Source organism: Leptonychotes weddellii, chromosome 3 (assembly GCF_054177405.1).
Source record: "Leptonychotes weddellii isolate Sample4059 chromosome 3, ASM5417740v2, whole genome shotgun sequence".
NCBI lineage: Eukaryota > Metazoa > Chordata > Mammalia > Carnivora > Phocidae > Leptonychotes > Leptonychotes weddellii.
The window spans coordinates 131,879,206-131,951,294 of NC_138371.1; positions in this window are offsets into that span (position 1 = coordinate 131,879,206).

A 72,089-nucleotide genomic window follows, 5' to 3' on the forward strand; every position below is an offset into this window, starting at 1 on the left:
GGGAAATTTGACATTCAAAAGAGGAGAAGGTATTGTGACCATAGAGGTAGAGAGTGGTGTGTCCACAACAAAAGAATAACAGTGTCTAGAGGCAAGGAATTATTCTCCCCTAGAGCCTCTGAAGAGACCACAGCCCTACTGACAGGGCACTGCAAAACTTATTTCAGTCTTTTGTTCTCCAGAACCGTAAGAATAAGTCTCTGTTGTTTAAGCCACCATATATGTAGCAATTTGTTAAAGTCATTTTAGAAAACTACTGTCGGGCGCCTGGGTGGCTCAGTTGGTTAAGCGACTGCCTTCGGCTCAGGTCATGATCCTGGAGTCCAGGGATCGAGTCCCTCATCAGGCTCCCTGCTCAGCAGGGAGTCTGCTTCTCCCTCTGACCCTCCCCCTCTCATGTGTGCTCTCTCTCTCTCTCATTCTCTCTCTCAAATAAATAAATAAAATCTTAAAAAAAAAAGAAAACTACTATCAATGGGATGTGATTTAATCGTTTATCAGAAACACTGCTCACAATCTCAAATGGCAACTATGGCATTTAGGTAATATTAAAGCATCTAAGAGCAGATACTTTGAAATATATCAGATATTTTAAATCCCCAAACACAGTCTATCTTGGGAACTTAAGACAGGCTACTGAATGTCTCTAAACATGAGTTTTCTCTCCTGTACAATGGAAATAATGATCCTTAGCTCATATAATTATCATGAAAAGTAAATAAGAAAGCCATATGTAAAATACTTTATGGATAATAAATGTACTCCAGATGATAATATAATTATTGTACTATTTTATATCTGTTTTCACTTCTAGACACTTAATTTCACATAGGCAAAACTTTACTATATTAATCTATTCCACATACCACACAGCTGATGTTCAGTAGATTTATTTTTGAGTTGATAGATGGATGAATAGGTAGGATGAATAATGGAAATAATCTTTTTCAGAATTTGGTTACAAACTAGTATCAGGTGGAAGATAAATATTTAGTTTCATTTTTCCCATTTTGTTTTACCTCAAAATGTAATTTTCTAATGGTAATTTCAAACACAAAAAGAAAGCTTTAAATGACTACTTAGAATTACCCATAGAAAAAAAGTGCAATTGGGTCCTTGGGATTTACTTGGTTTTGCGAATATTAAATTCTAAGGTGAGGGGTGTAATAATACCCAATAGAAAACCTGATACCAGATTGAATAAAACAATTCCGATCATGTAAGAAATGTGGAATTAGTTATAAAAACATATACCAAAATTATGTTGCCTTTAGCACCACTTCAAATGATATTTTGCTGTGTTTATAATGATTAGATTTGTTTCTGGAAAATTACCAGATGCTCATAACATTAAGGTCAATTCAGTGTTTATTCTGTGATGAAGAGGCCATGCATCAATTCCAATTTTCTATATTCCTTCTTTAGGCTCTCACTTGCACTTGATAAATTTTCCATCTACTGTTAGATTTCTAATTAGTAAATGTTTGCCAACAATGTACATAGCAAGTCTTCACACAGTTAAAATTTCCTCCTGGTGGCTCTCTTAAGTACATTCCCAACATATAATGCTGCATGCAGGCTTCATGCACGCATATTCTCTGTGTTATCATGTACTTGCTTGTTCAGGTTATTTTAGGTTTACAGATAATGTAATGAAGCACTGCCTTGTCTTTTTCTATCACCTGTCCACATAGTGCTGTGCAGTGAGTGTTATTTTATCATCTGGGTGAAAATGTTGTTAAGATCAAATGTAACCATTTCGAGCTGTTATAAGCCACAGCCAATATCTATAACAAGCAGATGGGGAGTAGATGAAGGAGATGACAACACAACTATATTTCAAACAATTTAGATATTTGATAACTACCTTTATTGTTACCATATTTCTTTGCTTCATTCCCATACCCGGTTTTTCACATTCATTATGACACGTGTCTGCTGCATTGAAGGGATTAACGTGGATAGAAATGAATATCTGAAAATGGAGTCCATTTTTTAAATGTAGTCACATGCTTTACACTTAAATATCACACATTAGAATTATTTCTAAATCAGATTAGCCTTCCTGAAAAAGGATGATTATATGTAGTCTTATATGTAAGTCTATACAAAAGATTATAGTCCATATAGAAATTTTATTGTAAATTATGGATTATAAAAAATTTACAATGTATGGTGTCCTTAATAAAACTCATTGTAGCTTTATTAAAAGTTATCGGATTCTTGTGAAATGAAATGTCAGCGAGGCATTAATATTTGGTGATTATCAGAAAAAAATAGTTTTGAAACTTGATTGCCAGTTATGAACTGGTTTAATTCATAAAGCCTACAGTGCATTCCATCATTTAGAGTGTTTCATATTTCTGTTAGGGAAATTAGATATTCCTTCTCCCAGCCAGTCAAAATAAGCAGTTTCATAATACCAAGGTAAATTCCTTCATGTGGCTTCAGCCTCATTTTTAAATCTGATGAGTCATTTGTTTGAACTGAAATAAAGTCATTTCAAAAGAATAGTGTCACAAGATCAATATCTTTGAAACTATGCTGAGGCTGTGACTGAGCATTTTTGTAGAATCAGAGCCTATTATCTGGTGATGGGATACCAAATCTGCTGACATTTATTTTCAGTTTTAAGCATCACCATAATATTTTTTGCTTATGTTGCTCATTAAATATTACATTAATACTTTTGATATGTGAAACATTATTAATATTCTTAATTGGATTATTTATAGACATATACACCCTCAATATTATTTCCCTGCTCAATTTCACACAGTCACATGCACCAAAGTCTCTAGGAGTTGTATAACAAGAGAATCAAATAAAATGTTAATTGAGCACCAATTACATGAAAAATTCATAATCTAGGTAGAGAGTATGGGACACTTGAGGATATGATATCACTGCCTGGACATCAAGAGGATGAATCTGAGGTGACTCTTAACAGTACCATCCTCAAATCTACTTTGTGACTCAGTTTTTATCACTCTGACTCTCCTAAAAATGAGAGCTGGAGTGCCACTGGTATGTTTGGAAATCTCTATCTCCATGCTGAATATGTAGCAGGCAGTCCTAAACCTAACTCTGTCCTTGGAGCAAAATTGCATTATTATGGGGTTGGTGGTACTCAGCCATTGAAGAAAATCTTAGATCTCTCTGTTCTCTGCTTCAGTATTTTCACTTATCTCTTTCATCTCTTTATTCTCTGCTTCAGTATTTTCACTTGTCTCTTTCACCATGTCCTTCCAGATCAGGGTCTCACATATGTCCTCTTCCCCTGTGCATCATCTAGAATTTCCATCTGTTATAACAAACATCCCATTCTCATTCTCTTCATAGAAAAGTTTCTCTCCTTCCTTGCATAATTAAAACCTGGGTCTCTCCCATTGATGTTTTTCTGCAGACTTGTCAATGAGAAACTGTTTTCTCCCATATTCTGCTTCATAAAGAGCTCAGAGGTGGAATTAGCTTGCTATTATTTGCAGACCACTATTTCTCAATTCACACAGAATAAACTCTGCTCGGGATTTTACCCAGGCTCATTCCATCACTTTCATTATGCGCTGTCCTTGACATCTTTTAACTTGCAGCACCAATTCTCTACATTCATTGAGAACTTAGGTAAAAAGGATTTCAGCTTTATTCCCTACCACTAAGTATGTGATTACCCAGGACCATTTTATTTTATTTATTTTTTTTTAAAGATTTTTTATTTATTTATTTGAGACAGAGAGAATGAGAGAGAGAGAGCACATGAGAGGGGGGAGGGTCAGAGGGAGAAGCAGGCTCCTTGCTGAGCAGGGAGCCCGATGCGGGACTCGATCCAGGGACTCCAGGATCATGACCTGAGCCGAAGGCAGTCGCTTAACCAACTGAGCCACCCAGGCGCCCCCCCAGGACCATTTTAAAATCTATCTAGAATACTAATTAAAATATAAAGGGAGAAATTCCTAGACTTCGTTATATATAGTTGTTTTCCACTTATACTTCATAGCAGTGATCGCATTCTGTACCTTTTTAACACAACTATACCGCTTTGAAAATACTAAAATCCATTAGCCAAACATTTAATATAATGTCTTGTCTTTTAATGGTTTTCTTTCTTCACGTATGGAAATTATTCTTTGAACTTCTCAAGGCCTTCATTCCCTTACCTTTTCTTGGTCAGTATTTAAAGCCTTTTCTACTTATAGAAGGTCTAAGTTTTGTGTTCCTAATATTCAAACACATTAAGTTTCACCTGGGAGAATGGAAGAAACAAAGTCAAGAAAGACAAAAGACTTATATGTTCATGGGATCTTGAGCAGATTGAAAGAGAATATTTTCTTGAGAAGTAAATTGATAAATAATGTGAACATTTATGTGGGACTGGGTAAAGTAAAACAAAGTAATTCAGGGATGGGTTTAATAAAAGGAAATGGTTAAAAAGTTTTTGAAGAGCAAAAGCACAAAAATGGTATGGTAGATACTGGAGGAATAGATAAAAGAGCAGTAATAGTATATGACCTGAGGTTGCTTATACCTTTCAGCTGGAGCTCACCAGCCCACACTGACCACTTCACTAGGGACATTGACCCTTTTAGTGCTGGAATCACTGAAGAAGTATTGTTGCTCCTGCTTCTATTACATCATCATCATCATCATTATCATTGTTGTTATTATTTGGCGATAACACGTTTTTATTTTTTTAACTTTTATTTTTTGTATGTATTTATTTTTTATTCAAGTATAACATAGTGTTATATTAGTTTCAGGTGTACAATATAATGATTTAGCACTTCCATGAATTTCTCAGTACTCCATTCCTAACATCTCTATCAACTTCCTGCCACCACTTCTGCTATTAGAATTAGAATTAAGACACTTCTCTTTCCTTCCTGATCTTTTATCTTCTAACAGAGCCTTAAATCAGAAGAATCGAATACGAATCTATAGCACAATGTTATCTGAGACATGGAGTTCATAGATTTTTTTCAGCTCCAGCACTACAAAATTGAGCACAGAGGGACACGGATGGGGCTCAGTAGACATTAGATAAATTACCAGCACAAGACTTAATTGTGAAAATCTAGTAGAAGCCAGACTAAAAGTTGAAATTCATTTAAACTTATGTGCACATTTTAAAAAGTTCTTCAGAGTTTATCTAAATTCTTCCCTCTCTTTTCAAATTTCCTCACATAATCATTCTTGCAGTGAGGAGCACTTCCTCTTGTGGAGGCACCATTTTTCACCTGGGAAATCAGTGGACCCGTGATTGGCAATTGCCACTTTTACATGGCACGGCATCTTGAGTTCTTGATACTTCGGCATTCATAGAGCGTTCAGACTAAAGTCATGGCAAATAGGCCCTAAATAGAACAGCCTCTGCCTTACATAAACAAATTTGGGTAAAGCAAACCAGTTTTACTGAAAATTTCTTCTAGAAAATCATTCTATTGCATGTGAATGAACAATTTTATAACAGCACTGGATATCACATTGGCAGATTAGAGCCTGGTGGACTTTCCTTAATCCCACACATAAGAAAGTATTTTTCTTCTCATCCAATTGTTCCAGTACCAATCCCTTTTGATATCACTGACATAAGAAAGATAGTCATAAAACTATCTTAAAAGCGGGGCACCTGGGTGGCTCAGTCAGTTAAGTTTCTGCTTTTGGCTCGGGTCAAGATCCCAGGGTCCTGGGATCGAGTCCCACATCCAGCTCCCTGCTCAGCAAGGAGTCTGCTTCTCCCTCTCCATCCACCTCTCCCCCTGCTCATGCTCTCTCTCTCACTCAAATAAATAAATAAAATCTTAAAAAAAAATATCTTTAAAGCTTCAAGTAGTCTAATAATTCACCAGATCCATTTAGTTTTATAGAATTAGTGGAACTAAAGTAGATATACTATCTCTTCCCACCCCTCCATCACTATTCCCATTATATTTATGTTTTAGTCATTCTTAATATTTACTATATATTTTATTTTCACTGAATAGGAAAATCAAAATACTGTCAGTTTCACCAAATTATACAATATAAACCACATACATATATAATTTTATGTTTTTAAACAGATTTTTTAAAAAAATTATTATTTTATTATTATTATTATTATTTTTTTTTTTTGAGAGGGGCCTGGGGGACAGACGGAGAGGGAGAGAGATAATTTTAAGAAGTCTCCATGCCCAGCATGGAGCCTGACACAGAGCTCAATCTCACAACCCTGAGATCATGACCTGAGCCAAAATTAAAAGTCAGACATTTAATCGACTGAGCCTCCCAGGCACCCCTATAATTCAAAACTTTTAATTTCCTGAACTTTAGAGGCAAAAACATTAAATGTCTTTTATATATGTAGTTGACATTTCTTCTAGCTAGCATATGATCTGACTGTTTTTCCAGTAGAAATAATAGATTTACATGGATCAATCTAATCTCTAGCCCTTTATTACCAAGAAAGGACTTTTTCTCTGAAAAGATTGGCTCCATTTCAGGGTAAAGCAGGAGCAAAAAGCACTCAGTTCCATCACAATAACTAATTGGAACCCTAAGTGAAGTCAGATTATCTAGCTGAAAAGTGATCAACACTCTAAGTTAACTTGGTTTTCTAAAACTTTATTATAAACACTAACATTTAAGAAGTTTTCTGTTTCGACCACCACTTTAAGGCAATTGTTTGCCCCTTTATTCAGTTCCCTTTTTCTATAGGGAAGTATGAAAACATAACCCATGACTCATATACAGATGCCTAAAAAACTTTGGATATGATTGTTTTCTATAAATTTGACATTCTAGAGGAATACTTCCTGAGATCTTTAATATTCAACAATGTGGTTATCACTATTGCAAGCTCATTTCCTCAGTTCTGAAATATGAAAAAGGGCCATAATATCTTCTCCATGTGATTATTTGGGGTTATTAAATTAATACTCCATCAATTGAAAACAAAGTGAAGCAAATGATAGTATCTCTCACTTGGTAATTATCTTATTTTAGCCTAGGAGACTAGAAATATGAATTATGTATCATAGATCTTCAAGAATATTTTAATAACTCAAAAAATGTTAAATTAATAAATTTGAATGGTATAAATGTTACAAAAATGACATAGTGACTAATCATATCATATTAACACTTATCAGAAGTGTGGCAGAGTTTAACATGCAGGTAAATTCCAGGTATAGTCAGTGAGTGAGATACATAGACTGCAGCTGTCAGTAATATATAATCAGGAACTGGAGAATTTATGGGGTATATCCATGTGAAGAAAAGATTACAGGATTATCTGCATGTGTAGCATTAAGGAGTAGAGTCTACAGTGTACATCTTTTATATTGCAAAAGACAGGTTGAGTATGGTTGTAGACATGCAAGTTCTGTAATGTTCAATGGAAATTCTATTGTCTTTCTTCCCACCATGTGGAAAAAGAATAGTTTTGCTTTCATTTACATATTTATTTCAGTATTCTTGATCTATAAATGTATGCATTCTTTCAATTATCTTTTAAAATGATTATAAAATCTGCCTGGTTCTTCCATAATTTAAGAAAATCTTTAACACATGTTTACTTTTATATCTGTATGATAGGCATATTTTTTATTTTTTCTTAGAATTATCTTTACAGTAATCACTCTTATAGTCAGTATCCTTCTACTGGGATTCCTTTTCTGCCTGAAATGGAAAATAGAGATATCTAAGTGCCTTACAGTACCCAAGATGAAATCTGCTTTTCTTTCTTTCTTTTGGTGTCATAAACAAAGAGCTAGTCAGAAAACTGCTTTATCTCTTCACACGCCGCCTCCTCATCTGCTGGCGGAAATCAGCAACACAATTTTTCACTAACTAACTATGTATTATAAATAAGAGCGTGTGGTCTGCATTCATTAGAAATACAAGAAGAAATGAATAGTGATGATGGTTCTTTATTTGGGAGTCCCAGATACTTTCTGGGGAGTATTAGAATTTGGAATTGGATGTCAAGATCACTAATCCCTTAATCAGAAAACCTAGAAAGGCTTTCCATTTCTTGTTGCTTGATGAGGCTTTTTAGAAGAATGAGAAAGTCTCCAGCTATGTTATCACCAGTAAATACAGTAGTCCCCCCCACTTTTCCATGAGGGATAAGTTCCAAAACCCCCAGTGGATGCCTAAAACCATGGATAGTACCAAACCTTATATATATACACTATGTTTTTTTCCTGTACATATATACTTATGATAAAGTTTAATTTGTGAGTAGGCACAGTTAGAGATTAGTAACAATAATTAATAATAAAATAGAATAATTATAATATGCTATAATAAAAGTTACATAAGTATAGTCTCTCAACATATTTTACTGTACTCAACCTTCTTGTGATGACATGAGTTGATGAAATGCCTGCATGATGAGATAAAGTGAGGGGAATGGCATAGGCATTGTGACATAGCATTGGGCCATTATTGACTTTCTGATATGTCAGGAGGAGAATCATCTGCTTCTGGACCATGGTTTACTGCGGGTAATTAAAATTGTGGAAAGTGAAACCATGGATAAAGGAGATGCTGCTATACTTCAAATTTAATATTGAGCAACTTTATCAAAATATCTGACTGCTTGTAGATATTAGGTGTATGTAAATAAATTAGAGACTTCTAAATACTAAGTACTTGAACTATGATAAATATTCTAAATAGGGGGGTTGTAACTGTAAGCAAAAAGAAAAAATCCCCCAAATATAAATAAATATATTGTAATATAAAATCAAGTAGTGCTAAATGTTATAAAGCAAAAAAATAGGGTTGTGTGAGTAGGATAGATATTAAAATCAGATGATTAAGGAAGTCAATGAAAACATGAAATTTATATATGAATTGAAATGAAAAGGCTTGAATTACTTAATAAGAAGATTCAATGCAACTGCTGACTAAGTGTTTCCTGTCTTTATTAGCTCACAAGGGGAGAAAACATATGAAAATGACACAAAGGACCAATTTTTAGTCATGCATGATGGCACTGAACTAATCCAACTGCCAACCTCCCATTGATTTCAAAGGATCTGTATGCTCAGATCAGCTCTGCAGAGATGCAGAGCAAAGTGAGAAACTGACTCAGAGATACTTGACATCCAATATGTTTGATTTAGTTTTTCTAACACAGATGAACATAGCGTTCTCTCAGGTTAAAAAAAAAAAAATGGGGAATTTTCTGTATGGCTCTATTGAACTTGGTTATTTTTACAAGTATTCCCTCTGATGATATTTCTTATGAATAATTAAATACTTCTTATTTTTCTTCTAATAAAGTGTTACTGAAAACTTGCATGGAAAATAGAAGAACTCAGCATCACATATTTTGAAAAAATATTTCCATCTGCTAAGAAAAGACATCATTGATTTATGAGCCTAAGGGATATAATTGGGGGCATTTTATATTATTGTGCAGTGCAAAAAAAAATCCATGTGGATAGATATAATTCAGAAATTGTGTGTGTGTGTGTGTGTGTGTGTTTTAGTAAATCTAACAGTGATGATACTTGACTGAAGAAATGCTATCCACTAGATGACACTAGATCTTTGCTTCTAGAAGATCTGGCTAAAATCATTAATGAAGGTGGCTTCCCTAAACAACAGATTGTCATGTTTTTGTGTCTTCTAAGAGAGGGATAGAATCTTCTTAGATGGTAGGTTTCAAAAGATGCCAAAAGGTGCTTTATTTTGCCCTCAGCCATAATTACAATATATACAGGCATACCTCATTTTATTGTACTTTGTTTTATTGTGTTTCACAGATATTGCAGGTTTCTCTATAAACTAAAGTTTTGTGGCAACCTTGCACCTCGCAATGAGCAATTCTTTCAGCGCCATTTTCCAACATTTGCTCACTTTGTGTCACATTTTGGTAATTCTTGCAATATATCAAACTTCTTCATTACTATTATATTTCTTATGGTGATCTGTGATGAGTTCTCTTTGATTTTACTATTGTAATTATTTGGAGGCCCTACAAACCACACCCATATAAGATGGCAAACTTAATTGATGAATGTCGTTCATTCTGATTGTTCTACCAACTGGCTGTTCCCCAGTATCCTTCCCTCTCCTCAGGCCTTCCTATTCCCTGAGGAACAACAATATTGAAATTAAGCCAATTAATAACCCTACAATGACATCTAAGTGTTCAAGTGAGAGGAAGAGTCACACACCTCACACTTTAAATCAAAGGCTAGAAATGATTAAGTTTAGTGAGCCAGGCATGTCATAAGCCAAGATAGTCCAAAAGCTAAGCATCTTAAACGGAACAGTTAGCCAAGTTGTGCATATCAAAGGAATGTTCTTGAAGGAAACTAAAAGTGTTACTCCAGTGAATGCATAAATGATATTAAAGCAGAACAGCCTTTTTGCTGATATGGAGAAAGTTTTAGAGGTTTGCATAGGAGATCAAACGAGTCATATCCTTCCCTTAAGCCACAACCTAATCCAGAGCAAGGCCCTAACTCTCTTCAATTCTATGAAGGCTGAGAGAAGTGAGGAAGCTGCAGAAGAAAAGTTGGAAGCTAACAGAGGTTGGTTCATAAGGTTTAAGGAAAGAAGCAATATTTATACCATAAAAGTACAAGGTGAAGAAGCAAGTGCTGATGTAGAAGCTGCAGCAAGTTATCTAGAAGATCTGGCTAAGATCATTAATGAAGGTGGCTTCCCTAAACAACAGATTTTCATTGGAGACAAAATAATATTTTTTAAAAATTTATTTATTTATTTTAGAGAGAGGGAACATGCATACACACACAAGGGGTGGGGAGGCAGAGGTAGAGGGAGAGAAGCAGGCTCCCCTGCTGAGCACAGAGCACAGTGCAGGACTTGATCCCACAGCCCTGAGATCAAGACTGAGCCAAAATCAAGAGTTGGGCACTTAATGGACTGATCCATCCAGGTGCCCCCAAAATAAACCTTCTATTGGAAGAAGATGCCATCTAGGACTTTCATCGCTAGAGAGGAGAAGTCAATGCCTGGCTTCAAAGGACAGGCTGACTCTCTTGTTAGGGGCTAATACAGCTGGTGACTTCAAGTTGAAGTCCATGCACATTGACCATTCTGAAAATGTAAAGGTCCTTAAGAATTATGTTAAATCTACTCTGCCTCTGCCCTATAAATGAAACGAGAAATCCTAGGTGACAGCATATCTGTTTACAACATGGTTTTACTGACTATTTTAAGTCCAATGTTGAGACCTATTGCTCAGAAAGAGATTCCTTTCAAAATATTACTGCTCCCTGGCAATGCACCTGGTCACTTAAGAGTTCTGATGAAGATGTCCAACAAGACTAATGTTTTTGGGCCTGCTAACACAACATCCATTCTATAGCTCATGGGTCAAGGAGTAATTTTGGCTTTCAAGCCTTATTATGTAAGATACATTTCATAAGGCTATAGTTGCCATAGATAGTGACTCCTCTGATGGATCTGAGCAAAGTAAATTGAAAACCTTCTGGAAAGGATTCACCACTATAGATGCCAATAAGAACATTTATGATTCATGGGAAGAGGTCAAAATTTCATCATTCACAGGAGTTTGGAAGAAGTTGATTCCAACCCTCACAGGTGACCTTGAGGGGCTTTGAGGAGTTCAAAACTTCAGGGGAGGTAGTAACTGCAGTTGTGGTGGAAATAGCAAGATAACTAGAATTAGATGTGGAACCAAAGATGTGACTGCATTCGCTGTAATCTCTTAATAAAATTTAAACAGATGAGAAGCTGCTTCTCATGGATGAGAAAAGAAAGTGGTTTCTTGAGATAGAATCTATACCTGGTGAAGATACTGTGAAGATGATTGAAATGTCAACAAAGGATATAGAATATTACTTAAACTTAGTTGATAAAGTAGTGGCAGGATTTGAGAAGATGGACTCCAATTTGGAAAGAAGTTCTATCATGGATAAATGTTATCAAACATCACATGTTACAGAGACATCATTTGTGAAAGGCAGAGTCAATCAGTGTGGCAAAATTTATTGTTGTCTTATATTAAGAAATTGCCACAGCCACCCCAGTCTTCATCAACCACTACCCTGACCTGTCAGCAGCCATCAACATTGATGAAATACCCTCCACCAGCAAAAAATATTATAACTCACTGAAAGCTTAGATGATGTTTGGAATTTTTTAGCTATAAAGTATTTTTTAAGTAAGGTATGCACATTGTTTTTTTTTTTAGACATGTGCTACTGCACACTTAATAGATTATAGTATAATATAAGCATAACTTTTATATGTGGTAGGAAGCCCAAAAAATTTGTCTCACTTTGTCTTGACAAAATTATTTGTCTTGCTGTGTGGTCTGGAACCAACCCACAATATTTCTTTCCAAGGTATGCCTGTACTATATTTGTTTCCATAAATCCTTCTAGTTTTAAGCTTAATTTATGTCTTCATATGCTGTTGTCTAATTTGTTTGTAAATAGGCCTTGAGACAACTTCTTCCAAATAAAGATTTTTATTGTCTGGGACCTGGGATATCAGAAACATTTTATCAGACACCTTTTATTCAATACATGAATAGAGGAATTAAACTTAATTTCTAAGAATTCATAATTAATTCCTAGATATATAATCAGTGATTAAAACAATAAAAAATACCAAAAATTAGAATTTGTAAATATTTTGCAATTACAAATAATCTAAGATTTAACTAACAGATGACTTCAGTGCCATAGATATATACCCATATATGTCTGTATGATATAAGTGTATTATCAAACATTCTTTCAATCATATTTTTCATCTTATCTATTATAATCTTTTCTTTCGGTGTTCAATACACTTTCCCAAAATAATAGTTTGTATTTTTAAAAGATTGACAGGTTGTTTACCAGAAAAATTTTATTCTTCACAAAAATGAAGGGGATGTTTTCTGTCTTGATCTATCTTTAAACAGAGAATGCCTACTGATTTTGTGATGAGCTTCAAGGAGCACAGAACAAGATGAAACAAGCCTAGTGTTACTGAGATCTGCCGGGCTGCAGGCGTGATTTGGTATATCACTGTGGTGTCTTAAAAGAGAACATTAATATATAGTGTTTGGGAAATTAATACTATGCATTACCCTGTGCTAAACTCACAGTAATATTTTTCATCAGTGACTTTCTTGTTTCTGAAACAAAACTCATGATGACTTGCCCCTTTTTTTAATGGTAAAACTCACTTTTGTGAACTCATATAAGGAATTAACAGAAATCAAGACAACAGTTATATCTATTGATTAATTCATTGCATTATTTGGATAAATCCCTTACTAACTTGGAAGTGTGTTTGCATTCATTTAAAAATCTATTTATTCAAGGTACCTGGATTGTTCACTCAGTTAAGCACCCAACTCTTGATCTCAGTGCAGGTCTTGATCTCAGGGTATGAGTTCAAACCCCTCATTGGGTTCCATGCTGGGCGTGGAGCCTACTTTAAAAATAAATAAATAAATATTTATTTATTCAATCAACTTTTCTGTAAAATGAACTAGGCTCCTTTATATTGGACTTAACATGGAAGATATAAGGATAATTTAGACATGGTTTATTCTCTATGGAAGTTTAAAACTTGACAAGGAGGAAAAAAAGAAAAAAACCTGGTGAATATATAAAGTAAGATTGATCAATAGAGCTTTGTGCAACAATAGAGTTATTCAGTATCTGTGCCGTCCATTACAGTAGCCACTAGCCGTGTATGGCTACTGACCACTTGAAATATGGCTAGTATAACTGATAAGGTGATACTTAAAATATATTTAATTTTAACTAATTTAAAATAAATAGCCACATACATCTAGATGCTATCATATTGGACAGCGCAGATATATGGTAAGACATTTTATATATTTTATGTTGGGGAATAAATATACATTATATATTTTAAAAATCCTGATTTTTTAATATCTTCCTTCTTTGGACTTAGTACTTTTTTAAAAGATGGGACTATATCTAAGAATAAGACAGAACATAGAGAAATTTTTATCTAGAAGAGTGAAACAAAATATGTACAATATCTAGTGATGATTTCTATGAACAAAAAGGCAAAAGCAAGGTAAGGTAATAAAAACTGTCTGCAAGTACTCTTCATAGAAGTGGGGACATTAGTGCTTTTATGATAAAGTGACATGTGAGTGCAGATTTCAGCAAAATGAGAGGAAAGAGCCAGGTTGATATTCAGAGAAAAATATTTCAAAGGAGCTGTAATAATGAGAGGTACAAAGACCCTGTGGCAGACACACTCTAAGGAGGGTCCTGGGATCCTCAGCTCTTGATATCTATGCTTGTGTCATCTTGAGTGTGGACAGAAACAGTGACTTGCTTTTAACTGATGGAATAATGCAATGGTGATTAGATGTCACTTCTCCAATTACATTGCAAAAGGTTGCAATATCTCTCTTGCAATATCTCAAATGCAAATGCTGCAATAAATATGGGGATGCATATATCTTTTTTAAGACTGTGTCTCTAGCTGGCGGAAAGAACAAGTAGCCATTTTAAAGGGCTCATGTGGCCAGAAACTGAGGACAACCTCCTGCCAACAACTAGCTATGAAATGAGGGTGCGGACAGCCTCTCGCTGTGACAGCTAGCAAGAAACAGGCCCTTGGGTCAATAGGCCTCAAAAAGTAATTCCTGCCAAAATATGAGTTTTGACTTAGATCCTTCCAAATCAAACCTTAGATGAGACTGCCACCCCATCTGACGTTTTGCTTACAGTGTTGTGGAGCTTGCAAAAGACCACCCTAGTTAGGTTATGCCTGGACTTCTGACCTACAGAGACTGAGATGTTAAATGAGTGTTTTAAGCTGCTGTATCTATGGTGATGTTGTTATGTTAACATAGACCTTAAGGAAGAAGCACATTTGCATGTTCTAACATGCAAATTGTAGTGAATGGGATCAAAGAGGAAGGAAAATGTCATTTAGAGTATGAGCATTAATTTACTATTTTTAAAAATTTGATTAAGAATAAAATTATAGGTCGGGCGCCTGGGTGGCTCAGTCGGTTGAGCGACTGCCTTCGGCTCAGGTCATGGTCCCAGGGTCCTGGGATCGAGCCCCGCATCGGGCTCCCTGCTTGGTGGGAAGCCTGCTTCTCCCTCTCCCACTCCCCCTGCTTGTGTTCCCTCTCTCACTGTGTCTCTCTGTCAAATAAATAATAAAAATAAAATCTTTAAAAAAAAAAAAAAAAAGAATAAAATTATAGGGACGCCTGGGTGTTGCAGTCGGTTAAGCATCTGCCTTCAGCTCAGGTCATGATTCCAGGGTTCTGGGATCAAGTCCCTCATCGTTCTCCTTGTTCAGTGGGGAGCCTGCTTCTCCCTCTCCCTCTGCCACCCCCCCTGCCTGTGCTCACTCTTTCTCTCTGTCAAATAAATAAATAAAATCTTTGAAAAAAAAAGAATAAAATTATAGCAAGGGTTTCTGGGTGGCAGGTTGGTTAAGCATCAGACTCTTGGTTTTGGCTCAGGTCGTGATCTCTGGGTCATGGGATCAAGCCCCACGTTGGGCTCTGTTCTCATTGCAGAGTCTGCTTGAAATTCTCTCTTTCTCTCCCTCTGTCCCCCACGCTCTCTTTCTCTCTCTCAGATAAATCTAAAAAAATAAAATTATAGCCATTTGGAGTGTTTCATTTTGAAGCTTATACTGTGCATTGAGAAATGTCTGTGTAGATACTAGGTGGAGAAAAACTGTAGGAGGCAAGACAAAGTAATAAGTAGGCCTATTAGTTGGCTATTGGGATAATCTGGATGAGAAATGAAGATGGCTGGCCTAGGGTGATAGCAGTGAAAGTGCTAGGAAGTATAAGAATTCTAGATATGTTTGAAAATGTGGCACGAAAGATTTGCTATTACTAGCAATTTGAAATGAGGATTATGAATAAAAAAAAGATTATAATGACTCTAAGATTTTTGGCTTTCCAGGTTTATATATGCATTTTCATTGAATACATTTATTTGTGATTTTTATAATACAATTTTCCAAAAGTTGTATTTGGATTATTTTAATTCAATTGCACAAATATCTAACTGCCTTACTGTATGTCAGAGTAAGGAACATGGCTCATTATATATACAGATACGTATAAAGTGGGCAAGCCTACTAAAATCTATCATCAACCTCGGGTATTTACATTTTTGTGTGTGTGTGTGCTTTTTTGTTGTTTTAATGGGGTTTACAAATATGAACTCAGTGGATTTAAACCAAAGTAAAGGAATAAATAATAGGTAAATGACTATGACTATGTATTAATGGCTTATCACTGAGGAAGAAAACAACTTCAACAAAACATTAGGTTTTTATTTACTCATGAAGTTATTACATTTTTTCAAATAAATGATAAAATATATTCTATTGTCTGTTAAAAATACCTAAATAGCTATTTTAGCTTTATATTTTATCATAAAGCAAGTATAAAATTTAAAGAGGTCATAACTGGCCTCATTTTTCACTTCTTTTCTTTTTTGAGTGTAGTTGATACATGAAATCACATTAGTTTCTGGCATAAGCATAGTGATTCAACAACTCCATACATTATGCTGTGCTCACTGCTATCTGTCACCATGCAATGCTATCATGATTCCATTGGCTCTGTTCCCTATGCTGTACCTTTTATTCCCATGACTCATTAAATAACTGGAAGCCTATATCTTCCACTCCTCTTCACCAGTTGTACCCATGCTCCATCCCCCTTCCCCTGCTAACCATCAGGTTTTTCTCTGTATTTATACGCCTGATTCTGCTTTTTGTTTGTTTATTCATTTGTTGTGTTTTTTAGATTCCACATATAAGTGAAGTCATACAGTATTTGTTTTTCTGTGTCTGAACTTATTTTACTTAGCATAATGCCCTCTGGATCCATCCATGTTGTCTAAAATGACAAGATCACATCCTTTTTATGGATGAGTAATATTCCGTTGTATATATACATACCACATTCTCTTTATCCATTCCTCTATCAGGTGGGAACTTCAGCTGCTTCCATATCTTGCCAAATGCAAATGCTGCAATAAATATGGGGATGCATATATCTTTTCAAATTTTGTTTTCTTTGGATAAATACCAAGTAATAGGATTATTCAATTATATGGTATTTCTATTTTTAATTTTTTGAGGAACCTCCATACTGTTTTCCACAAGATATAGTAAAAAGCTGTAGAAATTAAAACAGCCTGGTATTGACACAAAAATAGACAGTTAGATCAATGGGACAGAATAGAAAGCCCAGGAATAAACCCATGATTATGTGGTCAATTAGTCTATGACAAAGAATATAGAATGGGGAAAGGACAGTCTCATGATTAACTTTTTGTAAAAACAACAAAATACTGATCATTTAAAAACACTCATATTTACAAATATATAAACACAAAAATATTTTTAAAGTGTATGAAATCCCAGATATATAGGGATTTATATTTTTGGCTCTATTTATATAATCTTGTGTTATTTTTGTTCATCTTTCTATTTTCCTCCAACCACAGAATATGTACAAAATTTTCAGCAATAGAAAACTAGATAATTAGAACAATTACATAATTAAAACATTAGATAAAATCATCTTTACAAAATAAATGAAATCATATCCTTCTAAACAGGCGTATTTGAAACCACTCTTCTTTGGCTCATTTCAGCCCTATGATCTCAAAAAAAGAGATAAAGTATAACACTAACCTAATGGTAACTTATGAATAGCATACATAGGACAAGTTTTTCATCATCCAAAGTCACTTGTTTTATGAATTCCTCCCTAGATCACTTTGGCTTAGTACATCTTCAAAAATCCTCAGCACATTACAGTAGAACAACAACAACAACAACAACAACAACAAAAATATATATATATATAACATATATATATGAGAAATGAAGATGGCTGGCCTATAAACTTGTTATATATATAACATATATATAACATTTATATATATATATATATATAACAAGTTTTCCATGAATTTATTTCTTGAATGAATATGTAACATTTTCATCTTTGATTCATTTAGCACAATAACAGCTTTAACTCACACATGATTATTGTAGAATAGTTATTATTTAATAAAGGTTAAGTACACTGGAAATGAAGCATAAAATTGTTCGTACTACAGACCTCTGAAGATCAGTAGGTCTTAAATATGCTCATATCTTCAGAGAATCATAGTAGCATTTCCACCTACAGTATCTCAGTGACAAGTGTATTCGTTGGCCTGGAAATGTTGTGATGGTTAGATCCCTAAATCACTTGACTGTGGATATAAACACATTACTGATTAGTGTATTATGTTGTATGAGGTTGCAATGAAGGGATGAATTAGGGAAAATTAGAAATGTGCATGTGCCCTTTCTAGATAAAAAAAAAATGTAATAGACTAAATTACTTGTAAAGCATATTTCATGGTATTTTGAAAGGCGTTACAAAGTTTCACAGAAGTAATTCAAATAACATCTTTCTAAAAATAATTTTTAAAAAGGGTAATGAGCTGTGTCCCATTCTACATTTCAGGATCTTTTAAATATAATGTTCCAGTGAAAATTACATTTCATTTCTCTAGCAATATATGGAATATTTTCAAACCATTATTTGTACATAGTATTTTTCTTTATATCTATTTCCTTTTTATTTTTAAATGTGATTGTATATGATGTTAATAGAAATCAAGAATTATAGTTACCAAATCTGGAACACTAGCACCATTTCTTTTGCTCCTTCAAACATGAACCTGCAGGGAAGGAATATAGTCACAGCCACTTGCAAAGTAGTTACACGTAAGTACATTTCATATGTAATTATGCCCCTAGGTTATAAGGGAAAGTGTGAATAGGAATGAAAAAGTTGATAGAAACTGTGGCAATGAAGAAGTGATGATGTCTTTAATCTACCTTTCCCCAAATATAGTCTATGAAAATCCTGATGGGCATCTACTAAATTATTATCTCAGGGCATTAAGTTTGGACATCTGCATTTTAAAGAAAACTACACCCTTGTTATACACAGTAACATTTAAAATGCCCTGAGTTGTATTATCTAAGAACACAGCATACTTGTAAATTGAATTTTATAGTTTCATATTACCTTCTTAGACTTCTTTGTTGCACTTTGTTTTATGATTAACCTATCAAATGTTTATTTAGAAATTAAAATCTTTCAGTGAACTTATTTTCTTAAAGAGCCTACTCTAGAATGCAGATAAAAGCCATGTGCCATTGTCCCCATTATCTGCAGCCTCCCCTAACTCTGTGCAACTCTCCATTGCCTCACAGAACTGTTTGAAAACTATCCCTCTATGCTCATTAGTGAACTAAAATTCCTTCAGTATATATACAGTTAAAAATATGTGATAAGGGATAGGTGTAAGACAAACCCTGTGATACTGCTTATACGGCAATAAAGTATTAAAATGCCTAGATACGCTGCCTTTACAACACCGTATCTGAAGTCACAAAATACACATCTCAGGGCAATTCATTGCTTTTGCTAGCAATTTTCCCTCTATGTTCTAGGACAATGTATCATGTCTGAAATTTCAACAAACTCACCTATTATATAATAATAATTGCTATTGTTAAGTTTCTTACAACTGTTTCATCTGAAAAGTATATTAGTTTTGCCTCTCTAGAATAGCACAATCTGGTGATGTTATTCATTTATTCACACTCAATTACAAGTCACTTGATTTACCTGCAGAAAAATTGTCTTCCAGGGTGAAATTAAAGTATAAAAATCATCTAAGTATGTAATTCTAAGAATTAATTGCAGCTCTTTCTGTGATATTACCATTGTTCAGCAGCTGAACTATCATTATTGAATCTTTTCCATTTGCAGAACGTATTTCTCAAAGCTTTTGGCTACTCGCTCAGGAGAGCTGAGATACGGGTAGCACTTTGATATATTTGCTTGGCAACTTTTTCAGACAAGCGCATTTCCTCACAGAATCTAAGTGAAATTCCAGTCTTCTATGAGGAAAAATTTGTCCTTGTGATCAGATTCATTGCTTCAGGAGAAAGTAAGGACGTAGATATTTTTTCCTAACTCTACCTTAAAAGTTTGTCAATTGGGTACACGGGCACTATGGGCCTGGTGACTCTCCTGTCCTATAGAAATATTTTGAAAGCCCAAGTTATAATCATCATAGTTAAAACCTTCAACATTACTGAATAAAAGATTAATAATGTTTCTCAGTCTTTCATATTTTTGTAAGCAAAATTAGGATCTGAGTTGATAAGTATATTTTTATGTATTGGATTTTTTATATAGTCATCTAAAGATATCAAAAATTGATTTTATTTTCTAATATGTAAGTGACTACATGTTTTCAGATTTGTAATTTTCATAAAGAAAAGACATAAAGCTTAAATAGACAGAAGTACATTCTCAGAGCCAGTAATTTCTATAGGATACAGCATTCTTAAAAGGCAGAAGTATTATTTAATAACCACAAAGATACCTTATCTGATAACAAAAATGGAAAAGGAGTTACATACTCGGTAAGAAGCTAGAAGACAGGATGTCCATTTGCCACTCTCAGTACTATAATGGACTGAAATTATACTTATAGGAGCCACCTAAAGAAAAAAGCATTAAGATTGCCGGCTACCATTCTAATTCTGAAAAATGCAGAAGCTGTGATTAACAGCTGCCTACAATCTGCCCAAATAAGGATGCTTAAGAAAACATGGCTCACAGGACAATAGATCTGACCTATTGTAATGCCTGTGATGGTCAAGTGTGTGAATCAACTATACTAAAAAAAAAAAACAAAAAAAAACTAGAACTTTAAAAACACCACTGTCTCTTCAGTTGATGACAGATTTCAGTGTTTTTAATAAGTATCTTTTTTGCTCAGTCTAATCAGGACCGTCCTTCTCCAGCTGATGTACTAGGAATACAGCTATAACTTTCTTTCCCCCAAATGAGATTATAAGGCCCCCTGTAATGGGTAAAAGAGAACTAATCTTGCTATTTCTGTTGTTTGATTGTTTCAGCCCATTTTTAAGGTCCTGAAAGGAGCTAAAAACCAAGTTTTATTTGATAGTTTAATTTGTAATTACAGGTACAGGAAGGAGATAACTTAGAATTTGATCACCACCACAAAGAGCAACAGGGTGTCTCTACAATGGAGTTACAGAAAGAAGAGAGCCACATTTTAGTACAAAAGTAGAGCAACCCCTTTGAGCAACTGCACGAGACAGAATGAATCTAGGAATTAGAATGGCATAGTGCTAAATATTAAAACTTGCAGTTATATTCACAAAGGATTATTTTATCATTGTGAGTTGAAAACAAGAGTTGTTCTAACTTGATCAGCTAGTTATAAAAAAAATCTCTTAGGTGATAGTATAATATATTGAAGTTGATTCTCTTAACACAGAAAATGGTGAAAAAAGGATGTGATAATACAGAAACCACGTATCTGTAATGGAGGAACTAGATTAGAGTTAAATTTTCCAGATGTCTGAATATTTTGTATTTTAAAGCTAAGTTATTTTTTAAAAACATTTCAAGGGGAAAAAAAACTTTTCAGAAAATGAGGCTAAAATGGATGATTTTCCTTTTCTATACATAATATTTAATAATCATGAAATTTGTTTCATATCACATATAATAGTGTATTTTATGTAGTTATATGCTGAAGGCAGAATATTTTAGTATGCTATATGTTTTTTTCCAAAAGAGGAATAAACAACACATTTATGTTCCTTAATGAGTATTTTTGTTTTGTGTTAAGACAGCTCTGATGGATTGCTTGTATTTGTTCAATTTCCATCTGGGCAATGAAGTTCACCATCTTCATTTCTCCCTCAATTTGAATTAATTTCATTCCAGTTAAAAGTAAATTAATGTTAAAACAAAAAAAAATCCAGCATAATATTTTATTTCAGAGCATTCTGCATGACTTAACAATACATAAAACATGTTTTAAAGAATAAACTTTTTCTGCCTAACTAGCTATTTTGAATCACTACAAGAAGTCAACTCCACTGACAGCCAGGAAAGATAAACATTGAAATTTAAGAGATTTCCTTGTTATCTGCTTGTCTGTTATTGCCTGTATTAAGGTATTTAATTACAGAAAAATCAGGTCATTTTACCAAAAGCCAGGACACTAAACTCAAGTATCGTATGTTCAGTCATGATTATATCTAAGATTCCCTTCTGTGATGACTACATTCAGGCATTAATCTTCCATAAATATGTTTTCTTTTCTTTTTTTTTGTTTGTTTTACTTTTTTTACTTTTTAAAAAGCTTAAATTCACTAGAAATTGCAAATAAAAAATGGAGGTTTCCATGTACCCTTCCCCCAGTGATTATATTTTATGTAACTAGAATCTCATATTATAACCAGGAAATTGACATTGGTAAACATGTGTGTATAGTTCTATGCAGTTTTTTCCAGGTATAGTTTCAACTAAGCACTACTACAAGCAAGATGCATAACTATTCCATCACCGCAAAGATCTCTCACTACCATTTATATACTTCCCCTCCAATATCCTAACCCCTGTTAACCACTAATTTATTCCCCGTCTCTGTAATTGTGTCATTTTGAGAATGTCATATAAATGGAATAATATAGTATATGACATTTCTGGATTGGCTTTTTGCAGTGAACATAATACCCTTGAGATGTATCCAAGTTGCTCCAAATAATAATAGCTTACATTTATTTTTTTGCTGAGTATCCCATTGAATGGCTATATCACCACAGATTGGATAAACATTTACCTATCGAAGGACATTGGTTGTTTCCTGTGTTTGGCTATTGAATATGAATAAGGCTGCTAGTGTACAGGATTTTGTGTGGTTATATAGGTTTCATTTCTCTAAGATAAACGCCAAGGAGTGTGACTGTTGAATTTTATGAAAATGTACGTTTTCCAGACTGCCAAACTGCTTTTTCCAGAGTGCTGTACCAATGTACAAACCCACTAGCAATGTACGAGAGATCCAGTTTCTCTGCATTCTTGCCAGCATTTGAAATTGGCACTTGTTTTGGCATTCTGATAGGTGTGTGGGGTTAACTCATGGTGGCCTTCGTATGCATTTCTCTAATGGCTACTGATATTCAACATTTTTTCTTGTATGTTTCCACATATCTTTTTAGGTGAATTCGTACAATGTTTCTCCTCTTACCAGTTTATTAACAGGATTTTTTTCATTGTTGACTTTTGAGAATTCTTTACATTTTTAGATATTAGTCCTTGAATCCATGGAATAGATCCCAGTGGTCATGGCATGAAATTCTTTTCATATATTTCTAAAATCTATTTGCTAATAGTTTAAGAGTTTTTATGTCTATATTCTCGAGGACTATTGGCCTTTAGGTATTTAGTTGTTATTGTTGTTGTGTTTTTGTCTGGTTTTGGTAAGAAGGTAATAATACTAACTTCATAAAATATTTCTAAAATCTATTTGCTAATAGTTTAAGATTTTTTATGTCTATATTCTCAAAGGCTATTGGCCTTTAGGTATTTAGTTGTTGTTTTTGTTGTGTTTTTGTCTGGTTTTGGTAAGAAGGTAATAATACTAACCTCATAAAATCATTGTCAGAGATTAAAGTTTTTGAATAGAATAGTTTACAAAATGATCCAAAATTTCCAAATATCATTCTCTTCCTTTTTTATTTCTGTGACTTTATATACATTAAATGTTTTTTAAAGACTTTATATTTTTAGAGCAATTTGAAGTTCAGAGCATGAAACTAAGGGCAAGTACAGATATTCTTATATAGCTGTAGCCCCTACACATCTATGGACACAACCATTATGAACATTCCCCACCAGAATGATCTATATGTTACAACTGGTGGACCTACATTGACACATCATAATCAACCAGAGTCTGTGATGTACATTATAGTGTATATAGTCTATAAGTTTGGACAAATGTTTAATGACATGTATCCAAGATTATAGTACTGTACAGAGTATTTTCACTGCTCTAAAATTTCCTCTGTGCTTTGCCTATTCATCCCTCCTCCACCAACTCCTGGAAACCACTAATCTTTTTACCCTTTCCATACTTTTTCCTATTCCAGAATGTCACATGTTGGGAATCATACAGTATGTAGTCTTTTTAGATTGCCTTCTTTCACTTACTAAAATGCATTTAAGATTCCTCCATCCTTGTGTTTTCATGGCTTGATAGCTTACCTCTTTTTTAGCAATGAAGAATATTCCATTGTCTGGATATACCATAGTTTATTTGTCCATTTACTTTCTGGAGGATATCTTGGTTGCTTCCAAGTTTTAATAATTATGAATAAAGCTACCACAAACATCTGTGTACAGGATTTTGTGCGGATATAAGTTTTCAGTTCCTTTGTAAATACCGAGGAGTGTGATTACTAGATCAGATGATAAGAGTATGTTTAGTTTTGTAAGAAACCGTCAGTCTTTCAAAGTGACTGTATCATTTTGCATTCCCAGCAACAATGAATGAGAGTTCCTGTTGCTACTCCTTATTCTCACCAGCATTTGGTACTATCAGTGTTCTGGATTTTGGCCATTCTAATTAGTATGCAGTGGTATCTGACTGTTGTTTTAATTTACTTTTCCCTGATGACATATGATGTGGAAAATCTTTTCATATACTTACATGCCATCTGTATGTCTTCTTTGGTGAGCTATCTGTTGAGGTCTTTGGCCCATTTTTGATTGGGTTATTTGTTTTCTTACTATTGAGTTTTAAGAGTTATCTGTGTATATTGGATAGCCCTTTATCAGATGTATCTTTTGCAAATATTTCATTCCAGGCTGTGGCTTGTCTTCTCATTCTCCTGACATTGTCTTTAATAGAACAGAAGTTTTCAATTTTAATGAAGTTCAGCTTATCAATTATTCCTTTCTGGGCTATTTGTTTCGTGTTATGTCTAAAAAGCATCAGGAATACCTGAGGTCAAATAGGTTTTCTTCTAAGTTATCTTCTAAAAGTTTTATAGTTTTGTGTTTTAAGGGTAAGTATATGATCCATTTTGAGTTACATGAAGATTATAACCTCTGTTCCTAGATTCATTTTTTATGTGAATATCTATTTATATTAAATGTTTTTCCTATTCAACTTCAATGTAACCATCCAAATAGGTCAAAAAATACTTAGTATACCAAGAATATATAACATCTATAACTGATACATAATACACATTTAAAAATTATTTGTATTAATATATTTAATTATGTAGCATAAATTTATATATAAGCAAAATATCTGCCTTATATGTTACCCAGAATATATAACCATGGGAAAGAATAATTACACACATTTATTAATACATACGTTGCTGGCATTAAATACTTCAAGTTAAAACATACCTATTTTGCTGTTATAAATTACTGTCAGTGAAGAAAACTCTAGTGCTATAAGATGAAGTGGATGTTTTGTGCTTATAGCCAGAAAACTAAAAAAAAAAAAAAGGCATATTTAACATTTGCACACAATGATATCTAAAATTAAATCACTCTACTTAGATAAGAATTTTGATTCTGAAATTAGTTCCACTCTCTTATGACATCAAATTTTTCCAATCATGAATTATTTCTATTATTATAAAGTTAGGCTCCAAAGTTCCTATCTTATTTTTTTTAAGATTTATGTATACATTTGAGAGAGAGAGAAAGAGGCAGAGGAACAGAGGGAGAGAGAAAATCCTCAGGCAGACTCCCCACTGAGCACAGAGCCTAATGCAGAGGTAGATCCCAGGATCCCAAGATCATGACCTTAGCTGAAATCAAGACTCAGCCTCTTAACCTACTGAGCCTCCCAGGCACCCTGAAAGTTCCTATCTTAAAGTAAAACAAAATCCCTGAAAAAATCTCCCTTGATCCCACATTTCCTCTCTGTAATACCTTCTTACTCTATTCTTCAGAGAAAACTTAAAAGAGACAGTTGTCCATAGTTTTTGTCTTGATTCTTCCACCTTTAATTTTTTTTAATCAAGTACCCTATTTGCATTTAGCTTCCACTATTTTACTGACTTGTATTTATCATATTATGAAAGGCATCTCTATTGCCCAGGCAAATATCTATTTCTATTTTCTTATCTATTTTATCTTGCATTTGCCAAATGGGTTTAATACATTTGCCCGTATGTACCTTTGTGAAACATTTTTTTCTTAGCTTTTTTGATACTATACTTTCCTTGTCTTTCTCTTTATTTCATTCACTATTCATTGTTTAATATTATTTGATAGCTTTTTTGATAATATTCTAGTAGTTGGAGGTCCAAATATTTGTCCTTGGTCTCTTTTTCTTCTCCATAAGAATGAAGAAAAGTAAAAATCTTAGGGTTTGTTTGAGGAGTATAAAAAGTTAACTCTAAAACTTATATGTAAGTGCCAACATTTGGCTAATGAATGTAACAATAATAATAAAAAAAGTTATATGTAAATGCAAAAAGGCAAAAATACCCAAATGATCTGGAAGAAGTGGCACACATTGCATGTAGATGGCATTGAATCAGTAGTGACCCATTGTGCCAAGTGGCGATTTTAGTGGGTTTATGGCTTTGTGTTTGTTTTGTATTATTTTTGTAACCAGAAGGTAAAATTTGATCCTGGAAAGCAAGAAAGCAGTTGACTATATTATATGGGAAGCAAATGTTTAGACAGCAGCGTAGTTAAATATTCATGTAAAAACTGACCCCTGATAGGAGAGAGAATGCCGTGATATTTCTCAGATCATGTTTGCAATCAGTGATCACTTATGCCTAACCCATATAAAAACAGACATTTGGGGTGCAGTCAGTTAGGCATCTGCCTTTGGCTCTGTTCATGATCCCAGGGTCCTAGAATCTAGCCCCACATCAGCCTCCCTGCTAGGCAGAGAGCCTGCTTCTGCTTCTGCTTCTCCCTCTGCCTGCAGCTCCCCCTGCTTGTGCTCTCACTCTCTGTGTCAAATAAATAAATAAAATCTTTAAAAAAAAAATAAGGACCTAGTATCAGTCAAATAATGATGAAAAAGGAAGTAATTACACTGTCTGTAATTAGCTACATTAACCCAGAAGAGAGTGGATTTCCAGTATAAGAGTATTCTACCAGAGGACAAGATGTGAGAGGATAAAACAACTGATGTTTCATTATAAATTTTCAATCCCTACCCTGTATTATTTAAAATGATTGCTTTTATTTTTTTGTTTGTTTGCTTTTGTTTAATTGTTTAATACAGTGGTTTAAGGTTGAAAATGTGTCTCACACCAGTGTGAAATAGGGAGAGATTGGTAAAAGGTTATAAACTTTCAACTATAAGATGAATAAGATCTAAAGATCAAATGTAAAACAAAGTGATTATAGTTGATAGCATTGTATTGTATAATTGAAATTTGCTAAGAGTAGAAATTAAATTTTCTCACCAAAAAAAAATAGACAAGTAAATATGTGAGGTGATGGATGTGTTATTTAGATGGCAGTCCTTTTCAAATGTATATGTGTATCAAATCAGTACCATGTACACTTTAAATATTTTATAACCTTGTCACTTATACCTCAATAAAGCTGAAAAAAACAAAAGAACAAACAACAAGATAATTGACAAACACCTAAATTTAAATTATAGCTAGCACCATATTTAATGGTTAAAAATTTGATTCATTTACTCTAAGATTAGGAACAAGACAAAGATTTTCTCTCTTACCGCTCCTGATCAATATTGTACTGGAAGTCTTAGCTAGTGCAGAAAGACAAGAAAATGAGATAGAAAGCATATAAACAGTAAGAAGAAATTAATTATGATTCTCTATGTAAGAAGTCCCTAGAATATAGCTAGGTCCCGGAATATAACCTTAATATACAGTGTCAATTGTTCTCCTATAGAGAGAGATGAACAACTGGAATTTGAAACTTTAAAAAAAAAATATATGTGTCACTTAAAATAGCACCCCAAAATGAAATACATAGGTATACATCCAAGAAAATATATGTATCTATATGTGGAAAACTATACAATTTTGAGGAGAGAAATCAAAGAAAATCTAAATAAATGGAGAGATACTCCATGTAAATGCAAAAAAAGACTCAATACTATTCAGGTATCAGATATTCCCAATTTGATCTACAGGGTCAATGTATACCCATTAAAATCATAGCAAGTTTCTGGGTTTGTTGATTAACAATTATGACACGGCTACACATGTCCACTGTAACTGAGCAATTAAGTAAAAGGATGGTGGATGGTAGGGGATGGGTTTCTCATTGTTGGAGTGGAAATTGACAGATCAGATTAGAAAGGAAAGGAGGCTAGAAAGATCTGTAGATTACATGAATTACAATGGATTACATTTGGAGATGTTGGTAAGAACTCATGCTTAAGTTATTACAGATCCAGAGGACTACATACAGAAGTATTTATACATATATGTACATTCACAGGTTAGTGTACACACCTTTTTTTTTTTTTTTTTTGCTCTGTCAGCTAAAAGGGCCTAAAGAGACCCTATCGCCCAGTAGCAAAAGTACAGAAAGCACCCTGATACTGGTTTTGAATACCACTCTTCAGTAAAAGGAACCAGAGACCTTTGGAGAAATGATTCTAGGATTGCAGCAGACAAGATACAAGATGACCTTGAAACATCTTGTACAGCCAGAAAGTAGTTAGTATTTAAAAAAATAAATCACTGATACAGATATGTGAAAGAGGCATAAGAACCAACTGAAAGTGCTCCCAATTGTCAAAGCTGGAACAACTTGAACAACCAAATTAATAGCTTGGATTATAACCCCAGGTATTAAAAATAAAAGTATCTATGAATTTCTATTGATATAAATAAATGATTGAATAATAAATGGTAAGAAGGGACAAATCTCCCATGCAGAAGAATTCTAAACATATTTTGTATTGAACCGTAAAGGAGGGAGAGCATACCTTCTCACTTACTACTATTATTCAGCCATAAAAGAAATTAAATCCTGCCACTGGTGACTTCCTTCCAGTGACTACAGTATGGAAAGGGAAGGAAAAGAGAAAGTTTACAGTGAAGAAATCTGACAAACATATTTCAGGCAGATGATCAAGGTCAATATCAATACTCATACGTCATATTGATATAGTATACACTCTTGGTATGACATAATGAAAGTGGTTACCTCTGTGATCTTTCTCCCTAAACCCATAACCCCAGTGTAATCATGAGAAAACATAGAAAAATGCCATTAGAGGAATATCATACAGCATGTCTGGTTCTTCATGTACAGGTTTGGCTTGCTTCCCAAATTCTCCCATGGCACTCTTTCTGGACTCTCTGACCCTTTACATAAATTAGCATCCCCCCAATCTCTGACATCTTCAGTCTCTCTTAATTATTCTTAGCTCTTCACTATAACACATCATCAACTGACATATAATACATATGTTTTTTTATATACCATAGTCTGTCAATCCCCACAAAAATATGAGCTCTAACAGGAAAGGAACTTTAGTTGCTACATTCTCAAGACTTTAAATAGCACTTGACATGCAGTAGGAACTCATTAAATATTTGTTGGGTGAATGAATTACTTTCTTCATCTACGTTATGAACTTAAGAATTCTAAATTATTGGTTGTCAGTGAAGTTTAAATTATATCCTTGTTACATGATGGATGATCGGTGGATATTAGTTTCTTTCTTTCAGTCTCTGAATTGCTTTACATTCATATTTTATGGATAATGTTTATCAAATATGTATCTATAACAGTATTTACTACTATTGCAAATTCATTAGCCCAGGAATTCAGGCAATGTTAAATTATGAGGTAGTTCTCTCTCCTCCTACATATTCTGAAATATATATTCAGCAATTGCCTATCTCTTTGGATTGGCTTCTCTCTGTCTCATCTATGCAATGGCCATGGAGAAATTTTACTCTTTTTTTAATTCAGTTTTAGCAGAATAAAACAAATAAGTCTCATAATTATTAAATATTTATTTATTTCTCCTTGTATTGTTTTGGTAGTGGTGGTGGTTTATTTTTAATCAAATATTTTCTATGGCCATTGAATAATTTTTTTAACTTATTACATGTACTGTAGTATGACCTCAAATTACAGCAGTTTTCAACTCTCAGATGAAGCAACTTATACATAAACTGAGACAACACGTCTGAATAGAGAAATCTGTTGTTTTAAACATCTATATAGCGCCTACTCTTCCTTTTGTTGTGTATGGTGGGTCCAGTCCGTCCCTTCCATTTCTGTGTCCTTGGTTAATTTAACATTTGAAATGAAAAACTGTGTTCTTCATTTTAAAATCTCCACCACTGAGGGGCATCTGGGTGGCTCAGTCAGTTAAGCGACCGACTCTTGATTTTGGCTCAGGTCATAATCTCAGGGTTGTGAGATGGAACCCTGTGTCAGGCTCCATGCTCAGCAGGGAGTCTGCTTGAGAGTCTCTCTCTCCCTCTGCCTCTACCCTCCCCCCTAAAAAAAATAAGTCTTTAAAAAAAATCATCACCATTGAAATTATAAAACCATAAAAACTTACCTTTGGTGTTAAAAAAGGCAATCTATTAAATTTTGATAAGAAAACAATATAAATTCCATTTATATTTACTTTCATATATTCCTTAATAATTTCTATCTTGAAGGTAGCCTACGAACATGTAATTTTAATTTTTTTTATTTTTTTTAAACAAATTTTTTTTTTAATTTTTAAAGATTTCATTTATTCATTTGAGACACAGAGATACAGAGAGAGAGAGAGCATGAGCAGGGGGGAGGCAGAGGGAGAGGGAGAAGCGGGCTCCCCGCTAAGCCAGGAGCCCGACGTGGGGCTTGATCCCAGGACCCCGGAATCATGACCTGAGCCGAAGGCAGACGCCCAACCATCTGAGCCACCCAGGCGCCCCGAACATGTAATTTTTAAAAAATAATATGTATGTTTCTGGTATCTGTCATAATAATTTAAAATATTATTTTATTATATATTTATATGTTACTGCTAAAAGTCCAAAATGATGTCTGAGTAATATTCCATTATGTATGTATACCACAGCTTCATTCATCAGTTAAAAGTACAAGAGGAACACTTTTGAAGATTGCTACTCAACATGATCTATCTGAAATAGTGCCTGGCTTAGAGTACATATTTAATAAATGTTTGTTGAATTGAATTGGAATCCGATTACCTTACTTTGTCTTTTTCTGACTTACTGTACTGTAAAACACTGTGGTCATACCTCTAACAAAGTTATAGCTTCTTGTATTTATGAATCATTCTTTAATTGAATAGATAAATGTTGTATGAACCCTCATTATGTTAGGAATATGGTATGCTAAATTGAATAAAACATGGTTCTTGCCTTTAAACAATTTATATTCTGTTGGAAAGAAAAGAAAATGATTTTGCTTGAGATTCTCTCCCTCTGCCCCTCCCCCTGCTCTCTCTCTCTCACAAATGATAAATCTTAAAAAAAGGGGGGGGCAGGGGTACCTGGGTGGCTCCATCAGTTGAGTGTTGACTCCTGGTTTTGGCTTAGGTTATGATCTCAGGGTAGTGAGACTGAGCCCTGCATTGAGCTCAAGATTTGCTTGAGATTCTTTCCATCTTTCTCTCTCTCTCTCATAAATAAATCTTAAAAAAAAAGAAAGTGATTCTGCATAGCCCCCCCCCCAAAAAAAAACAAAAAAACTACAAAATGGAAAGGCAACCTATGGAATGGGAGAAAATATTTGCAAACCATATACCCAAAATATGTGAAGAACTCCTACAGCTCAATGACAAAATAACAAACTACCTGATTAAAACGGGGAGAAGAACTGACTAAACATTTTTCCAAAGAAGACATACAAATGGCCAACAAGCACATGAAAAGATGTTCAACATCACTAACCATCAGAAAAATGTACATCAAAATCACAGTGAGATATCACCTCATCCTGTTAGAATGGCTATCATTAAGAAGGCAAGGAATAACAAATATTGGTGAGGATGCGAAGAAAAGGGAACTTTTGTGCACTGCTAGGGGGAAAGTAAATTGGTCCAACCATTATGGGAAACAGTCTGGAGTTTTCTCAAAATTTAAAAAATCAAACTGTCATATGATCCAGCATTCCCACTTCTGGGTATATATCCAAAAGAAATTAAAAAAGGATCTTGAAGTGATATCTCTATCCCATGTTTATTCACAAGACCCAGGATATGGAAATAACCTAAATGACCATTAACAGATAAATGGATAATGAAAGTGTAGTATATTTGCCCAATAGCTTATTATTCAGCCATAAAAGAAATTAAATCCTGCCACTGGTGACAACATGGATAGACTTAAGGGCATTATGCTAAGTGAAATAAGTCAGACAGAGAAAGACAAATATAGCATGATATAACTTTATGTGAAATCAAAAACCAAACTCTTAGAAACGGAGAGTTGTATGGTGGTTATACAGGGGGTGGAAATAGTGAGAATGTGGTCAAAGGGTACATACAAGCTTCCAGTTAGAAGATGAAAAGTTCTGGGAATGTAATGTACCACATTACAATATGTTACATTATAATATACCACAATACAAGAAGCAATACTGTATTATATACCTGCAAGTTGCTAAGAATATCGATCTTAAGCGTTCTTAAACGAGAAAAAAAAATGGTAATTAGGTAACATGATGCAAGTGTTAGGTAATGGTATGGTGGTAATTATATTACAATACATAAGTATATTAGATCAACAAACTGCACATCTTAAACTTACACAATATTGTATATCTCAATAAAGCTTGGGCAGGGGGGAAGCAAAAAAAAAAAAAAAGAATGACTTGAAAAACTTGCAAAAGGACTATAGTCATAAGAAAACATGGGTAAGAGATTAAAACCCTTTATTAAACCAAAGTGTCCCCCTGCCCCAACCCCTTGAATGGAGTGGCATTTTAATTTAAATTTTAAAAGAATCAGTAATAGATAATAGATAAACATACTGTAAAGAAGGGACCATTCCATTCAGGAGAACCAGCATATGCAAAAAAGTGGAGATCTTTTGACAGGTTTAGACTAAGTCCATTTTAAAAATCTTGGCTGGAGTATATAGTAAAAATGACAATAGTCATAATAATGACAGTTATTTGTGGTGCTCCTAAATGCTTTGATTCCTAACTTTGTCCCACTCTAGTCAAATTGCTAATTCTATTTGTTTGCTTGGTTTTTTAGGGGAACTGATATCTACATTTATTATGGAATATTTTTGGTAATTTTTTCTACTCTTAGGAATAAAGGCCATATTTGTCACCTTATCCCTGGATAGAGAGATTAATTGTGTTTAATAGTGAAGGAAATTTTAAAATTCATGTTGTAACTTTTTTAGTGTTTAGTTTTATAAGCAGATATAGGGAATTGAATATATATAAATTACAATTCCTTTACTTGTGTGAAGGAAGGGAGTGAGGGAGGGGAGGAGGGAGGGAGAGAAGGGAAGCAGGCTAGTTTGAGTGGTCAGAATTTTTTAAAATACAGTCAATTAATCAATTTAATCTGATGAGCAATTTTATTTGAATTGGCCAATTCTTGTTGGCAGACCCACGGCAAATTGGTAACATAGGTCCATTGTACTTTCACTCAATTATTGCAATTTTCACTTCTGAATTACATTTCTAGAGAGTATTCTGTTAAATAAAGCATGGCATGATTGTGTTTATCCATTCTGTTAACATTTCTTGAGCACTGGCAATGTACCAGACACATTTTTTAATAAGTTGCAGTGAACAAATCAGACTACATTTTGAAGTATTTTAAATTTCAACATTTTTAAGACTCAAAGAGAAGCATCTCTCTAATGGGGAATCTGTGGATTCTGAGACAAGGAGGAAGGAACTTTGGGGACTGGTCTTTTTCCCTTTTCTCTTCCAATAATTTTGTGTAGGTTATTGGCAGCTCCCATTCTCTATTAGAAATAATTAATTGACCATCTAAAAAAGTACCAAGCTAGCTAACTACAGATGATATCATGTCTCAGTTCTTATTTTCAAAAATTTTACACCTGTTTATTACCATAGTACCTATCTCTCTGAAGAAAAAAATAATTATATAGGTATAGACTCTGTCTATTAAAGAAAAATAAAATTAGTATAATTCATAAAAATGGTTGAAGTGGAAAATAATGCAATAAAACTAGTTCTAATGGCAACAATTTACTTACCTCAATAAATAAAATGCATCTCTGTTAATCATAGTGAGTGAAATGACCATAGCTCACTAAAATTTTAATTCTTATTTGAAAATTTGTGAAAAATGAAATGACTCTCCACTGTGCACTATGGCTATTTGTAAGATGTCTGTATTTCACACACAAATCCCTTTGATTTCTTTTTGTCTATTATGCCTTCTGTAATATTTTTCTAGGCAGTTAGAAATCTTGAATATCAGGTTAAATATTTAAAAGTTATAAAAATAACTGAGTTGAAAATACATTTAATGGGGCACCTGGCTGGCTCAGTCATTAAACGTCTGCCTTGGGCTCAGGTCATGATCCCAGGGTCCTGGGATTGAGCCCCACTTCTGGCTCTCTGCTCTGTGGGAAGTCTGCTTCTCCCTCTCCCATTCCCTCTGCTTGTGTTCCCTCTCTCTCTGTGTCTCTCTCTGTCAAATAAATAAATAAATAAAATCTTTAAAAAAATACATTTAAAACATTGTTTCTAAGATTAATATTGCTGAATCCTCAAATATATTATCAAGTTACTGTTTAATGACTTTAGAAACAGTACTGGATTCTCCCTCACTTAGAATTTCAGGTTACAAGAGTTGTGAAAACAAACTCTTTTTTTCTAGATCTCAAAACAGTCAGAAGTTAAAAAAAAAAAAAAAAAAGGCATGGGATATTAAATCCCCTGCTCCTTAGAATTTGATTGTATGATTTGCCCTTTAAAAGACCATTATGGGGCGCCTGGGTGGCTCAGTTGGTTAAGCAACTGCCTTCGGCTCAGGTCATGATCCTGGAGTCCCGGGATCGAGTCCCGCGTCGGGCTCCCTGCTCGGCAGGGAGTCTGCTTCTCCCTCTGACCCTCCTCCCTCTCATGCTCTCTGTCTCTCATTCTCTCTGTCTCAAATAAATAAATAAAATTAAAAAAAAATATATGGTTTGACCTTAAAAGACCATTATGACTATGATGCAATGAAAATATTAGGGAAATACTTGATTTTTTTTTTTTTTTTTGCATTTGCGAACTTTTGTTCATTAGTTCAGTTTAATATATGGCTTTCTGATTGCTGTAGCTGGCTACTAAATTTAAAATGTTATTATTTAATTAGGCACTGGAAACCTTCTGGTAGACAAACACACCCTAATTCTCCTTAACACATGGTGGAAGTGTGTCACTTCTTATAAGTTTTGTGTGATATGTGTTGTTAATTGTATATGAAAGTATTTTCTCTTTTCTGTCAGCGCTGTTAGCTTAATCCTCCCTATGGTTTTAGGTACCATCTCTCTAATTTAAAACTTTTTCATTCTGTAACCAGGTCAAATTTCTCCTAAGATTCCATGCCTCATTCCCAACTGGCTATTTGCACTTAAATGTTGCACTTATACTTCAAATTCATTGAGTCTAAAACTGATGGTTTCAAAGGCAGATTGAGTAGGAGGTTAAGAGTGTAGTCTCTGCAGACAGGAAGCTGTTTTTCAGTTCTACCATTTACTAAAATCAGGATAATGAGCACATTCTCCTCATAAGAGTATTTGAAGAGTAAATGACTTAATTTGCATAAAGTATTTAGAATGGTGTTCCTACAGAATAAGTACTGAATTATTTCAGGCAAAACGGTAATACACTATTGTGTTTAGAATTGAGGATCTTGTCTGGCAGTCTGGATTAATATCTGTTTATGACTATAACTTTGTGACAATGGGTAAATTATTGGAACTTATTCTGACCCAGTTTCTTCATTGTTAAAATCAAAATAATAATAGTTCATACCCTATATTTTGTTAAGATCAAGCAGTATATATAAAGCACTTAGAATTTCTCATATATAATATGTCTTTAGAATCTCTGATTATTATCCCAATACCTAGTATGCCTTTTCTTGATTTCCCTATTTTCTCTCAATGACCCAGATATTTACTTACCTTTATTTACCCACATTTGACATAAAATCTTTATCTTTATTCTATTTCCCACTCATTAAACCACATCAGTTGTCATTCCTCCTTCTCTTGTTTTTCTTAATTGCTTCATTTTATTCTCACTCTATCCAAGGCAATTTAGGTTATTTTTACCTTTCTAATAAAAATAGTTTCTTGATGTCTTCAATACCATGCCTCTGTAATCACATCTGCCTGTAACTCTCAGATTATCCTCTGAAGAGCATAGCACTTAGTTTGGTTCTTACCTGTTCATGACCTAAGAATGGTTCCCTAGTGCCCAAGTGACCCTCATCTAAAGTCATAATGTTGTAGCCAGAAATGGAAGGTTCTCTTTATGTAGCCCCATCGCCTACTCCTTCTTAAGAGGGGAGGCTTTCCTAAATAGTACCTCCCACTCTCTTTCGAGTGTTTTGTTTTTCTTTTTTTAAAAAAAGATTTTATTAATTTTTTTGAGAAAGAAAGTGCACTGGGGGGGGAGTGGAGCAGGGGAAGAGGAGGGGCAGAGGGACAGCGGGGAGCAGACTCCCCACTGAGCAGGGAGCCTGGCTGGGCTGCACTAGATCCCAGGACGCTGGGATCACAACCTGAGCCAAAGGCATAGGATTAATCTACTGAGCCACCTAGTGCCCCTAGAGGGTTTTGTTTTTCTTAAACAATGAATCGTCAAACACTACATCTAAATAAATAGATAGATAGATAGATAGATAGATAGATAGATAGATAGATAGATAGATAGATAGACAGATAATAGGAAATAAAAAAAGAGATTGCCTCATTGTTACATACTGTTTAAGTCTCAATATCAGCTTCTTCCAGAAAACTTTTCATCATGCTCCCATGTAAAAGTTGTATTTCCCTCTCCTATATTTTGTTAAACTTTCTTTGTATTCATTCTACATGCAAAACTTACTGGCATGTGCTCTATTTTCCTTAAGTATTGCATGTCCCAGTATGTTTCTCACATTGTGGATGCCCAATAAATCATGATTAAGGGAATGAATGGATGAAATGAATAAATTCATTCAGATTTATTGCTTAAGAATTTCTAGCTTTTGGTTTATACTGAATTATCATTATTTTCAGCTCGTATTTTCTTTAGGTTAGCTGTACCTACAGGGAATGACATTAAAAATACATTCAAATTAAACTTTAAGAGTCAGTAGTAGATATATAGCTTTGCTAGCTTCCCTGATAAAGCCTACTGTTTTTATGCCAGGTTTTATCAGCTATGACAACCAAAAGTTAAGATACTATGACCACTAAACAGGACAACTTGCTGTGGTTCAACACACTGTAACTGTATTTTATCTTAGCAAAGTGAAAGTCATGGTATTCCAGTATTACAAAACGGGAACAAACTTATAAACTTGTTAAATGAAATTTACAAGAGGAAAGATTACTCATGCTGAAGGTACAGGTATATATAGGCTGTAGAATATTTTTTTTTTTTTTAAGATTTTTTCATTTATTTTTTTGACAGAGAGAGACATAGCGAGAGCAGGAACACAAGCAGGGGGAGTGGGAGAGGGAGAAGCAGGCTTCCCGCAGAGCAGGGAGCCCGATGTGGGACTCGATCCCAGGACCCTGGGATCATGACCTGAGCCGGAGGCAGACCTTAACGACTGAGCCACCCAGGCGCCCATAGGCTGTAGAATATTTTTTTAATTGAAGTATAATTAACATGCAATGTTATATTCATTTTGGGTATACTATACATTGATTCAACAGTTCTATACATTACTCAGTGCTCACAGTAAGTATAGTCACCATCTGTCACCAAACATAGTATTATTGACCAAATTCCCTATGCTGTACTTTTCATCTCTGTGACTTATTTATTTTATAACTCTAAGTTATACTTAATCCTCCCTATTTCACCCATCCCCCCTGTAAAATTTTGAACCTGTTATGCGAAAGATTTACAAGTAGCCAATCATTTGCTATAGTCATTTTTTGTCTACCTGGTTTTAGAAACATGCCAATTTTATCATGATTGAAGCTTTTACAAAACTTATCCATTTCATCATTTTCAATTTTATTCCAGGTCCTTATTTAAATGAACCTTGCTTTTTGTCCTTGATACCCTAATCTGAATGATGATTTATTGTCATAATGCAACTCAATATACAGAATTGTTAAAATAAAATTTATAAATTAAAGAAAGAATTAAAAACATATCTGTAAATACATAGAAATGTGAGGTTGCCTTGCAACTGTTTCTGAATGACTGACAGCAGCATTGAACATGTTAAGGGGTCCCAGTTTGGTTTCCCAGTTTGGTTTCTTTCATCTCTATATGTGTGTGTGTTTGTAGGGAAAGATGTGTTGCTTAGGTTCATTATTTTAACATTTATTTGGCATCCTTCTCAAGAAGCCCTAGTTAATATTGAAAAAGACATGTAAATTTATATTTTACATATACTACATCTGGAAAACAACTTTGGAGAAGATTGCCCCAAGAAGGAAAACTTACATAATGTGTCTTGGAGTTGGAATGGGTGCTGAGGGAGGCTTCACAAAGGAGGAAATAGAATATGAACTAGATGTACAAAAATGTCAATTGCTTCAGAGTAAGAACGATAATAATTTAGGAGGATAGAGTATATAGGCTCAGAAATCTTAAAATTGTTTATCGCCTTACATATTTCTAGTGTGTTTCTGAACTGGTGAGGGAAAGTTAAAAATCATATTAAGATCATCAGACAGAGTACATTATCTGTTCTGACTACATTTTCTAAAGAACTTGAAATAACAAGAAGACTTACAGAATATCCTTAAATATCTTGCTTCCCACATCTCAATATACTATGACCTCACACAACAAAATTGCCATGGTTTCTGGGAGTTTAGAACATGCCACCCCAAATATGCCACTTTGGCGTGTTGACTTTTTTGAGTTAAAGGCATTTGAAAAATAACAGATGTAATCTGACCTTCCTTCTTTTTCTCAAAGCTGGAGGTAAAATTCCCATGTGAAAGATGTTCTCCCTATGCCAGAAGGAAGGTAACATTCTTATCATCAAGGATGGGAAGTTGAGACCAAGAGAATTCTGCATAAACAGACCTTGTCAAAATATTTCTTATATTCCTTTAGCCTTCCCACATAGTTTAGTTACTTTTCCATAACTGCCTCTCTTTGTTCAGCCTAGTATAAAGCACTAAGGTTTTGCCACTTCTCTGGGTCTTCATTTCCTAATGAAGTCTCCCATATCATGTACAACTTGCATTAAATAAATTTTTACGCTGTTCTCCTGTTGATCTATCTTATGTCAACTATGTGAAATATGTTAAATAATTCACCTAAGATGGTACAGATAAGAGTATGAATATGAGTTTTCTTTCTCGTTTTTGAAATTTTTTTGAATATGAGTTTTTGAGTCAGTTTATCTCTGGTTCCTATATTGAATATTTTTGTAAATTCAGGTGAATTGCTTAGCAAAATGTAATCCCCAGTTTCTTCATCAGTGAAACATAGCTAATCACATTGGCTTTTGTGAATACTAAAAGGGATAATGAATGCATTTATTAACATAATGAGGAGTCCAGCTCCTGGACTATATGTGACTTTCCAGGCCTGGACATAGGAAATTATAAAGGTTTTATCTAGAAGGCCTCATTCTGGAAGGCTGCTCTCCTCGCACCAGACTTGGTCTACTGCCAATACATTACAGTGTCTAAGAGGAGTTACAGTCAAGGACTCAGGCCCCCTAGACTGGTCATACATGTTTGCATTCCTAGCTCTTAGCCCCTGTGCCTGCATTCCTGGGTCTCTTTATCTGAGGCCCTTCTTCATGTGCTCCTATGGTAGCCTTCTTGTTGGGGAGGAGGGGCAAATCTCAAAGAAACTTTTCCCCACTTTAAGTACCCACTACTTTTCCACTTTGAGCCTTCAGTCCTCACACTGCCTCCAACCCCAGGGGCCATAAAACTTCTACAGTCTTTTACTCTGGGCTTCCTCAGCAGTGATACGACCTCCATTCTGGTCTGATCCACCTGACCATCCACCTGTGTGCCATTCCATGGGGAGAAAGGAAAAACAGAGTCATCATTTGCTCTGGGTTTAGCCTCTTGCTTATCCCATCACAGTAAGTTATTACAGGCTTACCTCCAATTTTTGGCACTTTTGCTTTAATAGGCTACTCAGACCTGGTAGCTCAGCTCTCTCCCAGCTCAGCTGAACTCCTGACCATAGTTGATATCCCTCAGTGATTAAACTTCAACCCAGAAAAAATACAGAAGGTGAGACCCATGTGAATAAATTAGAAGCATAAGATATGCAGGTATCTAATACCTGGTCATTATATCTACCGTGGAAATATGTTAAAAACTAATCGCCTATCCGAGTAGAAACTCCGTAGGAGATTCAGTAAAGAACAGGATTTGAAATTCCTTCTGTGAGATTGAGCACTCCTGCTTAGTTACTGTTGGAGCCCTTTATAATCTTTCTTGTCAGCTTTTCTTTTTGCAGTGACCTAATTTGCCATGATCTCTTCCGGGTAATCTGGTATTTAATCAAAAGCCAGTATATGTTCCTTTAAATCAATGTCTAATGCTAAAGTAGATATTGCATGTTACATTACTATTAGAAATAGAATTCTGCTATCTCACAGGTTGATTAGAATTTTGTGTTTTTCTCCTGGGAACCCACACTTCTATCCATCTATGATTGAAATGTTTTATTTTGTTTTGTATCCAAGTAATATTTTCCCCTAAAATTATTCAGAAATATTGCTGTGCCATTTATGCATGCAAATACAAAAAACAAACGGCAACGTGATGAGTGTTTGTGAATATATAATATATTGCACATAAACACAGACACATATACAACTATACATACAAGTGTGTATGTAGTCAGATACGTGGTGCATTAATGTGTGTGTGTTTGTGTGTGTGTGTGTGTGAAGAAATCCACACTTACACACCTATGACATTTTTATTATAAGACATATTTTTGGTAATATGGACTAGTTCATATTGTAATACATTATTTTTCTGGTTGTATATTTAGCAACACATTCCTCCATGTTGGTGTAACCCAACTGCACTGTGATTGCAAGTAATAAGTGTAAAAAAATTACAACAAGCCATGTTGAAGGCACAATGCAGTTAAGAAGTACAAATTCAAGTTTAGAAGAGGAAGCAGTTCTTGGGGAATATTTCAGATCAAATCTTGAGGGAAACCAAAAACAATCAGAGGAAAGCAAACTATTTGCCCCATTAGAAATGTAAGCACAATATACCTATATAGAGATAACACAGGAACATATTTCCTTGAACTAGTGAATAGTAAATATTATTTACATACTATGAATATCACAGTGTATTTATTTTAAACCACAATTCACAATATATATTGCTATATCATCTAATCTTACTAAATATAAGATAATCAGATAGAATACCCAATTTTTGCCATTTGTGAATGCCATTATCATAAGAAACATGTTTAACTATGTAAATCAACTGAAGAAAAGTGACCTACTCTCTGGAATTTAGTAAAGCTGTTTATTTACAACTACAGGCACTCCTATCGATCAAAACCTTTCATGCACAGAAAAAAAAAGATGAAATTTTCAGGTTACTTTGTACCCAAAGAAATGTGATCATATGATATTGTTCATAATAACCTAACATGCTATTAGAGTCAGAAAAGTGTCTCTCAATTCAAGCTGAGTAATCAACATGAAAAGGACAAAAAAATAGTGAATTCAACACTGAAAGTTCAAATACTAAGAACAAGTCTCCAACAATCAGCAAAAATTCAATAAAGATAGCATTTTTCTTTCATTGTTACAGCTATTGATATCATTTCAATGCTCCAAATAAAAAGTGTGACATAACACTCTTCTACACAAAATCTGTACAGATTTATACTCAAAAATGGTCTTAATAGTTCCTAGTACCTTCAAGGAAAGTCTGAAATAAGAGGAGGGGCCCGCTTTATAGCAATCAATTGATAACGTCTTAAGGCAGGAGCATAGAAGAGAACCCCAACTGTTACAATTATTGTTCTCTAGGGCAGCTTATATCAGGAGACTACAGCTTATTCATTCTTTTAGGAAACTTCCAAAAATCACATAGTATTTTATCCATTAAAATGCTGCATTGCAAAAGAAAGCATACACACTATAGTAAAGACTATTTTATCAAATAGTAAAGGCATATTTTTTATCAAATTCAAACTCATATTGCATATAGACGAGGCAAAGATTTTATGAATTTAAAAATTGTAAATTCTCTTCTAACATGAATGTAACAAGAATAAAATTTTCCAAATATTTCAAATGCACATGCACAAAAATACACATGCATATATTTATAAAATATCAATAATTGTATATCATATGATTTATATATATATACATATATGTATATATACATATAATATGTATATAACTTATACGTATTATATATGTAGTGGTTCAATCCTTTAATAAAAGCTTGCTTCTCCTTTCAATGGCATAAAATAATAAGACATTTTTACTGATCTAAGTTATATTTTGACTTTAATACCTTAAGAAAATCTGAATTTGACTAAGAAATGAAAGTATAGTAAATCACCAGTAACCAATTAATAAGAGCTTACTGAGACCCTTTTATTTACTTAATGTTTTAAAATTTCTGTACTAGGAGCTGTAAGGTATAACAAAAGTAAAACCTGCATTATCTGCCTGAAATTTTTTTTTTTTTAAGATTTTACTTATTTATTCATAAGAGACAGAGAGAGAGAGAGGCAGAGGGAGAAGCAGGCTCCCCGCTGAGCAGGGAACCTGATGCGGAACTCCATCCCAGGACCCTGGGATCATGACCTGAGCCGAAGGCAGACGCTTAACCATCTGAGCCACCCAGGCACCCTAAAGGATGAATCAACTTACAATGGAAATGGAACTATAAAAATGGTATTTTGAAAGGTTTAGCTAAAACATTCAAAGAAACAGAAGTCAGTACAATATGCTCCTAAAATATGTGGAGATCAATTTCTCTGAAGGTTTGGGTGAAAAATAGTAAAAATCAAAGTTGGATATGCAAAATGATGGCCAAAATCATATCAGTAATTGTTTTACACAAATAGTCTAGAAGATTGAAATGTGCTCTCTTGATTGGTGTAAATTACAATGATAGAGGAAAGTTAAATAAACACTAAGAGATTATAAGTCTGTTTTAATATGAAGATCATGACCATATAAATTTAGTGACATTCTTAGGACTGAAAAATAATAGTGAATAATATAATGGGGAAAAAATTGGACTAAAGTCAGAAAACTTGGCTGTGCTCTTCCCTTGGTTCTTCATTTAATAACTTTTTACATCTAAAATCTGCTACTCAAAAGTTCTTTACCTTATCTTGTAAATTAACATTTCTGATTCAGAGCCTCCATCTACAAAAGAGGATGTATAATGCTACCTACTTCCAGAGGTCATTTTGTGATTAGATAATTAGATAATTATCTAATGTGTAATTAGATGATTAATGTAAAGCATTTGGAATTTAGAACATGACACATATCTGGCATAGAGAAAGTACTTAATAACTGATAAGCTAAAATTCTTGCTATTACCATCGACTCCACCACCAGTTTCCTTCATTTTGATTAGATCTTTAACATTGGCTCTGAACTATTGTCCCATCCTTTCCCTCTCTTCACAGTGGTCCTTCTCCATTTCTTTCTCTTTTTTTTTTTTTAAGATTTTATTTATTTATTTGAGATAGAGCGAGAGTGAGAGAGAGAGAGAGCACAAGCTGGGGGAGCAGCAGAGGGAGAGGGAGAAGCAGGCTCTCCACTGAGCAGGGAGCCTGATGTGGGACTCAATTCCAGGACCCTGGGATCATGACCTGAGCTGAAGGCAGATGCTTAACCGACAGAGCCACCCAGGTGCCCCTCTTCCTCCACATTTCTATGAATAACTTTCAAAGAAAAACAAACTTGCACTGATTGACAACGTTGGGGGAAAATCAGTAGCTATGAAAACTGGTAAAAATTTTAGGGACAAAATTCAGCAGTAGCATATATCACATGCCAAAAGAGAGTTAATTTTGACCTGGTGTCACAACTTTGGAATTCAAATAAAAGTGTGTGGGAGTTCTATGCACAACAGAGTATAAGTATTACTTATAATGTAGTACTATTGAAAGCAATTGAAATGTCATGGAGAAGAATGGTTAATTAAATTGTAAATTATGGTACATCTTCCTAATGAAAAACTATATGCCTATTAGAAATGGTAATTAGAAAAATTATGAAGCACGATTGAGAAAAATGAATATGATATGTTAAGGGAAAAGCATTATAATGTAATATGAATGTCCATAATGATGGTAAATTTTGCAAAGAATGTATATGCATAATAAAAATAATGAAATGAGACTCATACAAAATAAAATATTAGCTAAGTTAGCCTGGTGAAACTAATGATTTTTCCTATTTTCTAACATTCTGTAATGTCTAAATATTTTTCAAATAAAAATTATAAGTCCATTTTTCCCTTGGTTGCTTAAAGACTCTGTACTAATTCCATATTACCCTAAAAGAAATACATCAAATTCCTTGTCATGTCAGGCAAGGTATACCACCAGTTTGTCATAAGCAACTTTCTAGGCTTATATCCCTTCAGTTCAGTTTGTGTGCACAGTTTTTCTGTTACATGAAATTTCTCATTGTTTCCCTAAATGTCATGCATAGAAAGTTCTGTTGAAGTCAATGAATTACGGATTAACATAATTGTGATAATAATATGAATCACACTTTGGGATTCCAAACATGACATTATTTAATTCCTATGCTTCATTTTCTTCAGGTGTAAAATAGGGAAGAGGGATGATAAAAGTAGGTATAACAGAGACTTGTAGGATTGAAAGCATTAATACAAACAAAGCACTTAGAACTGTGACTGCCATTTAATCAGCACCATATAGACTTAGGTTTCAACAACAACAAAAAATAGCTAAACTCATTGAGAACACACTCTATTGAAAGCTTTCTTTTGGGCGCCTGGGTGGCTCAGTCGTTAAGCGTCTGCCTTTGGCTCAGGTCATGACCCCAGGGTCCTGGGATCGAGTCCCACATTGGGCTCCCTGCTCGGCAGGAAGCCTGCTTCTCTCTCTCCCACTCCCCCTGCTTGTGTTCCCTCTCTCGCTGTGTCTTTCTCTGTCAAATAAATAAATAAAATCTTTAAAAAAAAAAAAAAAAAGAACACTTTCTTTTGTTTTGTTTTTCCTTGTTAAGCAATTCCATGTATTGGAATTCCATGTATGGTACCATGGAATCCCATGTACCTAAGTCTATATATGTTTTTATTTAACCCTTTGAAGAATTCTATAATACAGATGCTGTTGATGTACTGATGTACATACAAGGAAGTCAAGGCACAGGCAAGTTGAATAACTTATCTGTGGTAAAAGAGCTAAGGAGTATGCAAAGTAAGTGATTTTTTGCTAAATACTGGACATATTTTGTCTTTATTTTTGTCATTGTTGAATTCGGGGCCAAAGGAAGAACATAGCCAAATTGTCTAACTTTCATTCCAATTGTTTTCCATTAAATCATATTGCATTATTTAGCAGTCCTGGGAAATATAACGTATTTGTCCTATACTATACTTGAAAATAGTGTTCACAGTAAATAGAGTTATAGTCTGTTAACTCTTATTAAATTAACCTTTAATAAAATTATAGTTACTTGCTGTTTTCAGAGGATTTTTTTAGGTTAGTGGAAGCTTCAAATGCCTTGGTAATTCATGAATTTCTGTTTCTCAAAACTGTAACTTATTTCTGTAGATATAGATAGAAGTATGGTGTTCTGTGCTATATTAACCATTTTTAAGTGTAAAGTTCAATAGTGTTAAGTACATTCATATTGTTGTGGAACCTTCACCTCCAGAACTCTTTTCAAATTGCAAAACAAACTCTATAACCGTCAAACTACAACTCCCCCATTTCCCACTCCTTCCAGCACCTGGCAACCACTGTTTTACTTTCTATCTCTAGGAATTTGACTACTCTAGCTGTCTTACATAAGTGAAATCCTATGTATTTGTCTTTTTGTGACTGGCTTATTTCATTTATCATAATGTCCTCAAGTTTCATCCATGCCATAGAATGTGTCAAAATTTCCTTCCCTTTTTAAGGCTGAATAATATACCATTGTGTGTCTATACCACATTTTATTTATCCAGTCATCCACAATGGACACTTGGGTTGCTTCCATATTTTGGCTATTGGAAATAACATCGCTATGAACATGGGTGTACATATATCTCTTTGAGACCTTGCTTTCAAATCTTTTAGGGATATACCAGAAGTGGAATTGCTGGATCATGTAGTAATTCTACTTTTAATTTATCAAAGAAACACCATACTGGTTTCCACAGTGCTGCACCATTTTACATTTCCACTGACAGTGCACAAGGGTTCCAATTTCTCCATATCCTTGATCCTTTTCTGTGTTTTTGATAGTAGTGATCCTAACAGGTGTGAGGTATCTCGTTGTGGCTTTCATTTACATTTCCCTAATGATTAGTGATGTTGAGCATCTTTTCATAATCCATTGGCCATTTGTACGTCTTCCTTGAAGAAATGTATATTCAAGTATTTTGCCCATTTTTTAATCTGGTTATTTGTTTTCTTGTTGTGTTTTAAGAGTTCCCTATATATTCTGGGTATGTATCCCTTAACAGATACATGACTTGCAAATATATTCTCCATTCTGTGGGTTGTCTTTTGATGAACAAAGGTTTTTAATTTTCATAAAGTCTGTTTTTCTTTCGTTGTCTATGCCTTTAGCATTCTATCCAGGAAATTCTCTCTCCTTTCATTTTTAACTTATTTATATCTTTAGATACAAAGTCTTTTGTAGACAGCTTGTAGTTAGATCGTGTTTTAATCCATTTATTAAAAAAAAAGAAAATCCTGTCATTTGTGACAACATGGATGACTATGGAGGACATCCTAAGTGAAACACAAATTCTTTATTACTCTAATTAATATTTACTATTCTCTATGTGTGAGAGCGAACAGGTTTCAGGCACATTATTTTTAGGACTCCCATGGTTTTTCTTCAACTGCAGTCCACTTCTTCGGTTTCCTGAGAACACTCAAGGAAGTCCCTATGCTGAATCAACACCATGGTTGGGCTAGAAGTTTTCAGCAGTTTCCTTCACCACTGGAATTCTCTAAATTAATAAGTTGAGTAGGGGAAATGTTTACAAAATTTCTTGTTCTAAAAATACATATTGCTGATGGCTGATGTAGAAGTTCAAAGAAAGACGTTCTAGACAAAGACATCCACCTAGCTAGGTCTTCTCAGGATAATGAGGAATTTTCCAGAGTCAAGATGATTAATTCAGGTAACAAAACAAATGCAAGTAATCTAACAAATAAAAGAAAAACATCAATTTTACCAATGCTACGTATAACATTCCAAAGAGACCTACTAGAGTCTTCAGCCTGACCAGCCCAGTCTATTCCTGTTCATAAGCTACATGGAAAGCCAAACACTTATGATTTGGTTTGGTAATAATAGAATTTGGAAAAATATATATATAGTTACTAATGAAACTCAAAGGTATAATGTCAGGCTTTAAAAGCCCAATATACACATCTCTGCTTTAGGATTATATTTGGCAGGCAAACCAGATGATGGCATTAGTCTGGCAGGCCATTCTCTCCCCATACAGGGCTTGGATGGATAAAGCCCTTCTGACTAATTTGATATTTCTGCATAGACTCTGTCCTTGAACATTACATTAACTTAAAATTTTATTTGCACTATGTTCTTGATTTAGTTGACAGATTGGTGTCCTTAAAGGAGGACAATCCTTAATACACCTTATACTTAAAAAAAAAAATGAACTTAAACTCTCCAACCTACTTGAGTATTTTTATATTCTGATGTGATGTGGTGATTTGTGTCATTTAGCCTGTCTGCACTTTTATGATATATTTCTAAAACAATCTGCACCCTGGGATGCTGTCATAAGTTAAACATGTCATTTCTTTCACTTACATGAGGAGACAGCATCAGTATTGATCATCACTCAGTTTAAATAAGTATTTGAAATGTAAACCCTCCCCTGTGTGACAATATGCAATGTGGGTTCTTTAAAGGTGGAACAGAAAGTACAATTGTTCAATTTATGGAAAGATAATTACTGAAATATAGGAGGAGTCAATTGGAAGATCACAGGGGCACCCACATCTTGGCTGCTGAGGGTGCTTGAAGTTTTGAGAATATCACAACTCTACACAGTAGAAGGGAATATATTATTTCAGGTCACTCAGTTTAATATGATAGACCAAGTTGAGCACTTTCAATTTCAGACTTATTTACACTGACAAGATGTTCTAAAATAGGGGATTACTAGTGTTTGAAGCATGAAAATTGGTCCCCATTTTAAACCAGATAGCTTGTCCTAGCTGTTACAAGCCGCCTCAAGTTGGTTTTATTTAAGCAGTTTAACATTAATAAACTTATTTGAGCAAAGGGCATATTTAAGGTTGATGTCAGCTCAGAAGAAGTCATTTTGATATCACATGTTCATGCTTACTTTGAGTATTTGTTTTAAATAGCTCAGAAAAGGAAGAGCTATTAAATCTATGGCTAATCAAAAGCTATTGAGAAGCTATAGATTAAGGCTCAGTCATCCATATCTAACTAGTTAAAAGAGATATATGGAAGCAAGAAAACTAGCTAACTAACTGAAAGATAGATAAACACATACATACATATTTCTGAAATTTGTTTCTTACATCTGTTTAGCTAGATAATATGATTTGTATGGCCCTGTTAGATAATACTTTTTACACTGCTCTCTAAGTTTTGAAATAATTCAAACTTGCAGAGTGATAGTAAGTTTGGGAATTTGTTGCTGTCAAAATTTTTGATGGGCATTTGTGGACTTGCTAGCAATTTGGCTTCCTACAGAAAGAGCATAGCTACTAAAATCAGTATCCAAAAAATGAAAAGTTATGAATATAATAGTAGCATGCAGTTTCACTGATATAAATTTTAGAGTTAATCAGGTTTGCTATATTAAGAAAACATTTCTTCTCTTACAGCATTTTCTAAGGCATTATTTTATTTCATTATAGAATTCTCCATTATATTTCACAATCATTTCTGAGGTTTTGTTGTAAAAATACAGTTGTCCACAATGCTGTTACTTACTTGTTTTTATGGAGTAAAAAATTAATAAAGTATTAGTAAAAGGATTATGGGGAATTCTTACCTAAGCCCTCATATGATTCAATTTATTATTTATGCTTTGAATATTGAAGTATTTGAAAATTATTTTAGAACTATGAAGCACTACAACCAGAATATTATGAGTTGCTTCCCCTATGCTAAACCTCTGGAAATTTTTTGATCATCCATAAAACATGATAATAAATGCTCTAAGTTTCTGAACATTCATTATTTCCCCGAAACCTTGAGTACATTGTGCCTTATATTTCTCGTATCAACCTTATGAACTTCATATATAGTCTCAGGAAACAGAGACTCAAATCGACTTTCCCAAAATTGCAGTTGTAGGAGAGAGTGCCAGTAATCAAATCCTTAATTCTTTGATTCAAAAAACTGTATTCTCACACCCCCCTGAGATTTTCCTGAATCCTGCATTATTTAGTCTGAGTACAAATTACACAATTTCAAATATTGGAAATGTCAAATACACAACTATATTCTTTTTGCTGACACATAGCATGAATTTGGTCCATATATGCTGATTCCTTGTTCCTTACCACACAGTCTGTCAGTGCTCTTCTCCACCTCTGTTGCTGGGACTGGCTGTCTCTGATTGTCAGCAAACAGGTCAAGAGACTGTAGAGTGCACTCATTAAGGATATTAAAGAGGGCACGTATTGAATGGAGCACTGGGTGTTACACACAAGCAATGAATCATACATCAAAAACTAATGATGTAATGTATGGTGATTAACATAACATAATAAAGTAAAATTTAAAAAAAAATTTAAAAAAAGAACCTATTTGTTGGAGTCCCATTAGAGTAGAGAGGCAGTTCTCAAGTAGAACAGTTGTGTGTCCCAGGAGATGTTAGACAATGTCTGAAGACATTTTAGATTATTATAGCTGGGGGAAGTGTATGGTTGTTACTTGCCTCTGGTGGATAGATGTCAGGGATGCTGCTAAACATTGTACATTTCTCATGATTCTCCCCACCACAAAAAATTATCAGGTCTGTGGGGCACCTGGGTGGTTCAGCTGGTTAAGCGTGGGACTCTTCATTTTGGCAAAGGGTATGATCTCAGGGTCATGAGATTGAGCCCTCCTTAGGGCTCCGCCCTGAGTTTAAGACTCTGTCTCTCCCTCTCCCTCTGCCCCTCTCACCCTGCTCATTCTCTCTCTCTCTCTCTCTCAAAATAAAATATTTTTAAAAATTATCAGGTCTCACATATCAATAGTGTAGAGGTTGAGAAACCCTGATGATTTCAATATTGGATCTGTCTTTCTTAAACTAGATCACTAGCCTGTTTCAAAGCTTCTCTGAGCCTTGGTTTTATAATCTTTAAAGAATGATATGCTCATGTTTTCTGTGATCATAAGGTAGGTGGGAGGACTAAACTGAGTAATGTGTGCTACACACTTAATACAATGTCAGAAACAAAGTCTGTGGTAAATAAATTGTTGCTATTAATATGGGCCACTAATCCCTGACGTTGTTGGTACATGGTCTTTAAAATATTTTAATATCTCAATATAACAGAGAATAAATTAAATATTTTTGAAATCAGTTTTAAATAACTGTACTATAATTTCCTTATTAGTGTAAATAATTGGTTTATTAATTTTAATTGTTTTTTTTAAATGTTAGTATCTTTAATTTTTGAAAATATAAGAAATACATAGAGGCTCTATTTGATGATCTGGTCCAATGATACTGTGATCATGCTTATATTAAAATAAAACATTATAATATAAGCTTATATTTATATTTTTAATGATGTTTATATTTATGCATTAATATACATAAGCAATAAGTTACGTATCTCTATTAATCCACCTCTCCATCTGAATTCCCTACCCTGTTAACACAAAAATGAATTTGATATGATCTGCATGAATTTGATAATTTCTCTTCATGTGCCTCCTACCCTAGCCCAGAACATATGGATATTTTCTTACAAAGGAGAAACAAGTTAAAATCTGAAGTTGAAAATATCTGTCAATTTCATATATGTAGTGTGTATGTTTGTACATTTATATGCATATATGCATGTATGCACATATGTATGCATATGGGGATGATAATACTGATGTTAGCAAGAGTGAATCTGTAAATATACTATTTTTATGCGTTTAAATGTTTTAACATTTTAGAAGTCTGATATTTTAACTTTATATGCCCTATAGACTTTGAATTTTCCTTTGTCCCTTCTTTCCTGCCTTTGTATCATCAATTCCACAAATGTGTATTGCTGCCTAAAAAAAATGGATTAGGTGTCTGATGGCACAAAGGCACGAAGCTTAGCAATGTATAATTCCTGTTCTCAAAAAGTGTGCAATCTAATATGCACTCTGACAGGTGAGGCAAATCTACCCTATAAACTGATAAAAATAACCATTATGACATAGGATAAATTCTACCAAAGTTCTAAGAAGTAATTGATTCTAGGAGCGCCTGGATGGCTCAGTTGGTTAAGCGACTGCCTTCAGCTCAGGTCATGATCCTGGAGTCCTGGGATCGAGTCCTGCATCAGGCTCCCTGCTCTGCGAGGAGTCTGCTTCTCCCTCTGACCCTCCCCCGCTTCATGTGCTCTTTCTCCTCTCTCTCTCTCTCTGTCCCGCTCTCTCAAATAAATAAATAAAATCTTTAAAAAAAAAAGTAATTGATTCTACATGTGAGGATAGGGAACTTTTTCCTACAAGGCTTGAAAGCTGAAGAGTGAAATCTAGAAGTGTTAATCAGTTTAATCTTACTGATTTACTGGAAAAGACTAATCTTACTGTTTTCTAAATTATAAAAAATCTGGCTTCCACAGAAATAGGTTTTGGTTTGTTAATAAAAATAAAAGATCTATATATTATCAATAGGGAAGATGCCATACCAAAAAAAAAATAATAAAATAAAAGTGAATTTGTCAACTACATAGATTCTCCTAATATTAAAAAAACAAAAAACTACTGGAACAAAAAACCAAGACTACACAAAGCGAGCTCACTCCTGCTTTAGATTTACTATGCAATCATTAAAATGGGTGGTGGCACAGGATAATGTTGAACACATGCATATGCAGATAGTTAATAATGCAGTCAGAGGGGCACCTGGGTGGCTCAGTTGGTTAAGCGACTGCCTTCGGCTCAGGTCATGATCCTGGAGTGTCTGGATCGAGTCCCGCATCGGGCTCCCTGCTTGGCAGGGAGTCTGCTTCTCCCTCTGACCCTCCCCCCTCTCATGTGCTCTCTCTCTCAGTCTCTCTCTCTCAAATAAATAAATAAAAAATCTTTAAAAAAAAAAATGCAGTCAGAGGAAAGTACAAGCGCAGAGAGCATTTTATAACAATGTCTAACTTCAGAAACTCAATAGAAGTGGGTGCCTTAAGGTCATTGCCAGGCTCCTAAGGCGGATCGGAGCCAGTTGACTAGGCTCATATATATTGTTACAAAGAAAAGAAAGTGAAAGGAGAAAAATTAAAAAAAAGTCAGAAAACATTCTATGGTGGTAGTGTTCTTTTTATGTAATCACCTATTTCTCCTAATTCGTAGCAGGTCCTGGCTCTTAAAGGTTCTACACTATGCTTTTTGCCTCTGCATCACTACCCAGTGAAATCATTGAATTTAATTTCCTCTCATGGTGTTCTGACTAAGCTGAGGTCTATCACGAAAGACATGAAGTAGAAATATTTGTTATGCGACTTGTTCTCTTCCTGTTAAACCTGCTCTAATGGGCTAACTAAAACTAATACTGTATAGCCATCCCGGGGCACCACTACACCTTTTCTTTCTTCAGACTGTCTCTTCTCTTGTTAGCTGCGTGCATTTCTTTGTCTGGGGTTCTCCTTTTATTTTTCTGTAACTTACTCATTTTTTATGGGGATTTTTTTTTTTTTTTTTGCCTCCTCTCTATTTTTTTTTTTTCTATGCCCATCTTGGTTTGCTCTTCATGTCCATTGTTTTCTCCACTAAAACAAAACAAAATAAAACCTTCTTTATTGGGGTGCCTGGGTGGCTCAGTCGTTAAGCGTCTGCCTTCGGCTCAGGTCATGATCCCGGGGTCCCGGGATCGAGTCCCACATCGGGCTCCCTGCTCGGCAGAAAGCCTGCTTCTCCCTCTCCCGCTCCCCCTGCTTGTGTTCCCTCTCTCGCTGTATCTCTCTCTGTCAAATAAATAAAATCTTAAAAAAAAAACAAAAAAAACAAAAACCTTCTTTATTTGTTTACCTCATACCTTTATTCTTTATTCATTCTTGCTTTTCTTTTTCCCTTCTGATCCATTTTTGTCTTTTATTTTTTTTTTTCTGTAGATTCCCCTCTCCCATGATTCCTCCTTGTCCTCTTTTCTCATGCTGTGATCTACTCTTTTTTTTTTTTTTTTAATCTCCCCCACTTTCCTCTATAAAAATACTTTCTAGGGGCACCTGGGTGGCTCAGTGGGTTAAGTGCTGACTCATGTTTTCAGCTCAAGTCATGATCTCATGGGTTCTGAGATCCAGCCCTGCTTTAGGGCTCCAGGCTCAACAGGCAGTCTGCTCAATTCTCTCTCCCTCTCTCTCTGCCCCTCCCCGCACTCAGGCATGCACGCTAGCATGACCTTTCTAAGAAATAAATAATAAAATAAATAAATAAAAATACTCTCTAATATTCTCCATCTTTGATAATTTCCTTACTCTTGTATCTTTGTTCTTATATTGCTTTCCCACACTATTATTTTATCTTCTTGTTTGCCTTGTGTATTGCTCATTACCATCAACAAGACAAAATGAACTTAATATTTTCTTGCTTCATATTTCTTCACTTATATCATCTTATCATCATGGCCACCATCACTCACTATTTTGAGCAGAATGGTCATGAGCTGGAAGGTTTCTTGGACTTAGATAAGTGATAGTTGAATCCAGTAATTATAAATGATAAATACAATAGATTACCCTGGTTACTAAAACATGAAGTTTTTCCATAAGATTAGGTAAGTGGATCATGTTAATACTCACAAATGGATCAGAACATGCTATTTAGAGTACAGATGCAAAATAAATTTGGATTGAGCCTATTAAAATCTATGCTACTGCCTGTTGTAGTTGGGACTTTCTGTGCAGGACTAGACTTAGGATTACTGTTACCGGGTCGCTTCGTTCTTGTCCAGATGCACCAAAGAATTGGAGACCTGAGACCAGAATAGGGAGATACAGTTTATTGAGTGTATCAGTATAGTATACTTTCAAAAAGTGAAAGCAGGAGGTGCCTGGGTGGTACAGTCAGTTAGGGGACCCATTCTTGGTTTCAGTTCAGGTCATGATTTCAGGGTCGTGAGATCGAGCCCTGCGTTGGGCTCTGCACTTAGTGGAGTCCACTGAGCTACTCTGCCTTTCCCTCTGCGCGTGCTCTGTGCTCTCTCTCTCTCAGATATATAAATAAGTCTTAAAAAAGAGTGAAAGCAGGCCACTGCTGAAGTAAGAGTGGCAATGGCCCCGAGAAGCTTTAGCTACATCCTTTTAAGCCTGCTTCGTGTACGTGTAAGTGTGGCTTTAATTAACATTTGTGATTGACAGCTGGTGGTTATATAACATTTTGGCCTCTGCTTATGCACCTACTCATGATGCATTCTGTTATAACCGTATTTATTTATGTATTGCACCTTTTTTTTTTTTTTAAAGATTTTATTTATCCATTTGACAGAGAGAGACACAGCGAGAGAGGGAACACAAGCAGGGGGAGCGGGAGAGGGAGAAGCAGGCTCCCCGCGGAGCAGGGAGCCCGATGTGGGACTCGATCCCAGGACCCCGGGATCATGACCCGAGCCGAAGGCAGTCGCCCAACCAACTGAGCCACCCAGGCGCCCTATGTATTGCATCTTTATAGGCTTTTAATGAGCTTTGTTGTGACCTTAAATGTACTTATGGTCAAGTTGTACCCCTTGTGTGCACGTTCCGCTCTTAGAAGTCCCCTTGTGGGATTTTTTTGTTTGTTTGTTTAAAGATTTTATTTATTTACTTGAGAGAGAGAGAGAATGAGAGAGAGCACATGAGAGGGGGGAGGGTCAGAGGAAGAAGCAGACTCCCCGCAGAGCAGGGAGCCCGATGCGGGACTTGATCCCGGGACTGCAGGATCATGACCTGAGCCGAAGGCAGTCGCTTAACCAACTGAGCCACCCAGGCGCCCCCCCTTGTGGCTTTTGAGCCAGCTCTGTGGCTAGACCTTTCCTGCTCCGCTAGCCCTTAGAGGTGGCTCTGAACATGTGTGGCTGTTAACCCTTGGGGGCGCTGCGAGGGTGTGGCCAGCACTGGCTCCATCCCTTCTCTCTCGTGTCTAACCGCCTAACAATTACTCTCTTTATTTTAACCAATTGCTTGAACACGTTAAGACTTCATTTCGTCCCATACTATTGTGATGTCATATTTACAAGTGTATATAAAAAATAAATATTAAAAGAGAACCAATTCGCTTTATATGGATTTTTGATGCGGGACTTTATTCCGTGAGAAGTGAGTGAGCAATCATACGTTGGAAAGAATATGGGATATGGAAAACCAAGATGTGTTTGATACACAGAAGGGAGCTATTATTCATTAATTACCGGGATAGGTTTTCAAAGATGAAGTTTATAAAAATTGTGTGATATCTGAAAATATTAAACGGAAACATATAATGTAAAGCACTGTACTTTGTAAAATGTATTGCACGAAGTAAATGCTTATTAGCAGTGTGAGAAGGAAAATAGAAAACATTTGAAAATGTTTGCTTAGGATCCAATTAGACATTATAAATGCCAGAATTAGAGACCTATCTTCTTCTGTGTGTTTTTACAATGGAATAATTAAGAGGATTATTATAAAGCTGTATATGCTTTGGAAATATATATATTCACTTTATTTGTATTACATAAATAATATCCTTCTGGTAAAGAGAATGTCCTAGAAATCAAATAGCTTAAAGGACTTTAGCCAGATTGGTGAAAAATTCCAGATTATTGTGTCTCATGAGTACAAGAAACATATACAAATATGGCACAAATTATAAAAGAATTATTTTTTTAAATATTAAAGTTATTTTTATATTTTTTAGCAGGAGTCAAGCTATCATATTATGTTAACAAAAAGTTGCTCATAAGATTGTTTTGAAGCTCGGTCTTCAAATTCCTGTTACATTTGGCAGCTTTTGAACAGTATAAGAGGGGCTCAAAATAATGCAAATGCACTTTTTTACTTGCCTTCCTATTGTTTTACCAGATGTAATTTAGATTGTCTTCTAAGATAATAAAAGTTATTATCATTTATTCATAGGAAAAATGTTCATTAGGCCCGGCATATTGCTTTGAACTCCACAGAGTAAACAAAAAATTAGACTATGTAATATTGTCATAGTCATTGAATCTCAACCTTTTCCTCAGGTGTACAAGAAACACCGACTGTCCTTATTTTTCACAAGTTAGGTATATTTTGACAGTGAAATCTCATTTGGTTGGTTTTGGGAGAAATTTTGAGTCATTGCTTAGCAAAGCAGTGTAAAGACCTTGAATCTATATGTTGCCAAAATACTAGACAGGATATTTAATGTTTTCATCAGTTACACTGGTTTATTGCCAAAATTACTACTGTTCTAGTCTACAGAGTGACCTCAGTTCTCTGATTCTATCATATCATTGTGGGCACACATTACTCTTTTTTTTTAAGTTTTTATTTTCATTCCAGTTAATACACATACAGTGTTATATTCCTTTCAGGTATACAATGCATGGCTACATCTTTTCACTGTCATAACTGAATGGTGCTCACCTAACACAGCTTACAGACCCCCACATGTTTGCATTCCTCCACCCTTAAGTCCCTAGGTTGGGCCGGTGTTGTTTTTGTTGTTTATTTGTTTTGTTTATTTCCAGCTAAGAGGAGTTTCTGTCTTGCTTTTAATTTTTCTCAGAGAAGATTTCAATGTGATCTTTTATTCCAGGATATCTGGCACAGTGGTTAGGGGTCTTGATTTGAATCTCTTGCACAGACCTCTTCTGAGGGAAAAGAGGACAAGAGGTCATGGGGAACATCACAGTGTCATCACTGATTTGGTCCCCTCATACATGCTTTCATTTTGGAAGCAGAGACATAGCATGCTGCACTGGATATTAACATAAGCCTAACAAAGAGACCTGTATCTCAAGTCACTCCTCGTATACATCTTGGAAAGTTAGAACTTCTGACATGATACTTGTGAGGACATCTGGGAGCAGAAAGGGAGATGAAATAGAGTATGCTGGGCCTTGTTTGATTTATGTTTTACATACTTTTATGGAATAACCTATTTTAAAGGTAATCTTATGTCTGTCTAGAGAAACTTAAATTGATCTTTTCAGCCATCTTTATGATCTATTATGGAAAAATGATTTCTAAATATTCACAAGATTGGATTTTTTTTTTTAATTTGGGATTCTAGGAGATTTGCAAGCCTTGGTGTCTGCAAACTATGTGTCTATATTTAAGTATGACATTAATATATTATTATTTCCAGAAAACATGTGTTCTCACATCAGATATTTTCAATCATTAGTCATCTAGTTGGATCAAAAGACAACCTGGAAAATCAACCAGTAGTTTATGTTGGTCTATCTGAGCTTGTCAAAATTCTCTGGTTTTTAGTGACAATATTTCATTCATTAAATAAATACTTATGGGGTATCTGTTACACATAGGTTCCTAACAATTTACAATAAGGACACAAAATGGCATAAACATGTGCCCTTTTAGGTTTATGATATAAAAGGGTAAATGAGGCATACCAGAATTATAATGTCAGAAAATAGGTAATGTGCCATAATAGGAGAAAGAATGGACTTGTAGAGTTCAGAGATGATTAACTTCTAATTTTCAGGACACTTTGATTGTTTGCAACAAAATTGAACTTTCAATTTGGGTTTGAAATGAGTTAATTTCAAAAGACAGTAATGGAAATAAGAGATAGTCCAAGTATAGGAGACAACATAATGAGAAGTATGGTTATGAAGACATAAACAAGTCAGTGTAGCTATTGTATCTGGAGTGGGGAATATGAGCAGAAACAATATGATGATAATCCCTTAAATAATGAATACTTGTTTACCTCTGAAACTGAAACATTCAATATATGTTGTCGTTTTATTTTGTTTTGCTTTGATGAGTGTGTAGGTGTGTGGGTGTCTGTGTTTAGGAGAGAGGGACATAGCACAAGGAAAGCATTAAGAGCCAGCCACCTCCCCAGATCCTCAGATGACTACATTTAGGTGGATGCTAATGGTACAACTGAGGAAAAGACAATCATCACACAAAGAGATCTCCATCACAGTCTATTTTTAAATCTCTGACAGGTCCAACACTCACATAAATAAGGGCTGGTTTTGAGGAGGATATTTAAGGGATAAGAGAGTTTATGTAGATACAGGAGAGAAATTAGAAGGCATTTGCAGTAGTCCATGTAAAAGATAATATGGGATTGAAATACATTGTAAACAACAATGTTAAAAATAAAAGGGGTGTTGGGGCGCCTGGGTGGCTCAGTCGTTAAGCGTCTGCCTTCGGCTCAGGTCATGATTCCAGGTACTGGGATCGAGCCCCGCATCAGGCTCCCTGCTCAGCGGGAAGCCTGCTTCTCCCTCTCCCACTCCCCCTGCTTGTGTTCCCTCTCTCGCTGTGTCTCTCTCTGTCAAATAAATAAATAAAATCTTTAAAATAAATAAATAAATAAAATAAAAAGGGTGTTGGACTTGACAGGTATGTGGAAAAATAACAAGGAGATCAAATTATAAACGTCAAGCTTTGGTGACTAATTTAATATGGGGATAAAAGGGACAGGGCTATAACAGTTGATTCAGAGTTTGTGAATTAATAGATTAATGGTGATGTAACTCATAACTGGTAATCACAAATGCTACCATATGTTAAATTCTCATAATATTTGGTTTATCATGTAAATATGAGCTGTGATTTTAGGCACAGGTAATAAATATAATAAAATATTCCCCAGTTTTTTTCTAAAAAGAAAACTTTAGCTGCTATCTAAGTCCATGAGAATCTTGAACAATCTTCTCTGTGTTTCTTTTTGAGCCCTTGTGCTAAGTTATATTTTGGTCATTCTGACTTATTCACTGTATTGTGAAGGCAGCCACCTTGGAAAGGTGATGTGGAACTCGCCACTTTGGAGATTCTCACACTTGCAAACTGCTCTTTTTCCCTAACAGACCACTTTGTTTGGATAGGTACATGATGATTCACCCTTAAAAAAATGTTTTCTTTACCATTCCCAAAGAGAGTCTTTTTTTCCCCCCCACATTCTCAGATACTCCTATATTTCCCAGCATTAAAGACCTATAGGCATAAAGAATTAATAAAATGTGCATAGGGACATTTCTGGAAAAAAATAAAATTTCAGCACTTTTTTTCAACAGGTCTTGAAGATAATTTTAAAGTAATTTTGTTGTAAAAACATTTTGTTGATGTAAATATAGTACAATATACAATGGAATTCTACAGTAAAGCCTAAGTTTTATATAAGCATTAATATTATACTAGCACTGAAAAATAATTTAAGGTTATGTAGTCAGAAATAATGCATGTATTTGTGTACTGGTAAATACTAGGCTACAAAGCCCTGTATAAGCTAATACTGTAATATATTTGAGTAATGATGGTAACTGGAAACCAAGACATAATATACAATAAATTTGAATGAATTACTATATAGCACATGCAGACAAGGTAAATATGAGTAAAAATCCATACAAAGCAAGCAGCAAAATATAATAAATTGTAATGAATTCATATATTGTTAGCTTCGGTACAAGTAGACAAACAAATATTTCAGTACAGAGTTTTCAGTGCATAAAAAATAAGGTATTTGAGGGAGTTCTAATAGCATTCCCGTACATTCAGTAAAAGTAAATAGTACTAAATATCAGTATACTACAAGCAGTAGGATGTATTTAAATTAATGTTTATTAGTAACAGGTGTTAAGGGATGCCATATCTTTACTATAATCAGCAGTAAGATTCTTTGAAAACTGTCTCAAAGATTTCAATCTTCATTTTTATTTTTATTTTATTTTTTTTTCAGTCTTCACTTTTAAAATCTAAGAAATCGTGTCAGGAAAGCCAAGTCACCATACTATTACGGCCTGAAACCAGAGTTGTAAACTAGCCTTTCTAGTCAAAGAACTTTATAGCAGGAGGAGATTCTTGCCTACACTTAGAAAGTCCTCATAGAGTATCTACAGACCTTTCTCAGAAACCCCCTCTCCCTCAAACTCCTTTAATCAGCAATCAGAATTGGAACATCAGGTAGTGGGGAGTATGCATGATTACCCAGACTCAGCATAGCAATCTGTATTTGCAATAAGTAGCCATTTGATGTAGCATACTTTCTGTTTCTTTTTTTCCTGGGTGGGAAGGGATTCCATTTTCCAGGATTATAAATTATATACTTAAAGTAACATCCATGATTTCATTTTTTTGACACTCAGATTTTGAAACTTTTCAAATGCCTGGATCAAATGTGGAATGACTCTGGTGCACATAGAGGGAATTAAACCTTCTTTTCTTCTTGTGTAGTAGCAAGCTCAGTATATCTTTAAGCTTGCAACTCTGTATTACTTAAATTCAAATGGAATAGAGCATTTAGAGCTTTACACAGGACCGTAGCTGCTATGCTATTCCTGTTGGAGACACAGAGAATAGTGCTGAGGAGTCACTAACCCAGGGAATCTGTAAGAGATCAAAGGAACATTCATTCCATCAACTTGGATGAGCTCATTGTCCCATCCTTCTTCATTTTTGTATAATACTTGCCTAAGATAGAAGATCTTTGAGCAACAGGCACTTCATCACTAACATTATTTTTCAATTTGCATAAGCATGTCTTAATTTTGTTCCCTTTTCACAGTTCTCTGCTATACAATAAACATCTCTTACAGGTTTCCGCATCTTCAGTGCTCAGATTGTCATGGTTAGGAGAAATCCTAACACTGCCCTATACCTACAGTCTCTGCCAAATAAATGGAATGCCCCCCCTTCATTCACTGTGATTGTTATTAATGATACTAAGTACATATTTTTAAAATAAATACAATAAGCCCTTCCATTTTAAAACTGTTGCCATGTTGAACATTCTATGTGACTGTCCTGCTTGGTGTAGACAACCCATCTGTCACAAGTGGTAGACTGTCACCTATAGTCATAGAGGCTTAGTGCTGCCCAGTTCTTGGATCAGGCAGAGCCCTAAACCATGGGTATACCCATAAGAAGTAGCTGAGTAAATATTTATGCTGAGAAAATTTTCACTGTCCTGCTTTCCCATGATCCAACACAGAAAACAGAGTCACAATTAGATATCTTCTCATGGTATGGCTCAATCTTTCACTAAGAGTGTCTTAAAGGAGGGAAAAGACCATAGAGTGTTCATATTATTCTTAATTTCAAAATGTGTTTTATAAGATAATATTAAACTATTTGTTGTTTATTTCAAGTATTATCTCTTAAGTTTATTTCACTAGCCACACCAGATAGCAGATTATTAACAGAATACACACACACACACATACACACACACACACAAATAGTATACACCTTACACTGTAAACAAGTAATACAACCTTATGTATGATTCATCTTAACTGACTCCTGGGCAGAATTGAGTAGTTTGTTACTGCTAATTCATAGGTGGTAGGGGTGGGGTAAGCAGAGACTGCCAAATTATTCTGACAGAATGGGTTCTTTCTTTTCATACAGTAATGTTCAACAAGTTTTTCATGGGAATCTGCTATATGCAGCACACTGGATTAAATATTGTAGGGATCTAGGAGGAAATGGCACTCATATTTAAAGTCATTATAATTAAGCTATGGTTATAAAGATTAAACATCTGTGAATAGATAAGAAAGAATTAGATGAATAGGCTGGTTAGAGAACCTTCATAGGAAAGCAAGTTTTGAATTAGTTTCTATTGGAAAAGATGGAAAGGAATTGTCAGAAATGTGAAATAATATATTTTATTTAGAGCAATAGCATGAAGAAGGGCATTTCAGGACATAGTAAATTGTGGAAGACAGATTTATATAGAAGCATATTTTCCAGTAGGTATGCTTTGATAAAATATTCACTAAAGATGATATTTTTCCTAAATTTAGCTCTCTCTTACATTGCAGCAAAATCTATGTTAATATGTCTTGTTCTATTCTTACCAAACTGCATTAATATTTTATTGATCACTTCAAAAGAAATGAAACTAGCACCTTCTTTACAAGGAATAAGACTAAATTTTACCCATTAAATAGCATAATGCTGACTATGAGAACCAATGAATCATGTGGGTACATTTATATCTGAAAAAAGACAATTGACTCAGGGAGGACCTGGGAGAAATCTATATCCTATATTTGGGTGGGTAAAAGATAATTAACAATACAGCTTTCAAGCACCTTAGATCTGTTATTTGGATGTCTTCTGAAATAAATTTAATCAGTAGATAATATTTGAAACAACAGCCAATATTTTAATAGTTTTAGCATATAAAACACATTTTTCAATTAATGATAATACAAATATTCTAAGATATAAGCATGGAAAATTACACTCCAAATATTCAAAGAAGGCTAATAAGTATATAAGACATTTTCAAATTCAAAAGCAATCAAATAAATCTGAGTAAAATTAAAATGAGACCATTCAGTTATCGAAAACCTGAATATTTAAAAATGATAACATTCAGTGTTGATGGAGTAGTGAAAGGAGTGCTTTTATGAAGCTGGTGGGGAGACTTATCTGCAGACATTTTCAGCTGAGACTAATAGAAAAGTCAACCACCAGAGGCTAGCACCTAGGGGACTATGTCTTATGCAAGAAAAAGACTGAGGTCAGACTGTTAAGGACAGTATGACAGCTCAAAGATGCCACCCACTAGGAACCTCAGCTTCTCATTTCCCTTTCCTGCACTATCATCTATCTTTTGTCTTCCTCTTCATGGTTTCAAGACCCTAAGACAGATGCAGCAGAATTTTACTACCGCATAGTGTTTTATTTTTTTTATCCATAAAAACTACATGTATTAGTTTTTATAGTGTTCAATTTTAAAACACGGAATTCTATTTTATGTCTGCTAAATCTCCTAAATCTTGTAATTTTAACTCAATATTATCTTAACTTTTACTTAGGGATAGCTAGATGTTGAGCGTAGCTCTAATTCATTCATCTTACTGGATGTTTCACATAGACCTTCTCAATTTCATTTCCAGGTCTCACCTCTCTTTAATATATTTTTCGTCTCTTTAGATATCTGTAATTTCTTCTCAGTATCATTAGATCTTTCTTCTAAATTAGTAATTCTCTATCTCAATCAAATATGCTACTGGATATATTTCATTTGACTTTAATTTCAATTATTTTATTTTTATTTCTTGGCATTTTGTTTTTCAATATTGACAAATAGTTACATTTCAAATCTGCTTTATAATTTTCAGCATATTAAACATGTTTAACTTACATTCTGGGACTGACAGTTCTAATACCTGAAATTCTTCACTGCTGATCTATTCTTTGTCATTGATAACTTGTGTCTTCTCTTACATGTTTTGTGATTTTTGATGATGAAATCCTTATTTATCTTGGAATTTGGTTTGTTAGGTTTCTTTGAGTCTTAGAACAAAGGTAGTATCTTCACACAGGGTTTGTATGTATTTTTATCAGCTGCCGAGTTGACCACTCCTGGACCCAAACGAAATAAATCCTGATCTTGAGAATTTTAGAACATAATAGCAATGTTTATATATTCTACAAACCCATATTAGAACTAGGTTGTGGATATAAATTCTCAGGGAAGATTATTTATTTTCACCCTTTTCTCCATTTTGACAATAGTAATTTTCATTCCAGGCCTCTAGAAGTGCTTAGTTAATAGGACATTTTATTCCTCATTCACTTTGTTGTTGTTGTTGCTTTAAGATTTTATTTATTTATTTGAGAGAGAGAGAGTGTGTGAGCAGGAGGGGCAAAGGGAGAGGGAGGAAGAATCTGAAGCAGACCCTGCACTGAGTGCACTGAGCTCAGAGCCCGCAGGGCTCGATCCCCCAACCACAAGATCATAACCCCAGGAGAAACCAAGAATTGAGCACTTAACTGATTGAGCCACTGAGGTGCCCCCCTCATTCACTCTTGTGGGAGGTTCAATCACTTGGAAGAATAGCTTAAGGAGGATTCTTCGTAGCTGACAGACCTTAATCAGCATTTCTTTGGGTTTGTTGCCTAGCCCTAGTCTTGTGAGAGGGACCCTGCCCTAACTTGGTTTGTGGCTGAGCATTCTTTCTGTTCTTCTCAACAATTTCTTTAATAACTTTTTTTTGTTGTTTATCCAAGATTTTTAATGGACTTTAGCAAGAGGATCATCCAGGTATTTAGTCTGAAATACAACAGGAAATGAAAGTGTGTGCAGTGCCTTAATAGAATGTAGGAATAATTAGTATTGCCTTGAAACTTAATGGAAGGTAGTAATTCTAGCCTATCATTTATTTAAAGTTTCAAATTGAGGCAATATTTTAGTTTTATATTATTTTTTATATTATATATAAAATATATAAAAATAGTTTTAATATTTCTTAATTATTTTGATTTTTTTTTAAGATTTTATTTATTTATTTGAGAGAGAGAATGAGATAGAGAGAGCATGAGAGGGGGGAGGGTCAGAGGGAGAAGCAGACTCCCTGCTGAGCAGGGAACCCGATGCGGGACTCGATCCTGGGACTCCAGGATCATGACCTGAGCCGAAGGCAGTTGCTTAACCAACTGAGCCACCCAGGCGCCCTTATTTTGATTTTTTATATTAACTATTTTAACCTAAAATTCTTTTTACAGAAATATTACATTGTTTGCTTCAAGTAATAACCAGCTGTAATTTTCAAATATATATAATGTTGATATTGATTTGCCTGCCTTATTACAATCAATATCAATCACAGTCACTTCATTATAAATGCTTATATTCAAATTAATTGGGAGATAGGATTTCCAAAAATGCTTATCAAGTCCTATCTTAAATTGGTAGGATTTGTTTTAACTTGCGTGAAGTTTCTTATTTTGATCCAAATGTAGTGAATTAAAATCTTGTGAAATTAATTGATCTAATCATATTAATTAAAACATACTTAAAATATTTTAAATTAAAAATAAATTCCATATGTATGTAAAAGACTCAATCTTAAACAGTTTTATAATGGTAGCAAACATATTTCATAAGAAAACACAAGTATCAATACATATTTTTTTATATTCAATTCCAATTTATGTAATTAACTAGTAATTTGTTATACAGCATGCATACAAATATCACAAAGAATCAAAGAAGGGTCCTTTTGTATTAGTTATATTTTAGTAAAACTTGGAGTAGATTTCCATTTTTCTTTTTAATCTATTCAGAATTTAGGGAGCAGTAGATGAAAGACTATGTAAAGAGATTATCCATTTCTATATGGGATCTCAGAGTTGTTCAGATGAAAGACAGTGTATGAATGAATAAATGTTTACTCAATACTCTAAAGCCATTTGTTTACCATATCTTGCTTATGGTGTCTTTCCTTTATTAGATTTGTGCTCTAGAATTCTACAAATATGCCATAAGCAGAACTCCCCACCTCTTTCTGTTTTCAGGAGGAGGAACTCTACCAAGGTTAATACTTTTGGCCCCACTCCATCCACCTCACTCACACTTCCTCTTTCCTACTACAGTTCTGCATAAATCTTTTATGCTGTTGATTTTATAAGAGCATATTCTGTCCTTGTGGAATGAAAGGTTATATTTGTCTCACAAGGTCTGTGCTTGTGTTAAAAGACTAATAATTGTGTTCAGTATATAGGAAACCTACATACCTAGCCATGTCCTCGAGCCTATGCTTCAGCAACAATAACATTCATATTTTTATATCTGCTATCCTTATCTGCTGTTTGTTTTTTGATTGGTTCTGGATTTTGGTAGGAAATGTGGTCAATATTTATTTGTTCCCTCTCAAACTCTAATATGATATTAACATATAGAATTTTAGGATTTTTTTTTTTTAAAGATTTATTTATTTGACAGAGAGAGAGACAGCGAGAGCAGGAACACAAGCAGGGGGAGTGGGAGAGGGAGAAGCAGGCTTCCCGCGGAGCAGGGAGCCCGATGTGGGGCTCGATCCCAGGACCCTGGGATCATGACCTGAGCCGAAGGCAGACGCTTAACGATTGAGCCACCCAGGCGCCCCAGAATTTTAGGATTTAATATGACTTCAGAAATACACTGAATCTCTTATTGAAACAACATCAATTTAATTAGAAGAGAAACAGATGAGTTAGCATAATTCTCTAGCATCTAATTTATATATTAGAGTTACCTGAAAATAGAGAACTATATAAAATGACTTTTCCCTGTTTTTTCCATCTTATTTCTATTCTGTCATTCTATTTTTTGCAAATTATAGGGGATAGGGTCTGCTTTAGGGAAATGCCTAATTTTGTGGAAAATACAGAAAAGCTCAAAAATTATACCCCCTCCCAATATTCATACAAGGAAAGAAGACTGTTGGAAAGTCTCAGAAGTGAAATATATGATAGCTGACTGAAGATAAGACATCTAATGCTAATTTGATTTCTTCATCTAATCATCTGATATTGTTGAGGGATTCTTTTTAGTAATATAAACTTTGAAAAATCCAAATAAATTAGTTTTCCATATATTTTTTGTTACAAAGCCTGTATATTCCTGGATATATTACTATTTAAAAAAATCTTCATTGAGGAAAAGCAGGACCAGTTGTCTACCAATAGGAAAACCTTGAGAGAAATTTCTCCCAGAGCCAGGATACCAGGATCCAGGAATCAATGGGTGTAAGTATCAACACTCAAAGTTATTCTCAGTGAACCTCTAGCAAAGTTTTTGCTTCTTATTCTCACAATCTTATGCTCTGCTGGTTCTAGATGTCTTAGTTCCAAAAGGAGGTGTGCTTCCACTGGGAGACAAAACAGTGATTTCATCACATTAGAAGTTAGAATTGCCACCTGTCCCTTCATGTATCTGAACTAATAGACAAAGAAGGAAGTTACTTTACCAGTGGGAGTGATTGAGTCCATCCACCACTGGGATATAGGACTACTTGAGAATAGGGGAGGTAAACTAGACTATGAATGCAGGTGATCCCGTAAGGTTTCTGTCTTAGTTCAGGCAGCTGTAACAAAATACCATATCCCAGGTGGCTTGAACAACCAATACTCATTTCTCAACAGTTCTGGACTCTAGGATGTCCAAGATCAAGGTGCTGACAGATTTGGTTCATGGTGAGAACCCTCTTCCTGGCTTACAGATAACTTCCTTCTTGCTATGTCTTCACAAAGGAAAGAGAGAAAGCTAGGGAGCTCTGGTCTCTCCTTATAAGGATATTAATCCCATCATGGGTAATCCTACCCTCATGACCTCATCTAAAATTAATCTCCCCAAAGACACAACTCCAAATATCATCCATTAAGAGTTAGAGCTTAATGTCTGCCTTCAGCTAGGGTCATGATCCGGGGGTCCTGGGATTGAGCCCCACAGCAGGCTACCTGCTCAGTGGGGAGTCTGCTTCACCCAATCCCTCTGCCCCTCACCCCCATAGTGCTCACTCTCTCTCTCCCTCAAATAAATAAATAAAATCTTAACAAAAAAAAGACTTAGGGCTGCAAATCATATGAATTTGGGAAGGAGGGGCATGAACATTCAGTCATCTATTAGCACTACCACGCCCTGTGATTAATGTCAATACAAACTATCATAAACTAATTTAAGCAGAACTGCTAATGGTCCAGACTCATCAAGAATGAAGTTTGAGTCACCCCACCAGTTAGAGTGCTTACTGAGGACAAAGAGAATATAGAATGGGTAGCAGAAGAAGGAAGTTATAAATAACACGTGCAACCATATGACTAGTTGCAGAAAGGAAGGCTGTAAATATTGAATATTTCTTCTTTATTTTATTATGACTATGTGTATGTATACATGTATATATAGCAAATATCTGTGTTTTCTTTCCTCTCATCACTTTATCATATAACATGTGTTAAATTTTCATCATATTGTTTAAATTATAGGACATCAAGGAGAAGAGTGAACATCACCCAAGCACTTTGTACCTGATTCTGGGGAAAGGGTTACTGCATTTGTAAGCAAGACAGTTGATCATTTTAGGAAGAAATATGGCCATGTTATCTTTACGTGAAGATTAAGTATGGCATAAGGAGGTATATATGTTTGGCAAGTTAACAAGAATAGGTTGTAATGATTAATTGTCAATTTATCTAAGCTACAGTGTCCTGTTGTTTGGTCCAATACCACTCTAGTTGTTGCTGTGAGGTATTTTTTAGATGTAACTAACATTTCTTTTTTATTTCCTTTTTTATTTAAATTCAGTTAATTAACATATAGTGTGTTATTAGTTTCAGAGGTAGAGTTCAGTGATTCATTAGTCTTATATAACACCTAGTGTTCATTACATCCTGTGCCCTCCTTAATGTCCATCACCCACTTACCCTATCCTCCACCCACCCCCAGCAACCCTCAGTTTGTTTCCTATGATTAAGAGTCTCTTATGGTTTGTCTCCCTCTCTGATTTCGTCTTGTTTTATTTTTCCCTTCTTTCCCCTATGTTCCTCTCTTTTGTTTCTTAAATTCCACATATGAATGAAATCATATGATAATTATCTTTCTCTGATTGACTTATTTCACTTAGCATAATGCCCTGTGGTTCCAACCAGTCACTGCAAATAGCAAGATTTCTTTCTTTCTTTTTTTTTTTTTTGATGGCTGAGTAATATTCCATAGTATATATATACCACCTCTTCTTTATCCATTCATCTGTCGATGGACATCTGGGCTCTTTCCATAGTTTGGCTATTGTGGACATTGCTGCTATAAACATTGGGGTGCATGTGACCCTTTGGATCACTACATTTTATCTTTGGAGTAAATACCTAGTAGTGCAATTACTGGGTCGTAGGGTAGCTCTATTTTTGACTTTTTGAGGAACCTCCATACTGTTTTCCAGAGTGGCTGCACCAGCTTGCATTCCCACCAACAGTGTAGGAGGGTTTCCCTTTCTCCGCATCCTCCCAACATCTGTCATTTCCTGACTTGTTCATTTTAGCCATTCCGACTGGTTTGAGGTGGTGTCTCATTGTGGTTTTGATTTGTATTTCCCTGATGCCAAGCGATGTCAAACATTTTTTCCTGTGTAGTTGTGACTAACATTTATATCAATAGACTTTGAGTATAGCAGATTATTCTCCATAATGTGGGTAGGCCTCATCCAATCAGTTGACTACCTTAAGAGAAAGGCTGAGGTTTCTGAAAAGAAAAAATTCTATGCCTAGACTGAGCATTTGAGAATACAGCATCAACTCTTATTGGAATCTCCAGCCCACTGACTTGCCTGGAGAATTTAAGCCCTCCTAATCACTTGAACCAATTCCTTGAAGTCAATCTCTCCCTCTCTCTCTACTTCTCCCTCTCTTTTTCCAGATAAATAGAACCTATAGAATGTGTATTTATATTCATTCATTCATTTCTCTTTCTCTGGAGAACTTTAACATAAAAGATAATATTTAAACAGTACATTTTATGTTATGCTTTATTTGATAACTGAATTTGATTGCTTGAAACCATATAGAATGGGCCATGTATTTTTTTCAGGTTACCAGTTTTTATGAAAATGTAGGTTCTTAGGAAACACTGAAATACCTGATTTAAATTCTATAAAGTTTACAAAGATAAGAAAAACTGGAACACAGATTAAAATATGATGTTTTCAAGGATCACAAAAGTTACCAACAGATTTGAAAGATTCAAAGCTGGTTTTTGGGGTTTTTTTGTTTTGTTTTGTTTTGTTTGCATCTGGCCCTAGGATAAGTAACACCTTCTTAAAAGCATTAAATTACCCATGGTTAGGCAAGCAATTTACACAATAGCCTTCTTAAGCACTTTGTTTGAGCTTTGTAGTAATAACAAAAGCCCTAAAGGCATCTCACAAAGCAGACATGATTTTTTAAAGCAAGAAGGATCTTCTGGACACTGTAGGAAATGGAAGCGTAAATTCAAAGAGGGGGTATTTTTAACTTCTTCATGAAAATGGAAAATAAAAAACAAGAGTTACCTGATTAAGAGAGAAGTAGATTAATGATTTATTACTTTAAACTTATTGAATAGGTATATTTTGAGGGGGAAATAAAAGCATCTTAAAGTAGTTTTTATTAGGTGTCACCTACACATATAGCGTGGTGTGGTTGATACGAGGGGTGTTTTCTTGAAAGTACTGTGTACTTAGTCTTTCTTTTCGTTTAGCGTCTATATAAGAATCTACAATTCTCTGAGATGAAACACTAGCCATTTTTCCTTCTTACCTCCATATTTGAGTCTTTGTGTTGGTTTTATAGATACAATTAATGGAGGATAGTTGGAAGGAGGCAGGCAGGCAGAGACCAGGGGCCCCGCCCTAAGAGGAAACCATCCTTAAAAAGATTTTACACCACCCTGGAAGGAGCCCTCCACCCTTTCTCATGTGATAGATAGATGAAAAAAATCCGATCGGATGACAGGCTCATGGAAGGTTAATCATGGAAGGCGGGATTAAAACAGCCCGCCAACAAGCCCATAAAAACCACTAGACTTAGAAACTCCAGCGGCAAACCTCCCGGGTCCTCTCCCTCCTCGGGAGCTTTGTACTATCACTTTGCTATCACTCAATAAACCTTGCTTCGCTGCCCACCACTCTGTCTAGTCTACCTCTTCATTCTTCCAAGTGGCATGACCAAGACGGCGGGCACTGACAGGAGAGAAAAATCCTGTAACACAGTGTCCAGGGTTCCTGACTGTATTTAGTGGGAGGACAAGGGAAAATTATATCTACTCTATATTGCCAGAAACAATAAATCCTACTATGCTATTTTAAATTTGTATAATTTATTTTATGTAGAGAGCAAAGAGACCATTTCACCCCTTCCTGTTTTCTCAGTGTTTCCTTGGGTACATGGTAAATCTAGATCCTTACTGTAACCTTTGGAAAATAGATAGATCTCTAGGGATTAAACACTGTGTCCTATTTTTACAGTGTAGAGCTCATCTCCAGTCATGGTTCTGATAACCTGTACATATGTAAACTCATACCTCCAGAGTTAACTCAGGGGTCTTTCTCCAGAGATGGACAGGAGACTAGCACATCTCCTGAGGAGATAAGTGAAATTAATGTTCTGTCTTCTACTTTGCTGCATAAATGATGTGACATTTTGTCCTGATTTCGAGGTCACTTTCATGCCTTCACTTTCTCACTCAACAGTGAGAGATCCTGAATTATAACATAAAAATAGCCCTTCTAGCTTTCTATTCCTGAGGAAATATTATCCAGATATCCACATGACAGCCCTCTCTAAACTCTAAATTTTTACTTTTAAGTATGTATGTCAATCCTTGCTCATCAGGATCACCATTAGTTTTAATGGGGGGAAATATGGAAATATTGCCTGCAGGGCTTTCTGTTCAGCGGCTGATATGTCTCTGTTATATTAGGAACAGGTATATATATGTTGAAAAATGTGGAGAAGGAAGTACAAAGATTAAAAAGTCTTCTTTCTCTGAAGGCTGGAACCTTGTTCCGTTCTCTACTATCTCCACCCTTTTGTTCTCTAGGCTCTTTATCTCTCTCTGCCTGAGGCTGAAAGGAGAGAATCAGGAAAGCCTAGAGAGTCAGAACCACTCAGTAGGGAATAATTGGAAAATAGCTCAAAATTGACAGTTTGAGAAAGTGTTAGAAATAGGGACTGCTGAACTGTATGTTTCTCTAACTTCTCAGGTTAGACTTTCTTTGCCTTTTCTGGTAGGTACTTCCACATTTCCACTGAAATT